The 72,089-nt window shown below is 42.7% G+C and overlaps 1 protein-coding gene across 1 annotated transcript; it reads right to left on the bottom strand.

Annotated features, from left to right (window-relative positions):
* Nucleotides 1–15,889: 15,889 nt before the first annotated feature.
* Nucleotides 15,890–35,330, bottom strand: LOC126194780 (peptidyl-prolyl cis-trans isomerase FKBP2). Its single transcript, XM_049933077.1, has 2 exons — nucleotides 35,082–35,330; nucleotides 15,890–17,190 (listed from the first exon to the last, which is right to left on the bottom strand). Exons 1-2 carry the CDS (start codon nucleotides 35,259–35,261, stop codon nucleotides 16,933–16,935), a joined length of 438 nt encoding a protein of 145 aa, XP_049789034.1. The 5' UTR covers nucleotides 35,262–35,330; the 3' UTR covers nucleotides 15,890–16,932.
* Nucleotides 35,331–72,089: the final 36,759 nt, after the last annotated feature.

The raw sequence follows: 72,089 nt of genomic DNA, 5'->3' as shown, positions 1-72,089 counted from the left end.
TACGCCGCCAATGAGGGAGATGAACTGCCGTGGGTGAGAAAAGGAGACAGTAATTTGGACGCTCAGGAGAACTACGAATTTGTGCAATGTAACTGGCGAGCAGTTGGGCATGCCTGATCTGCAATGGAGGGACTCCAGCATCCGCCAGGATGCTGGTCACTGGACTCGACCTAAAAGCTCCCATCACTAGTCGAACGCCACAGTGCTGTACTGGGTCGAGTAAACGCAACACTGAGGATGCCACTGAACCATAAACCAGACTCCCATAGTCAAGGCAGGACTGAAAAAGGGCCCTGTAGAGCTGCAGCAGTGTAGAGTGATCTGCACCCCAGCTGGTGTTGCTCAGGCAGCGGAGGGCACTGCGGTGCTGCCAGCACTTCTGCTTAAGTTGAAGAAGGTGAGGAAGCCAAGTCAATCGGGTGTCAAAAGCCAGTCCTAAAAATCGATATGTCTCCACTACAGTGAGGGGATCATCAGTAAGGTAAAGTTCTGGCTCCGGATCAACAGTACGATGCCGACAGAAGTGTATAACACACGACTTTGCAGCCGAAAACTGGAAGCCGTGGGGTAGAGCCCATAACTGCGCCCTGTGCATGGCTCCCTGTAGGCACTGCTCAGCATCACCAGTACTGGTGGATCAGTATGAAATGCAGAAGTCATCTGCATACAGAGAGGGTGAGACGGACGGCCCTACAGCTGCTGCTAGAATACGGGGGGAACTATGGGAGGCACGAACTCGGACATGGAAAGTACAGAGCTACAGGAAAGTTTGGATAAAAATCGGGAACGGGCCTTGGAGACCCCACTCATACAATCTGGCAAGAATATAATGTCGCCAGGTCATGCTGTATGCTTTACATAAGTCAAAAAAGGCGGCAACCAGGTGCTGGTGTCTGGAAAAGGCTGTTCAGATGGCAGACTCAACCGACACAAGATTACGGATGGTAGAGCGACCCAGGTGGAAACTGCTCTGGCAAGGAGCCAGTAGATCACATGACTCCAGGACCCAACCCAACTGCCAACACACCACAGGTTCCAGCAGCATACAAAGAACGTTGGTGAGGCTGATCCACATCAAGTAGGTTTTTGCCAGGTTTGAGCACTGGTACGATGATGCTCTCCTGCCAGTGTGATGGAAAGATGAGGCATCAGTGAGATCCAGGTCCGCAGGAGACGTTAAGATTTCCATTGCATCCTCAGATGTAGAATTGATAGGGAGTGGTGGTGTTGGGGCCACCAGAGGAGGAGGAGTAGATTAGTGGTGGTGGTGGTTGTTGGGATGTTTAAGGGGGACTAAACAGCGAAGGTCATCAGTCCCCCATTCCAAAAACAGGCGAGACATAAATTCACGAAGCAGGTAAAACCCCAAGGGGAAGGAGACTCCCCCCCAGGCCCTAAAAGAACACAAATGCAGCAACGAACACTACAGACAAGAAGAGTACAGATGAACACCAGACAGAAAGAAACAGAAGAAAAGAAGATGGCCGGAGACTGGTTGTCTGACCACGAGAACAAAAAAAGGGAAAGAGTCAACCATCCGACTACACACTAAAATCTGCAACCAAATATGAGAGACTCGAGGACAAGAGACACAGAAAAGGAAAGGGGCAGGACCTCCCTAAATGGAACCATAACAAGGACTACCACAGATAAAATTTAAAACATCGTCAGCCATGGAGGCATCGTCGCATAAAACCAAAGGCAAAGTGCCCGGGAGATTAAAAGACTGCCGCAGGGTGCGCAGTCGGGGACACTCCAACAAAATGTGGGCGACCGTCAGCCGGGACCCACACCGACACAGGGGGGGATCCTCCAGACGCAAAAGATGGCCTTGTGTCAGGTAGGTATGGCCGATGCGGAGGCGACACAGGATGACAGAGTCCCTGCAAGAAGCCCGCAGGGACAACCGCCACACATCGGTCGTCGCCTCAACAGCCCGCAGTTTATTCGGGGATGTCAGGCCACGCCACTCATCAGCCCACATCCCAAGCACCTTACGGCGCAACACCAACTGCTGATCTCGAGCCGGGAGGCCGATCTCCAAAGCTGGCGCGTCGATCGCCCCTTTGGCCAGCCTGTCGACACGTTCGTTCCCCGGGATGCCAACGTGACCTGGCGTCCAAACAAAGACCACTGAACGACCAGAGCGGGTAATGGCGGAAACAGACTCCTGAATAGAGGATACCAGAGGAGAAGAGGGATAGCAGCGGTCGATGGCCTGGCGGCTGCTCAGGGAGTCACTGCAGATGACGATGGATGTGCCTGAGCAGGAACGCATATGCTCAAGACCGCGCAATATGGCCAGCAGCTCTGCAGTAAAAATACTGCAGCCAGCCGGCAAGGAGCACTGTTCAACATGGGCAGCATGAGCAAAAGCGTAGGCAGTGTGACCATCAACCAGGGAACCATCAGTGTAGACAGTCTCACAGCCCTAAAATGAGGTGAGGAGTGCAAGAAAACGGCGACGGGGGGGCCACAGGCGGAACCGAGTCCTTGGGTCCCTGTGCCAAGTCCAGACGGACGGACGGACGGTCGGGGCAAACACCAGGGAGGCATAGGTGCACGGACCCGGAAGGGAGGCAGAAGAGGGAATGACCCCAGTTTCGACAGTAGGGACTGGACGCGGACAGTTTTGGAAAGCCCAGACCGAGGTCGCCGTTCGGGCAGATGGGGGACCATGGCAGGGAAAAGCAGGCGATGATTGGGATGGCCCGGCGAGCAATGCACGTGGACAGCATAGTCGGCGAGCAGTCGATGGCGGCGAATCCACAGCGGGGGAACCCCGGCCTCCACCAGTAGACTATCCACGGGGCTTGTACGAAAAGCGCCAGTTGCAAGCCGAACCCCACAGTGGTGTATGGGGTCTAACAATGTGAACACTGAGGGTGAGGCAGACCCATAGGCCAGGCTCCCATAATCAAGCCTGGACTGCACAAGGGCTCTGTACAATCGCAACAGCGTGCAGCGATCTACACCCCAAGACGTGTGGCTCAGGCAGCGGAGGGCGTTGAGGTGCCGCCAGCACTTTTGCTTCAGCTGAGTAATATGAGGAACCCATGTGAGCCGGGCATCAAAGACGAGTCCTAAGAAGCGGCAAGTGTCCACCACTTCAAGCAGGTGGCCGTCGAGGTAAAGTTCAGGATGAGGGTGGACCGTCCGACGCCTGCAGAAGTGCATAACTCGAGTTTTGGCTGCAGAGAACTGAAAACCGTGAGTCAGAGCCCATGATGCTGCCTTGCGAACGGCTACTTGCAGCCTACGTTCGGCGACTCCCGTAGTCTTGGAGCTAAAGGAGATGCAGAAGTCGTCGGCATACAAAGAAGGAGACACCGACGACCCCACGGCTGCAGCCAGACCATTAATGGCCACTAGAAATAAGGACACGCTCAACACCGAGCCCTGCAGGACCCCATTTTCCTGTGTATAAGATGAACTAGAGGCGGCACCGACTTGCACCCGGAAAGAGCGGCGCAATAGAAAGGTTTGAAGAAAAGCCGGGAGCCGACCCCGAAGACCCCACTCATGCAATGTAGCAAGGATGTGATGCCTCCATGTGGTGTCATACGCCTTCCGCAGATAAAAAAATACAGCAACGAGATGCTGACGTCGGGCAAAGGCCGTACGGATAGCAGATTCCAGCTGCACCAATTTGTCTGCAGCAGGCCGGCCCTGACGGAAGCCACCCTGGGATGGAGCGAGGAGACCGCGCGACTCAAGGACCCAACACAAATGCCGCCCCACCATACGTTCGAGCAACTTGCACAAAACGTTGGTGAGGGTAATGGGACAATAGCTGTCCACCGCCAGTGGGTCCGCACCGGGCTTCAAGATGGGGACAATAAGACCCTCTCGCCATTGCGACAGGAACACGCCCTCGCTCCAAATGCGGTTAAAGATGGTGAGGATGTGTCTCTGGCAGTCCCTGGAGAGATGCTTCAGCATCTGCACGTGGATGCAGTCTGGTCCTGGTGCTGTATCTGGGCAATCGGCGAGGGCAGCGAGGAATTCCCTCTCGCTGAAAGGAGCATTGTATTTTTCAGAACGACGCGTGTGGAATGATAACGGCGTCTGCTCGGCTCGCTCCTTTAGAGAGCGAAAGGCGGGGGGATAAGTTGCAGTCGCAGAGCTCTTAGCAAAGTGCGCAGCAAGGTGTTCAGCAATGGCGGCAGCATCCTTGCAGACAGCGCCGTCCAAGGAGATCCCAGGGACACCCATAGGGGTCTGGTAACCATAAATCCGCCGGATCCGGGACCAGACGAGCGAGGGGGAGGCACGGGAGCCCAAGGATGAGATATACCTCTCCCAGTATTCCTGCTTACGCCGTGCAATAAGATGACGTGCCAAGGCACGGAGCCTCTTAAAGGCGATGAGGGTCTCTAGAGACGGGTGCCGCCTATGACGCTGGAGAGCCCGCCTATGGTCACGAATAGCCTCAGCAATCTCCGGCGACCACCAGGGTACAGCCTTCCTCCGAGGGAGTCCAGAAGAGCGGGGGATGGCAGCCTCGGCTGCCGAAATGATTGACGTGGTTAAGACACGGACCACCTCGTCAATGTCACCCTGTGAGGGAGACTCAATGGTTGCAGCGGAAGTAAAAGCCGGCCAGTCAGCCCTGTGGAGAGCCCAGCAGGGCAGGCGCCCAGAAGAATGACACTGGGGCAGTGACAAATAGATGGGAAAATTGTCACTACCACACAGGTCAGGATGCACTCTCCAGTGGAGGGATGGGACAAGTCCGGGGCTGCAAAGAGAGAGATCGATGGCCGAGAACGAGCCATGGGCCACACTGAAATGCGTGAGAGCACCGGTGTTCAAGAGGCTAAGGTCGAGCTGAGCCAACACATGCTCCACGGCACGACCGCGGTCATCGGAGACAGCCCCACCCCATAGAGGGCTGCGGGCATTGAAATCGCCCAGAAGCAGCAATGGTGGCGGGAGTTGAGCCAGCAGCGCAGCCAAGACATGTCGGGGGAGCTCCCCATCTGGAGGAATGTAAACAGAGCAAACAGTAATAGCCGGCGAGAGCTCAACCCTGGCAGTGACTGCCTCTAAAGGCGTCAGAAGGGGTACTGGCGAGCTACAGACAGAGTGGTGAACAAAGAGGCAAACCCCACTGGACGCTCGTTGACAGGCAGCGCGGTTCTTATAGTATCCCCGATAACTGCGAAGGGCGGGGGTCCGCATTGCTGGAAACCAAGTTTCCTGCAGAGCAATGCAGAGAACAGGGGAAACACTCAGAAGCATCTGGAGCTCAGGCAGGTGGCGGAAATAACCGCCGAAGTTCCACTGGAGAATGGAAGCAGGAAGGGACTGGGAGGGCGTGAAGGCGACTAAGAGGCAGACAGGCAGACGGCGCCTCAGAGCCAACTGCCGCCACCGGGGGAGAGTCAGCTGTGTCCATAGGAAAGGCCCCAGAGGGTTCAGTGAGGGCGAGATCCGCGGCAGAGGCGAGGATTTCCACCTCATCCCCGGAGCCAGGACTATGTGCAGCAGGTGGTACTGAAACCGCAGCAACGTCCTTCTTCTTGGACACTTTCCGTTCCTTCTTCTCGCGTCTGCCCTTAGGGTGAGAGGGCTGGGAGAGCTTCTCTGAAGGAGCGTCAGAGGCGGACAATGACGCAGAAGCCCTACGACCAGCAGGTGGAGGAACCTTCAGCCACTGGCTGACATCCGGCTGGGTGGGAGAAGAAAGGGAGGAAGGGAGAGCCCCGAGGGACCCCTTCCACGAGAGAGGAACCGGCAGAGGCAACGCCGGCGTAGAGAGAGGGGGAGGGATCGAGCCCCCCGGTTGTGGAGCAGATGTCACTCCCGAAGTAAGCGTGGGGGGAGCGACAGAAGAGGGTTTGCCCCCAACTGCTAAGGGGGCAACAGAGGAAGGCTTGCCCCCAGATACGAGGGGGGCAGACAGAGATGCACGGTCCCGAGGGCCCACCGAAGGCGGCACAGATGAGGCGACAACCGCTGCTCGCGAGGGCGACGATAACGTGGCTGCAGCATAAGATGTTCGAAGGGAAGCGGGATATAACCTTTCAAATTTCAGTTTGGCCTCTCGATAAGTAAGCCGGTCCAGGGCCTTAAACTCCATGATCTTCCGCTCCTTATGAAGAACGGGGCAATCCGGCGAGCTTGGAGAGTGGTGCTCCCCACAGTTGACACATACAGGTGGAGGCGCACATGGAGAATCGGGATGAGAGGGGCGTCCGCAATCTCGACATGTGGCGCTGAATGGGCAACGGGAGGACATGTGCCCAAACTTCCAGCACTGGAAACACCGCATCGGGGGAGGGACGTATGGCTTGACGTCACAACAGTAAACCATTACCTTGACCTTCTCGGGCAAGACATCACCCTCGAAGGCCAAGATAAAGGCACCGGTGGCCACCCTGTTAGTCTTGGGTCCTCTATGTACACGACGGACAAAATGTTCACCACGTCGTTCCAAGTCGGCTCTCAGCTCGTCGTCGGATTGTAACAAGAGGTCACGATGGTAAATAATCCCCGGGACCATATTTAAGCTACTGTGGGGAATGACGGTAACAGGGACGTCACCCAGCTTATCACACAAGAGCAACAGTCGTGACTGGGCTGGGGAGGACGTCTTGAGGAGGATGGACCCATTCCTCATTTTAGACAACCCCGCCACTTCCCCAAACTTATCCTCCAGGTGTTCCACAAAAAACAGAGGCTTCGTCGTAAGAAAGGAGTCACCATCAGTCCTGCTGCAGACAAGGTATTGTGGTACGTAAGGCTCCCGCTTGGCACTAGATCTGCGTCCCTCCCATGGCGCAGCCAACGAGGGGAACTACTGAGGGTCATATTGCGCAGCAGCAAAGTCAACTCTGCCTCGCTTAGAGACGCTGGTGGCCGTGCGGCCACTAGCTTGGTGTGATTTATTGCGCTTCATTGTGCCACATCCGCCCAGATGCCACCTACTCCGAACGAGGGCTCTCCCCAAGGGCGCCACCCAGCCAAAGCAACGGGTACCTGGCCGATATCCTGTTGCCCGGAGTCCCCGTGCCCCAGACAAGATGGGCACATACTCCTTGGCATGCGTGGGGAGGAAACAGCTCTGGCATCTGTAGTGCGATCCCTGCATGGTCAGGGGGCTACCACCAAGAGGGTACATGACGACCCCACCACAACGGACTGGATTTTAGGTGTTGAAAGGGTCCACAGTTGTCGGGGGCGCTAAGAAGGGGATTGCGCACAAGACGAGAAGGAGGCAACCCAGAAGACGTTGGGCGTAAATCCTGCCACACGACAACAGGTAGCATGCAAGATGGTGGTGCATGATGGACCAATAGAAAAACACCACGTAAGGTGTCCTTCCCCAAATGGCACGCACTAACAACGGAAATTTGGAAAAATGGAGGTCAAACCCAAGAGGGGACCATCACGTTAAAGCCAAAATGTTTGAGACTCCTTTTAGTCGCCTCTTACGACAGGCAGGAATACCACGGGCCTATTCTTACCCCCGAACCCGCAGGGGGAGAGGAGATTAGTGTTTAACGTCCTGTCGACAACGAGGTCATTAGAGACGGAGTGCAAGCTCGGGTGAGGGAAGGATGGGGAAGGAAATTGGCCGTGCCCTTTCAAAGGAACCATCCTGGCATTTACCTGTAGCGATTTAGGGAAATCACTGAAAACCTAAATCAGGATGGCCGGAGACAGGATTGAACCGTCGTCCTCCCAAATGCGAGTCCAGTGTGCTAACCACTGTGCCACCTCACTCGGTGGGGCCACCAGAGGGTCCTGTTTCTTAGCAGACTACTACTTAGTATGCTTGCTCTCTCGCTTCTCTTTAGGGTCTTGCTGGGAAGATTTCTGTGAAGCAACTTCAGGAAGACTGTGAAGCTCTTTGTCCAGCAGTTTTTGGCTCCTTGAGCTACTGGTGACTGTCCGCCGTGGCATTAGTGGACACTTTGGGCGAGAGGGCCCGAAGGGACCCCTTCCACACGAGAGGAGCCGGAGGATGACTTACCCCCTACCACCAAGGGGACAGATGTATTCCGGTGGTCCACAGGGCCCACTGTTCATGGCACAAAGTGAGGAAACACTGGCACTTGGGACGGCGATGGTGACGTAGCTGCAGCATATGTCGACATTAACCGAATGGGGTGTAATCTTTCAAATTTACGTTTAGACTCTGTGTAAGTCTGCTGGTCCAGGGTCTTGTACTCCATGGTTTTCTGCTCCTTTTGGAGTACTGGACAGTCTGGCGAGCAGGGGGAGTGGTGCTCTCCACAGGTGATGTAAGTGGGAGGAGGCACACATGGAGCATCTGGGTGCAGTGGACATCCAGTCTCAACATGTGGCACTGGAAGTGCAGCGGGAAGACATGTGATCAAACTTCCAGTACTTAAAGCACCACATAGGGGGAGGGACGTATGGCTTAACTTCACAGTGGTAAACCATCACCTTCACCTTTACAGGCAACGAATCACCCTCAAAGGCCAAGATGGAGGCACTGGTAGTAACCCTGTTGTCTTTAGGTCCCCTGTAAACATGCCGGATGAAATGAACACCCGGTTGTTCTAAATTGGTGCAGAGCTTGTTGTCAGACTGCAAGAGGAGATCGTAATGGAAAATTAATGCCTGGACCATACTGAGGCTTTTATGGGGAGTGACGGAAACGGGAATATCACCCAGCTTGTCACAGGCAAGTAACGCTCGGGACTGGGCTGGGGATGCTGTCTGAATCAAGAATGCGCCCTTTTGCATCTTGGACAGCGCTGTCACTTCTCAAAATTATACTCAAGGTGTTCAATGAAAACTGAGGCTTCGTAGATAGAAAGGAGTCCCCATCAGTTCTGCTACAGACTAAAAACCGAGGCAAATATGGCTCTCTCCGTTCTGTAGCCCTACGTTCCTCCCATGGTGCAGCGAGGGAGGGAAATGATTTAGGGTCATATCTGTCGGCACTGTATTCGATCTTGCCCTTTTTAGAGACTGCTGGTGCCGTACGGTCACCAGCAAGAGATGACTTAGTCTGATTCATTGTGGGTCATCTGCCCTGATGCCACCCACTCCAACCAGGGGACCCCGCCAAGGGCCACCCAGCCGCAGCACAGGCTACCTGGCAGGATGGCCATTGCTGAGAGTCCCGATGCCCCGGGGTGATGGGCATCTACTCCTCGGCATACGTGGGGAGTTAATGGCACAGGCATTAGCAGAGTGAGCCCTGTGTGATCAGGGGGCTACAACCAACAGGGTACATGGCGGTCCCACCACAACAGACTGGCTACCGTGCTGGATATCAGGCACAAACAAGCTAAGAAGTCCATTATCGTCAACAGTGCAGAAAGTCACACAGCACAGAGGATGGAGGAAAATGAACCCAGGAGGGTGACCTTGCCCAACAGCTGGAGAATGAGCGGAAGTGCAGATCCATGTCAATGAAGGATGTGAGAGGTCTCAGCACATGATGAACACTATGCACTATGTAAGGCACCCTTCCCCAATTGGCTTAGTCTTCGGGTAAATTCTGAATAATGGAGGTCAAACCCTACAGGGGACCACCACATAAAGGCTGAAACATGTGAGACTCCCTTTAGCTGCCTCTTATGACAGGCAGGAATACCTCGGGCCTATTCTAACCCCCCTACCCGATTAAGGGATCTGACATTCCACACTCCGATCCGTAGATAGGTTGAAGTTAGATATAGTGGGAATTAGTGAAGTTCGGTGGCAGGAGGAACAAGACTTTTGGTCAGGTGAATACAGGGTTATAAATACAAAATCAAACAGGGGTAATGAAGGAGTAGGTTTAATAATGAATAAAAAAATAGGAGTGCGGGTAAGCTACTACCAACAGCATAGTGAACGCGTTATTGTGGCCAAGATAGACACGAAGCCCATGCCTACTACAGTAGTACAAGTTTATATACCAACTAGCTCTGCAGATGATGAAGAAATTGATGAAATGTATGATGAGATAAAAGAAATTATTCAGGCAGTGAAGGGAGACAAAAATTTAATAGTCATGGGTGACTGGAATTCGAGAGTAGGAAAAGGGAGAGAAGGAAACCTAGTGGGTGAATACGGATTGGGGGAAGAGAAATGAAAGAGGAAGCCGTCTGGTAGAATTTTGCACAGAGCATAACTTAATCATAGCTAACACTTGGTTCAAGAATCATAAAAGAAGGTTGTATACATGGAAGAATCATGGAGATACTAGAAGGTATCAGATAGATTATATAATGATAAGACAGAAATTTAGGAACCAGGTTTTAAATTGTAAGACATTTCCAGGGGCAGATGTGGACTCTGACCAGAATCTATTGGTTATGAACTGTAGATTAAAACTGAAGAAACTGCAAAAAGGTGGGGATTTAAGGAGATGGGACCTGGATAAACTGACGAAACCAGAGGTTGTACAGAGTTTCAGGGAGAGCATAAGGGAACAATTGACAGGAATGGGGAAAAGAAATACAGTAGAAGAAGAATGGGTAGCTCTGAGGGATGAAGTAGTGAAGGCAGCAGAGGATCAAGTAGGTAAAAAGACGAGGGCTAGTAGAAATCCTTGGGTAACAGAAGAAATATTGAAATTAATTGATGAAAGGTGAAAATATAAAAACACAGTAAATGAAGCAGGCAAAAGGGAATACAAACGTCTCAAAAATATCAACAGGAAGTGCAAAATGGCTAAGCAGGGATGGCTAGAGGACAAATGTAAGGATGTAGAGGCTTATCTCACTAGGGCTAAGATAGATACTGCCTACAGGAAAATTAAAGAGACCTTTGGAGAAAAGAGAGCCACTTGTATGAATATCACGAGCTCGGATGGAAACCCAGTTCTAAGCAAAGAAAGGAAAGCAGAAAGGTGGAAGGAGTATATGAGGGTCTATACAAGGGTGATGTACTTGAAGACAATATTATGGAAATGGAAGAGGATGTAGATGAAGATGAAATGGGGGATACAATAGTGCGTGAAGAGTTTGACAGAGCACTGAAAGACCTGAGTCAAAATAAGGCCCTGGGAGTAGACAACATTCCATTAGAACTACTGATGGCCTTGGGAGAGCCAGTCCTGACAAAACTCTACCATCTGGTGAGCAAGATGTATGAGACAGGCGAAATGCCCTCAGACTTCAAGAAGAATATAATAATTCGAATCCCAAAGAAAGCAGGTGTTGACAGATGTGAAAATTACCGAACTATCAGTTTAATAAGTCACAGCTGCAAAATACTAACACAAATTCTTTACAGACAAATGGAAAAACTGATAGAAGCCGACCTCGGCGAAGATCAGTTTGGATTCGGCAGAAATGTTGGAACACGTGAGGCAATACTGACCCTAAGACTTATCATAGAAAATAGATTAAGGAAAGGCAAACCTACATTTCTAGCATTTGTGGACTTAGAGAAAGCTTTTGACAATGTTCACTGGAATACTCTCTTTCAAATTCTAAAGGTGGCACGGGTAAAATACAGGGAGCAAAAGGCTATTTACAATTTGAACAGAAACCAGATGGTAGTTATAAGAGTCGAGGGACATGAAAGGGAAACAGCGGTTGAGAAGGGAGTGAGACAGGGTTGTAGCCTGTCCCCGATGTTATTCAATCTGTATATTGAGCAAGCAGTAAAGAAAACAAAAGAAAAATTCGGAGTAGGTATTAAAGTTCATGGAGAAGAAATAAAAAGTTGAGGTTCGCCAATGACATTGCAATTCTGTCAGAGACAGCAAAGGACTTGGAAGAGCAGTGGAACGGAATGGACAGAGTCTTGAAAGGAGGATATAAGATGAACATCAACAAAATCAAAACGAGGATAATGGAATGTAGTCGAATTAAGTTGGGTGATGCTGAGGGAATTAGATTAGGAAATGAGACACTTAAAGTAGTAAAGGAGTTTTGCTATTTGGGGAGCAAAATAACTGATGATGGTTGAAGTAGGGAGGATATAAAATGTAGACTGGCAATGGCAAGGAAAGCGTTTCTGAAGAAGAGACATTTGTTAACATCGAGTATAGATTTAAGTGTCAGGAAGTCGTTTCTGAAAGTATTTGTATGGAGTGTAGCCATATATGGAAGTGAAACATGGACAATAACTAGTTTGGACAAGAAGAGAATAGAAGCTTTCTAAATGTGGTGCTACAGAAGAATGCTGAAGATTAGATGGGTAGATCACATAACTAATGAGGAGGTATTGAATAGAATTGGGGAGAAGAGAAGTTTGTGGCACAACTTGACAAGAAGAAGGGACCGGTTGGTAGGACATGTTCTGAGACATCAAGGGATCACAAATTTAGCATTGGAGGGCAGCGTGGAGGGTAAAAATCGTAGAGGGAGACCAAGAAATGAATACACTAAGCAGATTCAGAAGGATGTAGGTTGCAGTAGGTACTGGGAGATGAAGAAGCTTGCACAGGATAGAGTAGCATGGAGAGCTGCATCAAACCAGTCTCAGGACTGAAGACAACAACGACAACAACAACAACAACAACAACATTCTAGCCCCCGGACCCGCAGGGAGTAGAGACTGGGTAAAGGACTGGTCCTGAATAATGCGAGACGCCACACTGCTGTCTGTCACAAACACCTTGAAAAATGTATGGATCCTGGACTTACCTGCATGGTCGCCTGATTTCTCAGCCAAAAAGCATGTAAGAAATGTGATGGAAAGACATATACTTTCATACCAGTCATGCCACCAATATTTGTGAGTTAATATGTCATGCCTTTCAGGCATGGCAAGTACTTTCTCAATATGACATTCAGCATCTGTCTGCTTCAGTGTCACAATAAATACAAGAGTACATTTGTGCTTGTGGGAGTCACAACTAACACTGATGCTGATGATGGACATTAGTTCCAAACAGAATTACATCTGATACAAACAGAATTACATCTGCTATGTGTTGAACATCTATAGGAAGTTTGGTACATGTTGTAATGATGGCTTGTGGTGTGTTTCCACTTCTGTCAGTGTATTTTGATCCTTTAATTATCTTGCTTAGAATTTTACCATGAAATTCGTAATGTGCTGATTCCTTTGATGCAAAAAGAAGTCCTCTCTTAGTTTTTCACACTATTCTGATTCCATATGTAACCCAGGATTTAGGAGTATTTAATCTACTTACATAAGTTAATTTAAGGCAAACAGCCTATGACTATGATACAGAAACACTGTTTTCATCTACACTAGGCATGTTGTGTGCATCTTTCCAATCTGTATCTTTTAAACACTTTCCAGAAGTTATTTCTCATTTATTACCACTGTAGTTTACTACTTACTATTGATGGCATGCACCACGATATTAAATGTCAGGAGCACAGCACCATTATTGGAGAGAATTCTAACTCAAGTGGTTGCGCCATGAGATGTCTACTGCCAAAGGGGCCACAGTAAGAGACAAGTTCGTCGAGTAGTGAAGTTCCAGTGCCAAATGTCGATCGCCTTATTGCTAAAAGTGTGCAACATTGGTGGTTCAGTCTGCAGTGTATGTGCCAGCCAATGTGCTTACAAGATGCTGCACCTTCTACTGGCAAGCATATAGTATAGGATTTACATTTTGAATTTTCAGCCTCAGTAATCAGTATAATGTTTACATTTAATGACAGCTTTGAAAGCCATATGCACAGACAGATCAGTTATACTGCCATGTGAACAAAATGCCACTTCCCTACACCAAGCTTTTCGTGAAGCAGAATGATTAGGATCTGAAGTATATGATACCTCAACACAAGTGTTTACAGGTACTTAAGCTGTCTTATTTGGCTCATATATCAACTAATTCATAATGCATATAAGTGACAAAGTCTTAGACTATCTGTGTAAAAAACTGCCTTATGACACATGTGCCCACTAATATAGATGTGCTTTCGTATCCGCTGTTACAATCATATGTTGAATGGAAATTGTGGTCAATGCAGAAATGTTGTTGACACATATGTATATACAAGTATCACTTGAAAATGGCTTGAATGCTGAAACAGGCGAATAGTAAATAAATTTGTAAGTCTGACACAATATTTACAGTCTCAGTGGAATTGATTTTAACCTTCAACGGACTCTTAACTCTGGAACCCAGTGCAAAGACAATGGTTTACAGCTTTTATATTCCTTCATTTTGATTTCAATTTTACTTCTGCCGCAAAACTTAAGTAATGTGACTGTCTGCTGCAAAGGAAATACTTCAGTTCATGAAGGATGGATGCAAAAAAAAAGTTTTTTTTTTTCCATGTAGAATATTATAGCTCACACAATAATATGCTTTGTCAAAGTCTGACTTATCTCTACCAAGACTTTAGATGTCCTAACGGAAAATCTATATCAAACAAAGACTCTCGAATTAATTCTGTGTAGCCTTACTAATACTGCCCTACCTCTCACTGATAAAACAGAAGATTGTTAACACTGTCATGCTGTTAAATGGTAGTAATCAGTACAAACAGGCTGTATGTCTCCAGATCTAGATTTGAAAGAGCTATTTAGAAGAATGTACATTAACTAGTAGCTCCTTGGACTTTGCTCAGATTTTTAGGTGAAGGGCCAACATGTCCCCACAAAATCTTTTCATTACTGGATAATCATATATTAGCTTTGTACATCTGTTCAAAATTCACGGTTTTCAAGAAAAATCTGATAATTAGAATACTTCTATGGCATTCCATTTACTCTTCCATTCTGCAGAATTTATATTTCACATTCATTTTTTTCCATTTAGACAAATTCTTATGTTCTGGTCAAATATACATAAGAAGGGTGTTTTCAACCTGCTGTTTTGTACAAGACACATGGTTGTGGTCTGCTAGTAACCATTTCATCTGAAATTACATTTTCTTTGCAGTTTTGTCTTCCTCTAAAACACAGACTACAAACAGTGAAGATCACTCTGGCTGGACAGACACTTTTGATCAGGTTGACTACAGATATATCTGTCAGAACAATTCTAATGTCATTATCCTACATTTCATGTAAGGACTGCACCAACAAGGTAAGAGAAACTAGGGCTCATATGGGGGTAATCATTTTTCCCTTATTCAATTTGCAAGTGCAACAGGAAAGCAGATGACAAGACTTGGTACAAAGTACCCTCCACCATGTACCCCATTGTGGCTAGCAGGGTATGTACGTAAATTTAGTGGTGTCAAACTGCATATGGAAGTTTAATCTGAACTCATACAGGGCTCTTGCCAATTATCTAAGTTTTGTTTATTTTAGTCCTTGATTTCTGACATACAACCTACATCCTCACATTTGCATGTTTACATTCAGCATATCTGCCTCTGTATTTTACCTCGCACTATCCAGTGCCTCCACCAACAGTTCTTTTTCCCTTAAAAAATTATTTTTAAAGCTCTTCTTGCTCCACTCCAACCAATTTTTGATCATGTTGCTTTTGAGTTTGCTTTCACTTTGTCTGGATTTGCACTTTTATTTTTAATCTATTTCCAATCTAATCTATTTTTAATCTATTTCCAGCTCTAGAGATGGACTTCTGGAGAAGATCGGCAAGATTCTCCAGGAAAGAAAAGATAAGGAACACCGAAATAATAAGGAGAATGGAAATAAAAGAAAGAATATATGACATTATGGATAGGAAGAAATTACAGTGGTACGGGCATGTACGACGAATGGAGAAAACCAGAATACCAAAATTGATACTGGAGTGGAAACTGGAGGGGAGGAGAAGAAGAAGAGGACGACCAATGACTACCTGGCTCCAAAATGTACAGCACACAATGAGGAGAATGGGCGCAGAGGAAGAGGACACACAAGATCGAAACACCTGGAGGAATATTTTGAAAATATAGTTTAAGAACATTTATTGTTTGTATTGTAATTTCCAAGTAAATTATTATGTTGGAGAGAAGCCTCTGTACTGAGGAAAGCTCAAAACAATAATAATAATAATAATAATAATAATAATAATAATAATAATAATATTTCCAACTCATTAACTGTCCCAGGTATATAACCTGATACAGTGATTAACACAAGTTTTTGTTTCTTTAAATTAATGCTTTATTTTATTCTTTCCTAATAAAGGTAATTTAAAAAATTTAGATACTTAACACTTAGCAATATTTTCAAACTTGAATGCCTCTTGCTCCAGTTGATGCTGTTTTGTCAGATGGAAAGTAATCATTTCTCATTTTTGTAAATATTTTTAATGTTGTTTTTTAGTTTTCTTGTAAGTAAATTAAGAACATGAATTTAGCTCATATTTTGCAAATTAGAAATTGAAATAACAACAAACAATACTACATAGAGCAATGAAGCAGAATTAGGGAAATCTGAAACAAAAACACTTGTGTGAAGTGGCCTCAAAAGCTACAAGGCATAATACAGCATTCTTATGTTCATGAAGCACTGAATCGTGTAGTGAAATTGTGGAACTAAGGCTTAACAAAGGATTAGTGACATGAATTTCAGAAATATTTCCAGAAAGAAAAACCATATGGTCACAAATGCTCCTGCTGATTATGAGTTGAAGTACGCTAAACATTTATCTCCTATCTGCTGCCCAGGATGGAAAAAGTGCACCCCATTTGTCTGTGTCTAAAGTAAATTCCATATGCAAGTGTGAGAGAGTCTTATAAATGTTTGTTAGTGCGTTTCTGTAGTGGGAATGTGGGAAACCATCTTAAACTACATTCAGGCTGGCTGGCACACATCATTAATCCACAGGTGAATTTGAACAGGGGACCTTGTGGCAGTGTGCCCCCATCCTGCAAGCGGATTCTTTAAGGCATGCGGTTATCTGGGAATGGGTCACAAATACAAAACAGGATGGGCACACAGGTAATTTTGTTACAAAATATAGCTGACAGTCAAAAGTTGCATTTTTTCTATTGCCTGACAAACCTATGGAAGACTTTTCCACATTTAATGCAATCAGACACATACACTACATACAGATATGTTACCAACTTTTTACGATCACATATTTACTTAACTCTTTGATAGTTCACCATCCTATTTGATTCAAAGATCATCACGTCTGTCAATTTTGACGAGCTCTACTTCAAAGATCAGAGTTGCATGCTTGGGTATTTTTGGAGGTGATCCACTGGCCCCATACCCTAGCTCTGGAGGTATTACAAGTTTCCGTTTCTCCCCTTCACACATTCCAATAAGTCCTTTGTCCCATCCTCTGATGACTTGCCCAGAGCCAAGAGTGAAAGTGAGGGGCTGTCCTCGACCATAGCTGCTGTCAAATTCATTTCCATCCTCCAATGAACCCTGAAATAAAAATTATGGTCAAACATTAGTAATGTTCATACATTTGCAAAATCCACGAAGTCTATGTCTACAACTACATTCCAGTAGGCACCTTGCAGTGTGCGTCTCTTTTAGCTTTGCAGAAGAATGACTTACAGAAAACTTGGTTATCATTGAAACACATGTATTTGTGATGATTTAACATCTCTTGCCACAATATTTTCAGTATAAAAAGCAAGTTTGAGAATTTGTGATTTATACAGTTCATGAACTCATATTACTCTTAACTCACTGCAAAAATACATGTACACTACTGGCCATTAAAATTGCTACACCAAGAAGAAATGCAGATGATAAATAGGTATTCATTGGACAAATATATTATACTAGAACTGACATGTGATTACATTTTCATGGAGTTTGGATGCATAGATCCTGAGAAATCGGTACCCAGAACAACCACCTCTAGCCATAATAATGGCCTTGATACACCTAGGCATTGAGTCAAACAGAGCTTGGATGGCGTGTACAGGTACAGCTGCCCACGCAGCTTCAACACAATACCACAGTTCATCAAGAGTAGTGACTGGCGTATTGTGATGAGCCAGTTGCTCGGCCACCATTGACCAGATGTTTTCAATTGGTGAGAGATCTGGAGAATGTGCTGGCCAGGGCAGCAGTCGAACATTTTCTGTATCCAGAAAGGTCCATACAGGACCTGCAACATGCGGCTGTGCATTATCCCGCTGAAATGTAGGGTTTCGCAGGGATCGAATGAAGGGTAGAGCCACGGGTCATGACACATCTGAAATGTAATGTCCAGTGTTCAAAGTGCCGTCAATGAGAACAAGAGGTGACCGAGACGTGTAACCAATGGCACCCCATACCATCACGCCAGGTGATATGCCAGTATGGCGATGACGAATACACGCTTCCAATGTGCGTTCACCGCGATGTCGCCAAACACAGATGACACCATCAAGATGCTGTAAACAGAACTTGGATTCATCCGAAAAAATGACTTTTTGCCATTCGTGCACCCAGGTTTGTCGTTGAATACACCATCGCAGGTGCTCCTGTCTGTGATGCAGTGTCAAGGGTAATCGCACTCATGGTCTCCGAGCTGATAGTCCATGCTGCTGCAAACGTAATCAAACTGTTCGTGCAGCTGGTTGTTGTCTTGCAAACGTCCCCATCTGTTGACTCAGGGATCAAGGCGTGACTGCAAGATCCGTTACAGTCATGCAGATAAGATGCCTGTCATCTCGACTGCTAGTGATATGAGGCTGTAGGGATCCAGCACGGCGTTCCGTATTACCCTCCTGAACCCATCAATTCCATATTCTGCTAACAATCATTGGATCTCGACCAACGCGAGCAGCAATGTCGCGATACGATAAACCGCAATCGTGATAGGCTACAATTCGACCTTTATCAAAGTCGGAAACGTGATGGTACGCATTTCTCCTCCTTACACGAGGCATCACAACAACGTTTCACCAGACAACGCTGGTCAACTGCTGTTTGTGTATGAGAAATCAGTTGGAAACTTTCCTCACGTCAGCACGTTGTAGGAGTCGCCACTGGCGCCATCCTTGTGTGAATGCTCTGAGAAGCTAATCATTTCCATATCACAGCATCTTCTTCCTGTCAGTTAAATTTCGCATCTGTAGCACGTCATCTTCGTGGTGTAGCAATTTTAATGGCCAGTAGAGTACTACTCTAATGGCAGCTTGGGAAAAAGTCAACACTTCACCATATGACATGTCTCACAATAAGAACAAGCAGAACCTATTAGAGATCCACTGAACTCACATTGGCTAACAACAGATTTGTGTAATCTACCTGGCCTAGATGGGTTTCATAATTCATGGAGCAATGGGGTGGTTTTAATTTAACTAAACACTGTAGTGAAACACTAAAAAAACCTAATATATACAACTGTTGATATCCCAGTTTGATGGCCACCTTCACTTGAGGTAAGGCAATTTGCAGCACTAACTTCACTTGAGAACTTTCCACTTCTAATACAAAAAACACTCAGAGGAAAAGACTATATACTGAAGTACTCCCTCAGGCACAGCATGTGAGGGATGTGGATAACTGCGGCACTGTTGGCACCATTAGATATAGGTACTTTATGTATTAAGCGAATTGTTCATTGCAACCTTCCAGGGTGTACATAAAGTGTGGGAACACTTTCAATTATTTATTGCACAAGAACTAAACATTGCACAGATGTCATACATATTGCGTTTGATGAGACACTCTGAAAGTTATTTTTACATACATTCGATGTGCGAACCACGAGTGACCCGGCAGACATCAATATGGTAGTTGAATTCTTGCCATACCCGTCCCAGCATGGCATCGTTGACTGTGGCAGTCGCTTCCCGTATTCTCTCCCGGAGCTCTGTTACATCACGTGGTAGAGGCGGTACATACACCAGATCTTTAATGTGTTCCCACAGAAAAAAGTCACAGTGTGAGATCTGGTGATCGGGGAGGCCATTTCATGAAACAGCTGCCCTCTTCTGTAGCACAGCCAATCCATCGATGCAGCACTCCGGGTTCAGGTAACCACGAACTTCACAATGAAAATGAAGTTGAGCCCCATCCTGCTGAAAGATGAACGGAGAGTCAAATTGCATTTGAGGCATCAGCCATTGCCGCAACATGTCCAAGTAGGAAAGTCTCACATATGCGTTCCACATTCACTTCACTGACACTGGGACGTCCGCTTCTCTTTGCCGGGCACAAGCAACCCATCATAACGAATTGTTGTACCAGTGGTAAATGACCTGCCTTGTTGGTGGCTTCTTACCGTAATTGGTTCAAAACATCCATTTAACAGCTGTAGCACACTTGTTTTTGTCAAACTTCAACACACAGAAAGCTCGCTCTGCATCTGAACTCGCCACGTTTGCGACTAGCGCTGACTATCAGAAAATTACCAAACTACGCTGTGGCGGTATGCATGAAAAAAAAAAAAAAACTTTCAGGGTTTCTCTTCAAAATTACATATGTATGATATCTGTACAATGTTTGGTTCTCGTGTAATAAATAATTGAAAGTGTTCCTGGACTTTACGTACACCCTGTATTTCATACAGCATGAAAAGAAGGAGATGGGATTGCAGGTCGATTATTGTGACTGACAAGGCTGGATTGATTATTATTGTTCAATGTAAATGAGACAGATGAATGAAATCATCCCATTTTTGAGTCTGGACACACAACATACAGCCAGTCATGAAGAGTAAACAAACGAGAACTTAGCCCAGACAAGGGGAGGCCAGAAGAATGGGTCACAGTACGTACGTCTCCTCCTCACAGAGCTGGCAGCCTAAATCTATGTTCTGTGTTCTTGTGAAAGCCTGCCAATTCATTCTGGTGTTGTGAGAATCATACTTGAATGTCTTTATGGATGAGGATAATTCTCTTCACTCATTTCAACACAAGAAAAGAAGATAATGAGCAACACACAACATAAAGCAAAGTGTGGTACACTATGCATTTAGTAACTGCTGCAGCGCAATGTTTGCTGAGGTTTTCAGTGTCGTAAATGTGGAAGTTTAGGCCTGACCTCTAACAGTGTCTTACACAACCATACTTCAAAACACTCTCCACCTAAAGCTGCCACATTAAAGATCTGCATAATATCATGTAGCTCAAATCGAGAAAATTGTGAATGTCTGAACTGTTTTTCTTCAAAACTAATAAAAATTGGGGTAAACCAGAACTGAAGACAGATTAAAGATGACAGACTGGCCAATAAACTCCTGGCAAGAAAGATGGAAATGGGTAATCATCTGACTAATGAGGTGTACAACATGATATCTATCTCATCTCATGAACTGTTAAGTTATCATACATAATAGTGATAAACTCACGATTTTTTTACACAGGCAATTGTCTGAATTGACTAAGATAGGAGTGAAAGAAAATATGGAAAAAAGAGAAAGAAGAAACTTGTCTGACAAATATTGTAGGTTCTTATACAGCCGTTTGTCTAGAATGGATACAGGGAACCTAGAATCACTTCCAGTTAATATTTTATTTTTCGTTATGCAGTGCAACAATTTGCGTTGCTTGAGGCTTTCCCAATGGACTAGTCGTAGATATGGTTGTGAAATTCACACAATTCTTCGTTGCTGCAGCTGACCGACATCTTTAAGTATGACTAAACACTGCTGAGTAATGACTTAAATCTTCTATTCATGCCAGTCTCAGTAGGAAATGCGCTAGCATTGAAGATGCCAAAACTGGTGGCCAATAGTTAAGATTTTGAACTATTGGTCATATGAAGGACGACGCATTGCTGGCAACATAGATATTCGGCTGACCACACCAAGAACAGTCACACACCAGTGCGGGCACTTGGTATGCAACTCCTGACAGAGGGCGCTGGGGTGGCAGTGCACAGCGTGAATGACAGCCTTTTATTGTGTGCTGAAGCTCTTAGTTCATTGCCCACCAAGTGGCGTACGTATCTTTCTTGCTTCCAGTCAAAGAATCTTTGCTATTAACCACTGATTTTGGCACCATCACGCCTGCATGTTTTCTGCTTAGACTGGTATAAATAGGAGGCTCCACTCACAGCTCAGCAGTGTGTTTGTCACACCTGAAGATGTAGGAAAGATGCAGTGATGAAATATTGTGAGGATTTGATGACAATGTCAACAATTTGTTCCATCAATGCATCACTTGGCATTGAGCATTTTTCCTCTAACAGTGGCACTATCTTCTGCAGATCAGCGTACTGTCTGCTCTAAAACCAATGATTTGTAATATCTGAGTTGACTGACTGGCAGGCTGGGATAAATGCTGAAATTCATCTGCATGGTTATCAAACTATCCCTGACATCATCAAAAGTGTGAATTGGGCATTAAAACCCAGGCAGAGAGTGAACTTGTTAGGCAACAACAACCAATGTCATGTGATGCACTTTGTTACTTATAATTTCAAAACAATTAGTGCTACATTTTTTCTTGTAGTGCAACATTACTGAAAGACAATTCACAAAATTACAGCTCTGGGTAGCACCAAGTCACCAAATGTAAAAACAGTAAGAAGAGCTCGATCAACAAATTTTCTTGGGCATCTATATACATAAATCCAACTTGCCACTGGAACAAACATTAATGATGTCAAACAATATTAAAATCTTTCAGTCACTATTATCACTTTCGCTTGCTTTTTACATTATTGTATCATATTGGTGTAACAGAATTGTAAAAAATAACTTCAGTCTATCATTGAAGGTTTACTTTTATCCACAACTATTGATTTTTGTTGATAATAACTTGCCATGAGATGTATACAATGGAACTTCGATTTTACATTCTCCAATTTTATGTTTTTTGTGATTCTACACCATAAATTCATAGCCCCTAAGAAAACCCCGTAAGATCAATGCTACAAATTCCTAGTAAGGTTAACCTCGATTTTAAGTTTTTATTCGACGTCTCACTTGCCTTTCTCCTGTTTTCTTCCTGTTGGCATTTGGTGTGATTGAACAAGTTATAAGTGGCTCAAAAGGCAGACTGTTCACACCACAGTTGTTGGCAGAATTAAGGGAGTATTTTAAGCCGTTTTGGAGATGGGAGATGTGAGAGAGGAAATGCTGATGTAATCCACAATCAGTGTCACCAACACAACTTAGAACATTCACCACACAATTATGATACAACTACTGCTAGGTTGCAGCAGCACTGAAAAAACAAGACAGTCGACAGGAAGTGTTCTGGATCAAGACAATATGTGACGAAGGGGACCACTCACCACCTTTCCTTGTTCCACTTATAACTCAGTTTCATCTTTTTACATGTATTTCCCATTTACTGTATTCAGCAACAATATCAATCATCAGTCTTTTAAATTCAAACACTGAGCTCGAAGAACATCCTCGGTCATAATCAAGGAAACACCATCCATTTCCAACTAGTGAACTCTTATTGGCTGGCGACATGTTCAGTCACCCAATAGCCAGCGCAGCCACCACCCCACACTAACACATGTTAAATGAGCTCACCTACTGGATGTGTGGAGGGGGAGGGGCCCTTCAGCGACGGGAGTACAGGGGGGGGGGGGTACAGGGTAGCGACAGGAAGGGCATCCAGCACCCCTTAAATTAACATGCCAAATCTGGTTAGCCACAACAGCAGACCCCACAAGCTGGGGATTAATGCTTGGAAAGGGATACTGTTTTTTCAGTGTTCAGCTTGAACGGTAGGGGTGAGAGACTACAACCCTGTCTTACACCCTTTTTAATCCAAGCAATTTGTTCTTGGTCTTCCACACTTATCGCTCCCTCTTGGTTCTTGTGCATACTGTATATTACCCTTCTTTCCCTACAACTTACCCCTATTTATTTTAGATATTGCAAAGGTCAGATTTGACACGCATAAAATTGCTGATGTACTTTAGTACATTAATGCAGGAATAAAGACCTGCTTCTTTGTAACTACTTCAGTGTCCATTACAGATGCATATTAATTTATACACGCAGCTTATACACTGAAGCGCCAAAGAAACTGGTATAGGCATGCGTATTCAAATACAGAGATATGTAAACTGGCAGAACACGGCCCTGATGTTGACAACACCTATGTAAGCCAACAAGTGTCTGACGCAGTAGTTAGATTAGCTATTGCTGCTACAATGGCAGGTTATCAAGATTTTAAGTGAGTCTGAACGTGGAGTTATAGTCGGCACATGGGCATTGGGACACAGCATCTCTGAGGTAGCGATGGTGCGGGGATTTTCCTGAAAAACCATTTCACGAATGTATGATGAATATCAGAAATCCGGTAACCATCAAATTTCCGCCGTTGCTGTGGATGGAAAAAAAGATCTTGCAAGATCTGGACCAATGATGACTGAAAAGAATCATTCAATGTGACAGAAGTGCAACCGTTCTGCAGATTTCAATGTTGGGCCATCAACGAGTGTCAGCGGGTGAACCATTCAACGAGACATCTTTAATAAGAGTTTTTGGAGCCGGAGACACCCTCGTGTACCCTTGACAACTGAATAACACACAGCTTCATGCCTCGCTTGGGCCTGTTAGTGCCAACATTGGACTGTTGTTGACTGAAAACATGTTGTCTGGTCGGAGTCTCATTCAAATTGTATTGAGCAGATGGACATGTACGGGTACTGAGACAACCTCATGAATCCATGGACCCTGCACATCAGCAGGGGACTGTTCAAGCTGGTGGAGGCTCTGTAATGGTGAGGGGCATGCACAGTTGGAGTGACTGGGACCCCTGATATGTCTAGATATGACTCTGGCAGGTAACACATACTTCACCATCCTGTCTGATCACCTGCATTCATCCATGTCCACTGCATTCCAACGGACTTGGGCAATTCCAGCAGGACAATGCAACACCCCACACATCCATAATTCCAACAGGATGGCTCCAGGAACACTCTTCCGAGTTTAAACACTTCCACTGGCAACCAAACTCTCCAGACATGAACATTATGAGCATATCTGGAATGCCATGCAACATGCTGTTCAGAAGAGATCTCCGTTCCCTCATATGCTTACGGATTTATGGAGATCCCTGCAGGATTCATCGTGTCAGTTCCCTCCAGCACTACTTCAAACATTAGTCCAGTCCATGCCATGTCTTGTTGCGGCACTTCTGTGTGCTCATGGGGGATATTAGGCAGGTGAACTAGTTTATTTGGCTCTTCAGTGTATATTTTGCTAAATTTGCAGTAATGCATAGTTACACTTATCAGCAATTTAAAATTGAACAATATTCTGCACGTTTTGTTTCACTCATTAGCTGCAAGGCCCTATTTTGAAGAAGTCTGACACTTTCACAAGTATTCCACAATACATATATTCTTAAAATTTAATCTTTGTTGTCATTACCAATATCTGTCTTTTCTCATAAAAAATTTACTACAAATGACTTATGATATAAGGACCAAAATGAACTTGTGCCTGTAAAGACTTCAAGATTAAAATACAAACAAATCGGGTAAATGTATAGGCACTGCCCCAATATTATTCAACTACGTGCTATAGCATTTGAAATGTCTTCAAAGTAACGTAATTCAGTTAAAGGCTGAATTAAAGAGCTCTCGGCAGGAGTACTCTCTTTTCCTCCATGGAAGAGTATCACTATAGATTTGTTAAATAGGTCATATTATTATTATTATTATCATTATCATCATCATCATCTATTTTTGCACAATAACTTACGATAAAGAAAAGTCATTTCATTGTATTGTATTGTAATTAAGTAAAATACACATCCTTGACTTTATCCACATCTCAGAGAACCCTCTATGTGAATCCATGGAAAACGATTCATCATTCACAGACCTCGCTGAGGCGGGGTGGCTTGCATGCCTCATCAATAGAGATAGCTGTACTATAGGTGCAACCACATGGAGAGGTATCAGTTGGGAGGCCAGACAAACGTGTGGTTCCTGAAAATAGGTAGCAGTCTATTTAATGGTTGTAGGGGAAACAGTCTGTGCAATTGACTGATCTGGTCTTGTAACATCAGCCAAATGGCCTTGCTACGCTGGTCTGTGAATGGCTGAAAGCTATGAGGAAACTACGGCCACCGTTTTTTCTGAGGGTATGTAGCTGTACTACATAAATGGTTAAACGATGATGGCACCCCTTGAGTAAAATATTCTGGAGGTAAGACAGCCCCTATTTGAATCTCCAGGCAGGGACTACTCATGAGAACATCGACATCAGGAAAAACAAAACTGGCACTCTATGGTTTGGAGCATGGAACATTAGATCCCTTAATAAACAGGTAGGTTAAAAAATTTAAAAATGGAAATTGGTAGGCTGACGTTAGATAAAGTGGCCAATAGTAAAGTTTGGTGGCAGGATGAACATGACTTGTTGCCAGATGAGTGAAGAGGCATAAATACAAAATCAAGTGGAGGTAATGCAGGAGTTGGTCTAATAATGAGTAAAAAATTGGAATACGGGTAAGCTACTATGAATAGTATAGTGAATGATTATTGTAGGCAAGATAGACACAAAGTTAACACAGGCCACAGTATTACAAGACAGTGTGCCACCTAGTTCCACAGACGATGAAGAGATTGACAGAATGTATCATGAGACAAAAGAAATTATTCAGATAGATAAGGGAGTGGAAAATTTAACTATGAGGAAGGACTGGAATTCGATAGTTGGAAAAGGAAGAGAAGGAAAAATAATGGAATATGGACTGTGTGAAAGGAATAAAACTGGAAGACATCTTGTAGAATTTTGCACAGAGGGTAAATTAGTCATTGCTAATGGTTTAAGAACCATGAAAGAAGGTTGTACACTCCTGGAAATGGAAAAAAGAACACATTGACACCGTTGTGTCAGACCCACCATACTTGCTCCGGACACTGCGAGAGGGCTGTACAAGCAATGATCACACGCACGGCACAGCGGACACACCAGGAACCGCGGTGTTGGCCGTCGAATGGCGCTAGCTGCGCAGCATTTGTGCACCGCCGCCGTCAGTGTCAGCCAGTTTGCCGTGGCATACGGAGCTCCATCGCAGTCTTTAACACAGGTAGCACGCCGCGACAGCGTGGATGTGAACCGTATGTGTAGTTGACGGACTTTGAGCGAGGGCGTATAGTGGGCATGCGGGAGGCCGGGTGGACGTACCGCCGAATTGCTCAACACGTGGGGCGTGAGGTCTCCACAGTACATCGATGTTGTTGCCAGTGGTCGGCGGAAGGTGCACGTGCCCGTCGACCTGGGACCGGACCGCAGCGATGCACGGATGCACGCCAAGACCGTAGGATCCTACGCAGTGCCGTAGGGGACCGCACCGCCACTTCCCAGCAAATTAGGGACACTGTTGCTCCTGGGGTATCGGCGAGGACCATTCGCAACCGTCTCCATGAAGCTGGGCTACGGTCCCGCACACCGTTAGGCCGTCTTCCGCTCACGCCCCAACATCGTGCAGCCCGCCTCCAGTGGTGTCGCGACAGGCGTGAATGGAGGGACGAATGGAGACATGTCGTCTTCAGCGATGAGAGTCGCTTCTGCCTTGGTGCCAATGATGGTCGTATGCGTGTTTGGCGCCGTGCAGGTGAGCGCCACAATCAGGACTGCATACGACCGAGGCACACAGGGCCAACACCCGGCATCATGGTGTGGGGAGCGATCTCCTACACTGGCTGTACACCACTGGTGATCGTCGAGGGGACACTGAATAGTGCACGGTACATCCAAACCGTCATCGAACCCATCGTTCTACCATTCCTAGACCGGCAAGGGAACTTGCTGTTCCAACAGGACAATGCACGTCCGCATGTATCCCGTGCCACCCAACGTGCTCTAGAAGGTGTAAGTCAACTACCCTGGCCGGCAAGATCTCCGGATCTGTCCCCCATTGAGCATGTTTGGGACTGGATGAAGCGTCGTCTCACGCGGTCTGCACGTCCAGCACGAACGCTGGTCCAACTGAGGCGCCAGGTGGAAATGGCATGGCAAGCCGTTCCACAGGACTACATCCAGCATCTCTACGATCGTCTCCATGGGAGAATAGCAGCCTGCATTGCTGCGAAAGGTGGATACACACTGTACTAGTGCTGACATTGTGCATGCTCTGTTGCCTGTGTCTATGTGCCTGTGGTTCTGTCAGTGTGATCATGTGATGTATCTGACCCCAGGAATGTGTCAATAAAGTTTCCCCTTCCTGGGACAATGAATTCACGGTGTTCTTATTTCAATTTCCAGGAGTGTATATGTGGAAGACAGATGGAGACATTGGAAGGTCTTAAATTTATTATGTAATGGTGAGACAATGTCAGAACTAGATTTTAAACTGTAGAACATTTTCAGTGGCAGATACGGATTCTGAGCATAATTCATAGGAGGAGGAGGAGGAGGAGGAGGAGGAGGAGAAAAGAGGAAGATATTGAATTTAATTGATGAAACGAGAAAATATAGAGATGCACCTATTGAAGCAGGTAAATGGGAATAGAGTTATCTAAAAACTGAGACTGGCACAAAGTGCAAAGTGTCTAGACGGGAATGGCTAGACGACATAGGCAGGGGAAAGACAGATACAGCATATAGGAAAATTAAAGTGGGCTTTCCAGAAAACAGAAGCAGCTATATGAATTACTTAATATTATCCACAGCTGTCACTGTTGCTTCCGTAGCTGTACTACTTTCATAAAACAAAAAACAAACTGCCTTCAGACACAAATGGTGACTCTTATTTCGGTCCAAGATGCATTTCATGCCCTGGGGTCTCATCTTTGAGTGCTTGTTCTGCCTACATCATTTTTCGGCTGTAGGTTAATACTTCTTGTCCTGCTAAGGTTACATAGATATAGTTAGTTACATATTCCATAGATCATTTGAACATTTCTTTAATCAAAATGATGTGGTACATGTCAGTTTACAGGATGTGTTTACATTATTAGCGTTAACATTAATGAGCACATTATTTTTTTAGCCCTACTTGTGTAACTACATTTTTATAAATTTTTTTCTCACAACCAGTTTTTAAGAAGAAATTCATCAATGGAATAGTAGTTGTTGTTCAGGAGAAATGGTTTTAAATAAGATTTAAAACTTGCTTTGCTACCTGTCAGCTTCCTGGCAGTTTTATGTTTTTGGGCAAATGATCAAAAATTTTTGTTGCTGCACATTGAACTCCTTTCTGAGCCACTGACAGCTTTCCTTTAGTGTTGTAGGTATGGAGATCACTGCTCTTCTCAAATTGTGATGGACTAATAATAACAAATTTCATTTGGGAATATATGTATTGTGATGGAGCAGTTAAAAATGCCCAGCTTCTTGAAGATTTACTTGCATGACATCTGTGGGTGAACAACATATTATTGTTACTGCTTGTGTGTGTGTTTTTTTTGTTTTTTTTTTCCTTTTTTTCAATCGATGAGTAATGAGTTAGTGCAGAAAATTATTTCATGCAACATTACTGAGTGAAAATATGCAAAAGATGTTAGGAGGCTGATATGTTTGTTTCCAAGATTAGCAACTATACAAAGAGCAAAACTAGCTGAACTTGCTGCTTGAGAATCTCAGTACTATGCTTCTTACAGTTCAGGTTTTCATCAATACGTACACCAAACATTTGGAGCATTCTACCCTATTTACTGACTGCCAATCATCAGGTGCGACATCAATTGCTGGTACGGCTATTTTTGTACTGAACTAAATGTAGTGTGTTTTTTCAAAATTTAAGGAGTGTCCCCTCACAGAGAACCACTTAATAATTCGTTGGAAAACATCGTTTACCAACTCTTTGGTTCTTTCTGTCTATTGGGATTTATTAAAAGACTATAAATGTCTGAAACAAAAATGCCAATTCTGTTTGTTGAATGTTAAGTGGAAGGTCATTCACACAAATACGCGGTGATTCAGGAGGAATGTCACATAATATGTGAGGTGATCTACATGTGAGAATAAAGCGAAAAAGTCCTATAAAAATGTGGCCCATTTTCGATCATTACAGAGCTGGAGCACATTGATGACTACACACATCCATGAAAGATTATGACGACAAGTGTGAATATTACTTACTGAGGTGCTGTGTAGGCACTGTGATGGATAGAATAATGCTAGGACAGATAACTGATCCATCCTACAAAAAGTGTTCAAAGAGTCCTCCACTCATCTCAATGCCCCTGTCAATGTGTTGGAGGGTGTGCTGTGTAGCATATTGATCATCATCTTGGTGGGCTTTAATGCTGGCAGCAATATCAGTGATGTGAGCAACAAGTTCATGTGTACCCACCTTTATAGCATACACATTCACATATAAGCAGCCACATAAACAGAAGTCTACTAGGATTAGATCGGGTAATATGGCACGCCAGTTAATGGGTCCACCACAACCAATCCACGGTCAAGGAAATGTGTTATTCAGATACTGGGATACTTGTCTGGTACAGTAAAGGTGAGCCATCATATCTTAAGTACATTTGCCATCATTGGTCTAATGTCACATCTTCTACCAGGAAATGTGAATATGCTGCAGCTGTCATGTGATTCTGCAAGAACACAGGCCCTATCACCAGGTCATCAATCATACCACGCCAAACATTCACTGAGAACCTAACTTGAAATTTTCTTTCCCTAGTGTCGTGTGGGTTCTCCATCACCTGTGTATGAAAATTGTGGGCGTTCATGATACCATTGCATGTAAATGTAGCCTCATCTGTCAATAAAGTGTACTGCATGAGTTTTCTGTGTACATCTAACCGTTCACAACATTGTTGTCTGCATAAAGAGTCACCTGAATGCAGATGTTGCATGTGGTGTACGTGGAATGGGAATAAGCTCTTATGTTTCGGGAATATTAAGCTGACGGCTAATGCGCTGTGTAGTTGTGGTGAGACTCCATTGTACCATTGCGACAACATCGTCCCTTTCCTCAGCTGACTCGACGACCTCACATTCTGATGTTACAGGTATACTGGAGTGTTCTGGACTCATGTATTGTTTGAAAAATCCTGAGAAATACCATAGCACAGGAGGTCTGTCAATAAGGGAAATGTCTCTGGTATTCTGCCACAGCCACATGGGCACTGCCATTACAGTACCCATACACAAACAACATATCTGCATATTCTTCATTAGTGAATGTATGCAGCATGTGGGTATACTTGGACACAATGGACTTGCTCAATTAAACACTTCAGCATGACATGCACACAGCCTCACAACTGCTCACTGATCCAGCCCATGATCGCACACTGGGTATGCTTGCAGCTGCTGCCCTGGTGCGACATCACAGTGCTGTCGTCTGTTTGAGAATCCCCAGGATCCAAAACTGAACCCTTTGGGGGATTCCCTTTGTGACTCCCCCCCCCCCCCCCCCCCCGTCGCTAAAATTTCTACCTTTTTGACATTGTCTGAATTATTCAGCACAATCTTTTGCATTCTGTTTGTGAGATATGAATTAAATCAGCTGTGCATAAAGTCACCAATTCCATATAACCTGGGTTTTTCTAAGAGACTAACCTGATCTACACGCTGAAACACCTTGGAAACATTACAAAAGATATCAACTGGTCATATATTATTATTTAAGGCGTGTACCACTTAATAAGTGAAGTATAAATAGCATTCTGTCAGGCAACCCTTCTGTAATCCAAAATGTGATATGCTAAGTACATTGTGTCCACTTAAGTGTGTGTTTGCTATTAATTTTTCCAGAATTCTGTTTGAAATACCATCAACCTCATTTGAGCTTTAGTTTTTTATAATTGTGATTTCAGTGAAGAATGTTGGTGTAACTTCTAGCTTCTTACCGTTTTGTAAAATGATATTTTAAATATAATTTTCAGATTCGTAAACTGCACCATTATTTTTATATTTGCTGCTATGATTAGAAATTGAGTGTTGAAAATTACTTGCAACTAGTGAATTATCAGTCACAACATTGTCATTTAGTGTAATTTAATGGAATCTTGTACACTGACTGGCTATCCGGTCTCCTGTTTGACAATGTACCACACAGTTTTCATCTTATTATCTGCACTATTTATTTCTGCCAAGACATGCATAATTCTGGACATTTAATGACTTTCCTTAAAATACTACAGCACTTTTTGTGGTATGCAAGTAAGGATCTTGACTTTTGTTGGCCTTTAAATAATTCCATTAGTTATCCATGGCTTACCCCCACCCCCCTTTTTCTTATCTCCTGGATAATTTTTTTAGGAAAGCAACTTTCAAATATTGACAAATTTACTATGGAATAAACTGAATTTGACATTAGCATGTCTTTCTACATATACCTCATTCCAGTCCATCCTTTTTATCTTACTCTTACAATATTGTATCCTATTCTCATTAATAAGCCTCAATGCTTTGTGCAAACCTGCCTCAGGGTTCTAAAGTGCCATACTGCTTACTTCCATTAATTGTGCATTCAGCCTAGGAACTGACTATAAAAATGTAATCAGCCAGTAACCTACTATTTTGCTGAAAACAAAATTTTCGTCCTACAGCCACATGAAAGCACAATTCAACAAAAATGTGCTGTAGGACGAAATATGTGTCGGTGTATAATGATGTGCAGATAGTTCTCAGTCTGCCGCATCTACAGTAATGAGAACCTCTCACCCAGTATGCTGAAGGCCTCACAAAGGTTTTCACAGACAGGCAATGCCCTCCAGACTTAATACACAAACAGATCCCCTGTGGCATATCCACCCACACACCTGATCCTCACATCCATCCCAAGAACCAACCACAAAGGAGCAGCCCCCTTGTCACCCAATAACACCGGGGACAAGAACGACTGAACCATGAGCTTTGTCAGGGCTTTGACTATCTATCATCATGCCCTGAAAGGAGGGACATCCTACTCAAGATACTTCCATCTTCTTCCAAAGTGGTGTTCTGTTGCCCACTCAACCTCCACAACATCCTAGTCCATCCCTATGCCACTCCAACCCCCAATCCCCTGCCACAAGGATTATACCCTTGTGGAAGACCCACCAGTCCAATCCAGCACCAACTACTTCAGTCCCATCACAGGCTTACCCTACCCCATCACAGTGTGGGCCACCTGTGAAATCAGCCATGTTGTATACCAGCTGTGCTGCAGCCACTGCACAGCATTTTACATTGGTATGACAACCAGCCAGCTGTTAACTTGAATGAATGGCCACTGACAAACTATTGCGAAAAGCAAGGTGGACCACCCAGCCACCACCAGCTTTCCTGAGCCGTGCAGATGGGAGCTATCCTTACAGCACATCCTTTCTTTCACTCCCTAAACCTAAGGTAACTTGCTGTACCCCCACCCAACGGAGTGTGAGTGTCTTTCACACACACACACACACACGCAGGCGCGCATGCACGAACACACACACGCCATCTAGTGTCCCAGTACCATGCCCAATTCATGTCAACTAGTTTTGTGCTGCTATCTCACCTATCTCATGCCCTAGTCTGTGAAATCGTGTGCCCAGCCATTTGCCACCTGCCCCCTCTACCTGCACCCCTAACTAGCCCACAGATGGCTCCCTACTCTCCCACAAGCTGCTTCCCCGTTCTGCCCTCCCTCCCCCCCCCAACACCTCCCTGCTTCTCTCCATCCCTCACCCTACCCCACCCTGCACCCCCATCTTAATCTAGTACAGTCACTGTGGTCCAGGAAAGAGCTGGCAATCAACTGAGCACAATGTTTGGAGACAGGCATATACATGTTTTTACTACAAGCTCAAAAAAGGAAGTTAATTCCAAAAGCTAGCAAAGTTCTGTACCTTTTGTTTGTGTACCTATTGACGATGCAGCGCTTATGCCTTTCGGTGAGTCATCTCCTTTATTCCTACATGTATATTAATGTCCCTGCTCACACTATACTTAAAAACTAGGTAATCACCTATTGGGAGAAATAAAAGATTATTTACTGTTCTCTTAGTTTTTGTTAAAATGTGCCACTTTCTAATACAACCATATAATCTTAACACAGACAGTATTAACCTAAAAACAAAAAAACCATCTAGACTGAACAAGCACCTTATGATGAGTCCCCAAGGCTTGAAATATTTCGTTCATTGAAATAAAAATCACAATTTTTGACTTAAGGGAGTTTGCTTTTTACTTTACGAGCTGTGTGAATATCAAGAGTTAATGGAAAACTAACAATAAGCAACAAAAGGAAAATTGAAAGGTGGAAGGAATATATAGAAGGGCTACACAAGAAAAACGAACTTAAAGGCAATGTTCCAGAAAAGGGAAGGGGAAGTGGATAAGATGAGAGATACAATGGTGTGAGAAGGGTATGAAAGAGCACTGAAATGCCTAAGTTGGAACAAAGGCCCCTGGAGTAGATGACAGTCCCTCAATACTACTGATATCCTTGGAAGAGCCAGCCATGACACAACCATTCCACTTGGTGTGCAAGAAATATGAGACATGCGAAACACCCTCAGACTTCAAGAAGGATATCCTAACTCCAATTCCAAAGAAAGAAGGTGCTGAGAATATTACCAAACAATTCGTTTAATACGTCATGTTTATAGAATACTAATATAAATTATTTACAGAATGGAAAAACTGCCTGAAGTGTGCCTCAGGAATCATCAATTTGGGTTTCAGAGAAATCTAGGAACATGCAAGCCAATACTTACCACACGACTTATCTTAGAAGATAAATTAAAGAAAGACTTCAGAGAAAGCTTCTGACAGGTTGGCTGGAATTCTCTTGTTGAAATCTGAAGGCTGCAGGCACAAAATTCGAGGAGTGAGAGGCTATTTACTACTTGAGCAGAAACCAAATGGCAGGTATGAGTTGAAGGAAGCTGCAGTTGATAATGGAGTGGGGCAGGAGTGAAGCCTGTCCTCAATGTTATTCGGTCTGTATATTGAGCAAGCAGTAAAGAAAAACAAGGAGAAATTTAAAAAGGGATTTATTATGATGCTTACTCAGGATACAGTTGCACGGGGAGCTGCATCCAACCAGTCTTCAGAGTGAAGACCACAACAGCACAACATGACTTTTTGTGTGGTTTAGATTTCGTGAATATTGAATAATTCATATAGGGACGGAAAAAAATGTTAATTTTCACAATTACTGGCGCCAAACAATTGTAAAGTTACAAAGCTTCATTGTTCCATACTCCAAATGAATGACTGTATTGGGTGACATTTTTTTTTCTTTTTTTACTCCCTGGGAAGCAAATGTGTACGATGCTTTGCTACCACATCATTAGTGGTGGAAATATGTAAGCAGCCATCCAGAAACTATGTGAATTTTGTACTTCACGATACCTTTAGCACTTAACAGTACAAACGCCGCAGTTAACCAAAATGTAGTTTTTGTAAATGGCTGCACCTTATTTCAAATGAGCTATGCTTGAAGTATCATATAACACCAACTTTTGCCTTATGTATATACGATAGGTATTAGTTACGAAACCTTATAATGAACATGAAGGAAGTCTCCTTTCTTCGATTTGTATTCGCATTTATCGGGTCGTTTCTTTACACCAATTTGCAATTTCTTTTTCGTCTGTTGGTTCTCATTACTTTTCTCTGCACCTGATATTACAGCAGAACAAATTAACACGAAAACAACCAACACAACATCACACTTCATTTCGACTATAACAAGCACATGTGTTTGTTGACGTTCGAATCAATACGTTTCTCACATCTTTGGATTCCAAGCCATCAATAGATCTCTCGAATTTACATCCAAATGAATCGATTTCCATTTTTATTTCTATTTGTAACTCGAAAGTTTTCAAATGTTTAGGTGACTGCAGCGTCCATTTTATTGAGTGTTTGAGATACGTGCGTATACAGAATTTAATAACACCATCTTATCTCCTTAAATTTCCGACTTAAATTAACTTAAACCGTATAATATGGGCGAAAATAGTGACTGAAGGTGCTCGAATATGCCCAGTGATACAACTGTGGGCTCATATAACTTGCTGGGCGAAATTAAATATGATAAACCGTCACGTGAATGTGTTTTAACACTCTGCAACTGCCATAAAACTGTGAACAGGAGATTTAGTGCTGGGATGGAAGACTCCGTGGCAGAAGCATTCAGAAATGAGATTCCAACAACAGAAAATTGTTTTTGGAATTTTAAACCCATGTTCAACATAACTCAACGCTGGGGAATATATGTAGGACGAAAACTACCAGGACACATATATGAGGCCTAAAAATACAATTCGATTATGCAAAGGAGAGAGCAATTTGTGTTGCATACAGAGAACAAATTCGATCTTGATGACCATGAAGACTCTGAATCCGAATGAAAAATAACAACGAAAAAAATCTAATGATTGAGAAGACAGTGATGACTCTCAGACAAAAGTGAACGAAAACGTAAACCGTACATTTTACCAAGTACCGTACGGAGGAAAATCGCAGAATATATTGTTTTGTAGATAGTCATGGAGGAGGAATCGCCGAAATTTTACGTAATACTCAACAATGACTTTGACGTAATTGGCACTGTCAAGCCAGAAGAACCTATGTCTTAAGTTTTAAGAAAATGTGAAAGCTCTTTACAGACTAGGAGCAAGTGGTCTGGTTCAAATGGTTCAAATGGCTCTGAGCACTATGCGACTTAACTTCTGCGGTCATGAGTCGCCTAGAACTTAGAACTAATTAAACCTAACTAACCTAAGGACATCACACACATCCATGCCCGAGGCAGGATTCGAACCCGCGACCGTAGCGGCCGCGCGGTTCCAGACTGTAGCGCCTTTAACCGCTTGGCCACCACGGCCGGCAGCAAGTGTTCTGTCATAGGAATCGGTCAACTCATACAAACACAGTATCTGCTTATAGCATGTTGCAGGGATACGAAATGGAATGAGCACATAAGCTCAGTCGTGGGTAAAGCAGGTCGCAGACTTCAGTTTATTGGTAGAATACTGGGGACATGCAATCAGTCTACAAAGGCGGTTGCTTAAAGATCACTCCTGTGGCCCATTCGAGAATAATGCTCAGCTGTTGGGACCTACGCCAAATAGCATTGACAGAGGGTATTGAATGTATAGAGAGAAGGGCACCACGAATGGTCACAGGTCACCTAATGGAGAGTATCACAGAGATGCTGAAGAAACTGAACTGGCAGACTTCTGAAGATGGATGTAAAGTATCTGGAGAATCCTACTTACAAAGTTTCAATGACTGGTCTTAAATGATGACTCTAGGAATATACTTCTACCCCCTGTGTATCGCTTCCATAGGGATCATGGGAACAAGATTAGATTACTTACTGCAAACACACAGAGGCATTTAAACAATCATTCTTCCTGCAGTCCATATGTGAACGGAACGGTAAGAAAATCCAATAACTGGTGCAATGGGATGTACAATCTGCCATGCACTTCACAGTGGTTTACAGAGAGTAGATGCAGATGTAGACAGCTGATTTCGAAATTATGAAGGTAGAAACTTGCACAGAAAAGAAACAGTTCATAAGAGGCAGAAATCTCGAACATGAAAGGGAAGCAGTGGTTGAGAAAGAAGTGAAACACACTTGTAACCCACCTGCAATGTTATTCAATCTGTACACAAAGAAAGCCGTAAATGAAACCAAGAGAAACTTGGAAAAGGAGAAGAAATAAAAACTTTGAGATTCACAGTGAACACTGTAGTTTTGTCAAAGACCACAAAGGAGTTAGAAGAGCAGTTGTAAGGAATGGATAACGTCTTCAAAGTAAGTTATAGCATAACATCAACAAACTTAAATGGGGGTAATAGAACGTAGTTGAAAGTCATGTGATACTGGTAGACCTGGAGGGTTAGCCTAAATGGTTCAGCGTGTCAAAGCACTGTTTACTTTCATGTATACGATGTACAAAGATGGTTGATACATGAAAAGATATATACATTCACCAAGTTTCTGGTACATTCTACAAACGTTCAATGTATCTGCCCTTGGTCTCTGGTACATATCCAAATGGTAATCATGTCCCATCAGTACATTCACCAGCTGTTTTTGTTAATGTCTGCACAACAGCAGTGATGCAATTTACAGTTCTTGCAGTGTTGTTGGTGTTGGGGTACATAAACATTGTCCTTAGCATAAACCCACAGGAAAAAATCACATGGGGTGAGCTCTGGCCACACACACAACCAGTGTCACGAAACTGGCGAAAACAATGCAAAATGCTCTGGTAACTATGTGCAAGTTTAACTTGTTTGTGTGTGAATCAATGCCAAACCCAAATAAACGATGAAAACTTCGCATATTCTAACACACGAAAACTCTCTTCTGCATTGCCGCCATCTTGTAGAGTGCTGTCACAGGATTTAAATGCAAAATGCACATGAGCCATGAGGCAGGCTTTTAAAACTTGTTGAGTACATTCATCATTCCATGCATCACCTGTCCTTGTACGTCATATACTTGTCAATAAACAGAGCCTTGAAACCCAGTGACTCATTAAGGCCAACCATATTTATTAGGAAATGAGACATCAAAAGTAGCAGATGGTGGTGGTGGTGGTTAGTGTTTAATGTCCTGTCGACAACGAGGTCATTAGAGACGGAGCGCAAGCTCAGGTTAGGGAAGGATTGGGAAAGAAATCGGCTGTACTCTCTCAAAGGAACCATCCCGGCATTTGCCTGAAATGATTTAGGGAAATCATGGAAAACCTAAATCAGGATTGAAGTAGCAGATGAGCTTCGATATTGTGAGAGCAAAATAACTGATGATAGCCAAAGTAGAGACGATATAAAATACCGATAGGCAAAGGGAAACATGGACGATAGACAGTTCACCTTAGAAGAGAATAGATGCTTTTGAGTTGTGGTGGTAGTTACATCTACATCTACATCAATAACCTGCAAACCTAGAAGTGCATGGCAGAGAGTGTGTCCCATTGTACCTGTTATTAGAACTAGGTGTTCAATGCTGCTTCTGGACACAAACTGACATTTGAACTTTGAGTTGTCTCCATGCAAGGGCAGGGGCAAACAAATGACACCACATGCACACATTGCCTATATTCAAGGAATGGGATGCTCGACAGTAACCTCATATTCCATTTTGTCAGCAAAAACTCGCCTCTGCAAAAATTCTTGCTGAGAATTAGCGGGGATTTGTGTTGATTGTAATCAAATTTTCTTGGCTTACATGGGTGCAAACGTAACGTCCATCTACGACTTGTTCATGTCACTGGGTGACATTAGTATAGGTCCATAAGTACCAATAAAAGATAAAACAGGTGATTCATCTGTGTTGTGACAGAGTTACAATTTTATATCTCATTTTTTTAATTTAAAATTATTTCTTATGTGTACATAGGTCTGGTTAATTTCAGGGCTCTTTCATAGGGCATGTTAATCTTAATTTGACTGATTTAACCCCACCATAGTGAGTTCCATTTCTTCTCTTTTTAGTGTGTAAAGCATCACATAAAACAATGTCAGTGATCATTATGTTAAGTTCTGTACAGATAGTATGTAGAAGGGTGTCACTCTACAATGGAGGCCAGACCCATCACTGACTACACACACACAGAGAAAGAAAACTTGTACATGTGAGGGGTTTAGTGGCTCCAACTCTCGCTCTCCCAAAGGGATAACCACAGGAGCGCCATGCCATCTGAATGGCAGGTCTCAAGTAGAAAGTACCTGCTCACTCATGTGTCCCTTAGGGATCAGAAATGCGACAACTAGCTCACCACTTGCGTAACATGACGTCTCAGTTGGAGCAGATCATCATGCAGTTTTTGTTCAGCTGAGCCTACGGTACTGACAAGCTTTGGAAATGCACTGTGGCATGTGTCAGAGCTCTAGGTTGCTTGTCCTAACCTTCCAAGACCACAGGGAGCAGTCAGACTAGCCGTTCCCTGATATGGTATGCAAGGTGGACATTTGCTGTCTCTAGAGTCACTCCAGCTAGTTTCTTTTGGCCAGACTATTGTTAATGAGTCTTTCACCGATGATTAATTGATTGCAGAAGCATTTCCTCTTCTGACGACACACTTTGGTATGGTCTACCACACTTAACAGAGCCATACCCCCACGTTTACTTTCCTCTTTTTAAGAACAAGCTCCAGAGCACTGACAAGAGCAACTGGCCTGAGATATGAATTTGATGATGCCGAATCCATGATTCTGTGGGAGTGGATGCCAGATGATAATGTGAGTCAGTCTCTTTGAACTCAACCTCATCACCACCCCATGTTCTTGTGTCTGTGTTTCTGAGAAATAGCATGCGCCAAAGCTCAGTGCATTTGATGAGAGATAGGTTGAGGAAGTGTTAAATTTGTGTAAAATTTCCTTTTCAGCAGGACTATAGCAGAAATTAATATAAAGAAGTATAATTGTAACCTCTATGCGTCACTCATCTTTTATTAGCTTTGTCTTAAATTTATTTTGTGTAGACTTAAACTTTGATATAATTTTTATTTATTACCTCTCACTAATATGCAATATTGCATTCCAGTTACTGCAAATAAAGAACCTCTGTAAGAGAGCAATAATAAAAATATACTCTCAGCACAAGAACTTTCAATCATATGCTGAAGTTTATGAAAATGCTTTGTATAGCGTTTAATAATAGTAGTATGCATTTAGGTTTTCGATACAACTGTGAGAATATGTTTTGTGATTCCTTAAGAAACTCTGAATTATGTATGTGTACAAAAAGCTGATTCTTTCACATTAGCTGATGGACGAGTATATGTCAGTTATTCTGCCCCTTGTTGGAAACTTGAATATCTGTGATTAGTGTAATAATAATGTTTTATTCTGTGTTAAAGTAGGAGTTGTTTCAGATAAGTGTGGTTGTGTGTGCAGTTGTTTGATAAGTAAACCCAAATTGTATAACTAGTGGGTGAAGGCGACCTTCTGTCATTTGTTAAGAGAATGAATGGAATAAGCACAGAAGACAGAGGAGTCATCTTCAGGATGAGAGAGAGAGAGAGAGAGAGAGAGAGAGTATGTGGAACATCAGTATATGAAATGGAAAAATATAAAGGTATGGGTGATGGTTAGACTAACAACTGTTGTAACGTTTTCCTTGAACAAAGGAATGAGATGTGTAAGCTGGTTTTTTCCTTTTCTTTAACTTTGTATAAACTGAAATGAGGCCTTGAGCACATCTAATAGTCCTAAGTATGAGTGAGTATTGACGACTCTAGAACTGAATGAGAGGGAATTAAGGTAAGCAAAGGTTGCCTCGGCAAAGACCCATTTCCCTGCTTCCTAATCATCCTGTTCAATTGTGGTAGGGAAGTCATCTAAACAGAACATTTACTTGGCAAGGTCATGTTGAGTGTGACACCCCCTCCCCCATATAAATTTTTATGTGGTGTTGTAACGACCTGATATGACTCAGTGACTCAGACACTGGCCATCTGGTAGATGGTTACAGGACTCTATATTGTCCAGCTCAGTACTGGCGTGAAATAAGCAATCAAGACTGTAATGACTGTATCCATGCACAGTGGAGTCCCAGAGTCTGTCTAAAAGGGTTTAGCATAACGAACCTGTCATGCATCTGACCAGCGAGTATTGAATTTAATGTCACAAGTCGGTCTCTCTGCTCGAAGAACACCTGTTATAAATGTTGTTTTTTACCAGTAATGCTTTTCCTAGAAAAACGGAGGCTGCTAGGCTGCTTGGGAGATATTCATCCCTGATTTCTCATGGGAATCTTGGTAGCTATTTATCGTTAAAAATAGTGGGGGAGAAAGTGCGAAAGCCACACACCACTCCACCTGGAGCAAGGACTTTTTTCTTTCACAAGGCGAGAAAGGAACCCATTGGACATTGTACCACAATAACTATAGGTGGGAGCGCAGGATGCCATTTTCTATAAATTTAGAGCTTTGTCTTTCCAGAATTGTATGTTCTGGAAATCAGTTCATTGGATAACTTATACCCGTTTGCCAGTTGCTAGGTTGGGCATTGGATCACTATCTTTTTCTTTTTTAATCTCTCATGACCAATGTTTAGTGGAGCCTTCTGATGGGTGGAGCATTCTTTTATGTGAGTTTTGTGCAGAGCAGAGAGAAACGACACTCAGCACTCTGAACGAAGACACAGCAGTATGTGCTCAAAGCTTAGAGGTGTGGAGAAGCAGACATTCTGACTTCAGGGTCACAGCAGAGGCTGCACTAGTATTTATGAAGACTGGGGGTGTAAGACCATTTCTGTGTGCTGTTCGATTGTCATGGTGTGGCAAGGTCGTGGGAGTAGGCCATTGCTAGCTTAGACTGACAGTATCAAAATTCAAAGCATTTTATTATCACTCATTCGATTACATTGGTAGTGTTCTGCTGGAGGCAGCAGCCGTGCTCCTTCACTGCATGTGGTGAGGACAGTGCGTGGTGTGGGTGAATTGACTGACTGTGTGTGTTGACCAGTCTCCTGAATCAGTATATAGGAGTGTTTTGAGCTGCTGCCCTCCAGAGCAGCAACCTGGCAGTAGCTGAAGTGAGTCTTGAGGCAGCCCAGTGGTAGAATAATACCACGTCGAAAGAGGGGCACTGGACACGGCCACTAGCAGATGGTATGTCAGCACAGGCCTGAACTTGTAGTGGCTGTGTGCTGTACAATGCCAACAGGTCGTTCAGCAAGTCCTCCCATCTCTGTAGGCACAGCTGGATTGCTGACTCTGTGCTCAAATTAACAGTTATTCATACTCATGCTTGGTCTGCTTGTTGTGTTGACAAGCTACTTCCAGCCTCAGTAGATGCAACAAATCCATGGGCTGGGACAGTGGTAATGGCTGCATTGTCCTACACGAGTTCCATTTACTACCATGGTTGCAAAATTGCTGTGCTTGTCCTGGTCTGCCTCGCACCACCCAAACAGCTGACAATGCTGCCTTACATTGCTGGGGTCGAACTGCCAATGGTAATGCCCAAAGAATAGTGTCGGCATTACATGTCCTTCATAAAGGAGTGTTTAGAGGAACTGCACCAGATTAACTCTTATAGTGCTTAGATATGGACGATAGAGATATTAGTGTCAGTGATATAGAGAAACAGTTGAAATCGCTAAAATGAAACAAGACTAAATGTCCAGAGTGAATCCCTATCTGATTCTATGCCAAATTTGTAGCTAACTTAACTCCTAACAGTAATTTACCATAGATCCATTGATCAAAGAACTGTGCTCAATGGTTGAAAGAAAGCAGAAGTCACATATGTCTATGAGGAGGATAGCAGAGGTCAGCAACAAAATTATTTACTTCCATTTATTGTAGAATCTCAGAAAATGGTCTGAGCTAAAACCTAAGATGCATTTCGAACGGAATGACCTCCTCCATCCCAACCAATATGGATACCAAAGACATCAGTCAAGGGAAACCCAGCTGATGCTTTTCTCATACGACATATTGATAGTCATGGATCAAGGTAATCAGGAAGATGCAGTATTGCTAGAATTCCGAAAAGTATTTTACTTAGTAGCACGCAAACACTTATTAATTAACAAAAGTAGGTTCGTGGACATTATCAAACGAAATACTTGACTGCCTTGAAAACTTCGTAATAGTGAGGACACAGCATGAGATGTTGGCTGGAGAGCCATCTACAGAAGTAAGATCCCGATGTGGATCAAACATTGGCAAGTTAATTTAAAAGTACAGAAATATGAAACTATATATTCCGCAAAATGCGAAAAATAGGATCCTATGGCTAAAATATCGATGTGTTACAACTGGAATCAATCAACTCATTCAAATACTTGGGTATAGCAGCTTAAGAGGATATGAAATGGAATGATGACATAGGCTCAATCCTAGCTAAAGCAAGTGGCATATTTTGGTTCATTGTAGGATACTGTAAAATAGCATCAGTCTACAAAGGAGACTGCTTACAAAATATTCGTGTACCCCATCTTAGAAAACTACACAAGCGTGTGGGACTAATACCAATAGTGCTAACAGGGGAGACTGAACCTATATAAAGAAGAGCAGTACCAATCATCACTGTTTTGAGTTCCTAAAGCGAGAGTGTTACAGAGGAGATGAGACACATGAACTGGCAAGCGACTCAAGATGGACACCAGCTGCTGTACGAAAGCCTACTGACCAGGTTTCAAGAACTGGTACTAATTGAAGAAACTATAGATACACTACACCTCTATTTATATTTTTGTGGGAATCGCAAAGGCAAGATTAGACTAGTTACACTGTGCACAGAGGCATTTAAGCCCTCCAGACCTGAGCTGTTGTAAGCTAGAAAAATTATTTTTCATCAGAATATGAATTGATATAAAGAAAGAAAATATCTAGAAAGGTTTTTAGTGTTTTCACTTTTCTTCACTAAAAAATTATGTGCATAACTGTGCACAAAATGTCGCAAAGGTAAGAAAACGTAAGTGTAACCACATGCTGCTACCATTAAAGTCCCAGCTGCAGTACGAGCTGGCTATCCAGTGCTAGGAGACCATTACTATTGATGGTCAGTGAATAATGACATTAATGGGCCTCCTTGCCCCATCGTTTTACAGTGTCTTTTATTGATGTATTCAGCCACTTTATCAAGGTCAGAGTCTTTTACATATCTTTTGAAACATGAAAAAGAATTTAGTAGCTCAGCATCATCATCCATAGCTGCATTTTGGTGAATTGTCGTGTCTGGTCTGATAATCACACCTTTCTTCCATTTAACTTTATTCTTCATAGTGTTATCACCATCTTCTCCAGTTACATAATGAGCTCCAATCACATGATGACCTTCTACAACAACGTGATAGTTTTCTCCAAGCACATGATGGTCAGAACTACAATTTTCAGTGACCTGGGGATCAACATCATCAAAAATACCTGCCACATCATCAGGCCCAATTTCTTCAGTGCCTACTCGTTAGATGGACTGGGATCCACTTGCTGTAGATGTTCATATTCTTCTTCATTACTCAGCTCTAACTCAGAACCAACACCAAATTTTAATAGTTGAAGCACAGTCTGAACATCCTCTTCAGATCGAAATATACTATGTAAAGATGTTGATAAATTTGAGTTCTATGCATTACATAGTGTTATAATTATTTGCCTTACAAATTAGTAATCTAGAGTATTTACATTCATTATTATGAACTTATGTCAATCTGCACATTTCAACTAAAAGATGTAATAAACAAACAGCTGTCTATAACTTGTCTGTATCTTCCATAAATTCAACATAACCTCAAAATTATTTCAGCACTAAACATCCATTGACATAATTTTTGCATAATAGTGCACATAGACTTTTAATCGTTTGCTACAGCATTTATACACCGTGCATAGCTGCTATTTTGCTACCTATGAGTTATTTCAACATTGAATTTAACATATAAACTGAAGAAGCCACTACATCATTCATAAATTCTTCTTGGGAAGAAATATAATAGGATATACACTTCTGAGTCAAATTTTTTGCTACCATGGTTGCACAGAGTTGCAGTTAGTTCCTCTGTATGACCACAGCATGCACTGAAAGCGTCCACAATCGATTCAAAATAGTTAAAGCTTTCAATGCTTAACAACGTGTTTGTCACATGTAAAGATAACTGAAATTCATCATAATTCTGCATAAGTATGCACACACTGTCTGAAAGGGTTAAGTAGCTATTATTTCCATGTTCCATATGTGTTTGGAATAGAAATAAACTCCACTACTCAGAAAATGAGAGTTACAGAATTACCTTCTACCATGCACTTCACAGGGGATTTCAGAGTATGTGTGTATTTGCAGATGTTGATAACCATGTTTAATGCTGTAATTTTGTATTTGTAATTTATATATGTAAGCCAACGAAATCCATACAGAGTAAATCGTCAAAAAATTGTTAAGTAAATGTCATAGTGATGTGCAGCAAAGTGCCGCACTTTTGCTGTTACAAAATCAAATAAACAGTAACCTATCATCTTATCTAGGCACTGCACGGAAAGGAAAATGTCAACAGCACAACGTTCAATTTGTTACGATACCACGTTATATTTATTTTTTAATGGGCCACATAGTGATGAACATTGTAGGACGAATTAAGGTTTCTGAAATAGAGGCCAAGTTCATATTTGACAGAACTCTGTTCACAAAGGTTAATCAAAAGTCATAAGTGAACAATAATAGTTGAGTTACGAAATTATATTAGCAAAAGTGATGCTAACACTATAGGAGGCGCCAAATGTAAGGAATATTGCATGGAGAATAAATCGCAAAAACATTTTCGTATGTGTGGCTCATTAACTCAAGATTAAAGACACAAAATAGAAATTGGAATTAAATCAGGAACTCAGGTTGTATACCCGAAAAATATGAGAAGCAAGCTACTTAGATTACAGATTGTGCCCCTGCAGACTGTAAGAACTTACGTCTCCTCCATATCAGCAAAGTGTGCCAAACAACCACAGATAGGAGTCAGCTATCAACTCTTCTGATATCAAAAAACTAGGTCCTCCTTGTCAGCTCCCAAACTTTCAGAAATTCAGCGTAGAGTGGTCACCTCCAAGCTATTGCCAATGTGGTGGACAAGAAGTGAGACGAAATTGACGAAAACTCTGGAAAGGCCAGAAAACTTCCCACTTTTTACATAAACGGCGCACATTTCACCATCACGGAATTGGCATTGGACTGAAGCAGTATTATCTTGATTGGTTGGTCCATGCATTCCGTACTCTTGGTGACACAAAATTTTTGGAGCGAAATAGAACTGACACTCACATACTAGGCGAGTGGCACCATGGTGTGCAGAAAAGTAAGAAAATGTCATGGGCAAATTATCCCAAGGGGATGACAAGGCAGGCGCAATATTCACTGTCCATTTTATGGGTACATGCTGGCTGCATTCAGACAAAAGTAGCCTTGCTTCCTTGAAGGTTGTTCAACATCCTAGACGGGTGTGCTTCACCTAATGAGACTCACAGACTGCCCTCTGCTGATGAAGAAGAGCTGAATCCACAGTGCAGCACACCTCAGATGCTAGTGGGGCGTGCAGCTTTCTTTCAATGTATGCATGTCCAACACCCAGAAATGTAATCACAGAATAGTGGCTGAAAAATGAAATGATACTGCATACCGATATGTGACAGTAACTTTGCAAAATAAGTAAATGAATCAAATCATGTTTGTAGTATTCATAATCTAGAATAAATCTGGTATTGGAGGGAGAAATTTACACAACTGAAATTTGTTCATTTAGTTCACAGACAACTCTCTCTCTCTCTCTCTCACACACACACACACATTTCTTGGAAGAATGACACTTAAAATCATGTTGGAGCTTTCAGAGTAGAACTTTAGATGGCCCTTTATGGAGCCTTTCACAATCCATAAGAAACGATTTACTGCACTATAGTCTGAATGTCAATGTTACTTTCGCAATTTTATTTGTTTTGTCGCATTTTTCACTGAAAATGCACAGCGAAGGTTATAGTTAAGTTGTTTGAGGTTACAGGGCTTCAACAACTTATGATTGTCTGGAAATGATGGACATCATACCAAAATTCCCATATGAACTTTCAAAGCAAGCACCCGCCCAGGGCATGAAATATCCTAATCCAACACGTTTCAGAAACAATAAAAGGTTTTTACAAAAATAATGTTTCTCATTCATTGTTTTTGGATGCAAAACGTTGCTCCCATAACGTGGTGCTGACAGTGTGGTAGGTATCCCTCACTCACTCTAAGAAGATACTTGTCACAGTGGCTAAAATGAAGTGGTATTTTGATAGAAGTTGGTGGATGTATGACCGATATTCAAGTGAACCTTTGATTCTTTTTAAGATTAGAACTCTCATATATAAAGCCACTAAAAACATTGGATTACTTTACAAATGAATTAATGTGTTAAACATATGGCATTTAGCAAACAAGTGAGGAAAAAACTGGAAAATGTCTACAATTATGTATAAGGGAACAGGCTAGAATACATGCTGAAAAAGTGCGTTTTGGAATTTGAATGTCAAAGAATTCTCCATTCTTTTCTGTGGTAGATATTGTCCACTTTATTGTGGCTGTTTACGTAATTAGCAACGAAATAGCTCAAATAAGCTGGTGTCCCTTTTAAATCACTCATTTTGAAACGTCCCCTTTTTGAAGAATTATACACGACTGTCCTTAAACTGACACACAATATTTTTTTTTAGCACAACGCAATCTGACTTTAAATAATCTCTACAAGAGAATGGCCCTGACTAACATTAACCTGTACTTTTCACAAATCACTCACCTCACAAAAATCTTGGTTACTCCCACTACTGCAATACAGCAAGCGCCACTACTGCCAGCTAAATAAAAGATTTAAACTATGGAAGGCACTAACTACTGATAGGGATAGTTAGCAAATGAAAGATATTAATAGAGAACAAACAATGTATTTACCTTGATATCATATATATATATATATATATATATATATATATATATATATATATATATAACAGTTTATGACAAATTTCAAAACTCCGCCATCTCTCTCCCCACATCCACCACTGCTGGCGGCTCACCTCCAACTGCGCAACATTACGAGCTGTTCACAGCCAGCTGCCTAACACTACAATGGCGAGTATTACAACAATGCAAAGCAGCCACAGACTGCACACAGCACAGCCAGTGATTTTTATACAGAGGTGGCGTTACCAATAAAAAAACCTAAACAGCCTACTTACATAGCCCCCATGCTCCCCACAAAAAATTTTACAAATTGGTTTGGGCAGTGGCCAATACAGATTTGAAAAAAATTTTTTATAATTACAATAACAAAGAAATCAAATGCACACACTTATTGATACAATGTTGGTCAAAAGCTAAAATTTTCTCACAGTCCATAAAGACAGTCCTGATCATTCATCACATTGCAGTGTTTTTCTCAAAGTCTGAGCAGGAAAAGAAAATGCACACGGAAGTAGTGGATTTCCATGCAATCTTGAAGAAGTAGCGTTGTCCTTCCAACGGAAAGACAGTGCTGACTCTCGACATGCAGACAGGTCATGGGCCACAACAGAGCAAACCCACAGCGGAGTCAGTCGACGTTTTGAAGAGTATTGGTGGGTAGGTCATCACAGAGCGGACCCACTGTAGTCCTGGTAGAGATTACGGTATTGGTGGGCCACCAGAGGTGCAGACCCAATGCAGTCCTTGTAGAGATAATGGTACTGATGGATCATCAAAGACGTAGACCCACTGTAGTCATTGTAGAGATGGCCAGCAGCCATCTGTTGTGACTATGCAGGTGCACAATCACCATCGAAGAGTCTTGCGGAGAATATAGCAAGTCCATAAACCACCACTTGTCCACTCACGAAATTTTTGGAATTGTCCTTAGAACCAGCAATGCTGTTATCCAGTCCCTTGCTGAATCATTAACACACGTGCAATCACTAACAGTCCCTACTTCTCACATATCGTCCATATACTATGACCAACAGAAACGTGTGCAGAAAAATGTAACTTATATGTTACTTAATTTGATGAACTACAATTACAAAGGTACAAAATACTTCATTAAAGAACATAACAATACAGATAACATTTGTAGTACAGGCTTTACAAAAGAATAAAAATATATACATCAGTGTTACAAAAATAATGACATAAGTACATACATAAAGATCAGAATAAATTTTGAAACATCAACTTCACACATGAGCATTAAAACAAAACAGAATAAATAATGTCTAAGCATATTTACAAGTTAAATAACATATTATTAAAACCAATTATATTTGAGGATAACAGTATTCCTCATCATAATGAATAGTATTAGAAAAAAAATTCTATGAAACTACACAGAGACAGGAAGAAAACAAATACACAAGGGTACACAAACACATAGGGGGATAACACAATGGAAAGGACAGGGTTCGTTTTCAGTGTAACTTTTGGTACTGCAGTATTTTGCGAACAAAACCTATTTTGTTCTTGGAGATCTCCCTTTGTTCATCATTATTCCCAAAAAGTCCTATCTATACCTGCTTTCTGTATTCGATTCATATTTCTTTCAAAATAATTATTTCTCAGTGCACAATACTCATTTTTGCCAAATCTGTTTCATATAACCTCCAAAGCATTCTTTCCCTATTCTCCATAGTTAGGTTCTTATATAGTCTACCCCCTCTTAAGCTAACTTAAATCTACTGAGCTCAGATATTAAACTAAGGGACGAGGCAATGCAGCAGCATAAAACAATTAACACAAACAACAATGATAAAAAATAGAAAAGGCAAAGCAAGCAGCATAAATTAGCAAAGCAAATGCAATATTACAACTAATATAAGGCAATGAGCAGCAAACAAGAAAAATAAATCTGGCTTATCAGAGTAACACAAATTAAAATTCAGTGGCACTATGCCTGGCAAACAGCATAACTTATACCTAAACATGACAAAGTTCAAGCAGAAAAAGTATTACACTAAAAATGGCCATGTCTAATACCTATGTCACATCTTAACACTAGAGTGATGCATCACAATTTATTCTACAAAAGAAATTAACAAGTACTTGAAAAGAAAACTATGATTGCAGTTCCTGTGAAGGTAAATGTCTTTGTGCTCCCTCATTTTTTTTAAAAAAATTATTATTTACTCGATCTGTAGACAGAAAATATTTATATTAGTACATCTATAAAATTTTATTTTAACCAATGCTGCAGTGCAGCTAGAAACTAGATATCAAATGAAATAAGCAATTACGCAAACCAAAGCATAAAAATATCATTCAATAGTCATGTGACATTTCATAAGTTAGTAGACATTCTCTCAACTCTCATAGAAAGACGCTTGTCATAATCAGGTGTGCAGATGTAAAAATATTTCTCGTCATTTCATTAGGCATTTCTGTAAATATCATAAATTAAGAGCTGCACAGTGTCAACATATGTTTTCAAGTTCGACCGTGTCGTTTTTGCGATGCTCTCTACAAAGGAACGTCAATAGCGAGGATAATGGCCTCTCTTTTTTTTTTCTACCTGTGCCGCTGGAAGGCACACGCTAATGGCTTTTTTTCTCGGGCGGCTGTCGCCCATCTGGGTGCCCACGACGTATTACGTGCAGGTGGTCACTTAACTTTCTTACGGAAATATTTACGACAGCAGTTTCCGCTACAGTGGCAGTCTTATATAAAAATTTCATAGGTCAAGAATTTGCGTTACAAATCTGTAGAAACAAAATCGTATGAATATAACAGTGTCCAAAAAATTTTCGCCAGCATTGTGATACATTCACGCATTTACACACATTTCATAACTCTTAAAGTACGATTCTCGGTTTACAACATCCTTTTTTCACCAGTCAGAGTCCCTACCTTCTATTCATTATTCATATACATATAAACACGTAATCACATTCCTTATATAGCATCATCTTATTGATCATAAACATACCGCAACAGCATAATACACATCGTCGTCGTAAAAATAACATCATAACACCTCAGTCAACTCTCAAAATCGTCGTAGCTTCCTCCAATAATTTCAAAACCTAAAAAAAAAATTCTCTGCTCATGTCAGTAGTGTCATTTACCTCAAACGTACTTTAAAATTCATGCTCCCTTACCAAATACATCATTCAAAGCTCTCATATTATCACAATGGTTCCAGAAAAATATGAGCATTTCACAAAGTACAGACAAAATGCAATTTCATAAGTGTGAAGTTATTCAACTGTGTAATTACGTAAACATCTGTCACTAATGTAGTAAAAAAAATGTTTATCTCTCAGTTACATGATCAGATAGCTGTGTAATTTGTGTGTTAGAGAAATATGGTACCGATGTGTAAAGTTATATAAGCAAATACCATATTAGCTAGGGTTCCTTGTGGTTGCCACACACATGGTACACAAAGTAAGCGTGTACCCCCCTGAGGATTAATGTAATTATACCTTCAGGTGTTACAGATTACAGCAATGGAATGAGATGTATCACGGAAAACTTTCTTTGTAATTAAAAAATCTTTAAAAATAAGTGTCTTAAGTATAAGATTAATCACTCAAATGCGTGTACTGTAGCGCTAAACTGTGCGTCTTGTCGCAACATAATCTCTGTGGAAGTGTCGTAGTTATCGTCCTCCGAAAGCTAAGTTCTGCAGAAGTCAATGTACTTACCTCATGATAAACAAAAGTGAAATGCTTTGTGTATAGATATCGTAGTTATTACGCTTATTGTTGTGATGAAGAAAGTACTGTACAGTAACGTATTGTTGTGCCACGAAAAAGGCTGTCTCATTGTTGCTATACTACAAAAGTTACTACTAAAACATGTTTTACTTTCCAGAAGAATTCAGAAAAACTGTGCATATATAAAACAGATACACCGCAAAAGCAACAAGGTAAATTGTGTCACACATTAGTAGCGTCGTGATATAGTCGTGTAGCTGTCAAATAAACTAACCACTGTGTCACCTGGTATCTCTCAGAAAGCACCTTGAATCCATAATGTATTTGCAAGTAAACCAAAATGTTGCATTAAAATCTCATTAGCAGTACCGGTATATGTTCTAAGTATGTGAGCCTTATAGTCGTTACGTAATCGTGCAACTAACAAGCAAGAATGTACACACACAATAATACTGTGTCATCTGTTCACAATAACAATGCATTCGTAATTTCTGTTTAAAAATGTTCCCTAGGTTCTAGACTGGATGTTTAACTTCAAACATTGTTGCATGTTAAGAGTTTCTTAAGTCTGACAAAGCATACTAGAAATGTGAAGTGAAAAGTTTTATGGCAAAGACTAAGTTAAAAAGCAGATTATCTCTCAATAAACGGTTTTACATGTGAAATGTGGTGTAAACCTTTACTCTTCCTAGTACGCAGAGTTTCAACTTTAACGCAATTATCAAGTGGTATGCGTCGGTAAAGAATACTGGAATTTTTGTCAAGGTTAGCGTCTATGTTATTTTTCCCTGAGCCAGCTGGCGCACGCGGCTGCCTGCTGTACGAGTCATTGTCTGTCTCTTTGTTGGCGCGCGCCGTTATTGGGATTAGGAGACCGAAATTCTACAAATTCACCTTGACGAGAAGGCCCTGCCCTGTTTGAAGCTCACCAGTTCTGATGAAATTCAGGTCTGTCGTTATGATTATCGCGTCTGTCGTCATGTCGGTAGATTTCATAATTTCTTTCTTGTTGGTCACGTGGTGGAGAACTTCTCCCTGAATCGTAACTGTACGCCGAACTGTTGCGTCTGAAGTTATTCTCTCTCCCTTGATAATAATTATTTTGGTTCCCATATTGTCTGTTTCTCTGGTAGTCTCTGTGATAGTCATTGCTACGGAAATGTGATCTTTCTCTGCAACTATTATTACTCTGCCAGTGGTTGTCACACGGGTGGTGTCTGATTTGGTCACGATTTACGTTGTATGAATAGCCTTGTCGTGTCCAGTTATTATTTCTGTCATTGCGGAATTGTGACGGGTGTAACCTGTAATTGTTGTGCTCCTGTTTTCGCATCCGGCGACTGTCTGTGTCAATTTCTAATTCTTGTAGGAGTCCCTGGAAAGCTTCAATGTCGTCTTTGCAACGTCCTGCTAAAATAATATGTCGTAAATGTTCAGGCAATTTGAGTAAGCAAATGCGGATGAGTTCTGAGGGGCTGTATGGGTTTGAAAGATACTGATTCTTGTGCAACATGTCTTCAAAATATTTCACAAGACTGGAGAATTCAGATTGTTCGAAATGTTTCATCATTATGATGCTATGTTTTACTCGGTCTTGTGTGGCTTGAGACCAATATGCTGAGAGGAAGGCATGGTAAAATTCTCCTTCACTGTGGCAATCGTGAATGACCGATCGCATTCTTACAGCTGGTTCATTCTCTAAGTAGCCACACATAAATTCTAATCTGTGTTCTAATGACCAGTTGGGAGGAAAACAATGAGAGAATTGATGGAGCCACGCTTGTGGATGAATGTCGTTGGCAGAATTCTTAAACGTTTTGAATTTACGTGTAGTAATGAACAGCTTATAGTCAAAATCATCATGTCGGCGAGTCGCATATCGGTCATTGTTAGGTCGTGTCGGCCGTTCCATCTCAAAATTCGGTGCACATTGCCAGTTTCTTTCATAACTTCCGAAATGCCCTGTGTTATTATTTTGCGTCTTTTCCGTATTTCTAAGTCCCTCTTCCCGTGTTGGGGCGCGAGTGTCCTCTGAAATACGTAATTCTTGTATTACCTGTGTCAGCTGATCTTGTACTTCGCGGATTTCTCTTTGGTGTTGCGTAATAATTTGATTCAGATTTTGTTTCAGTTTCCTAATTTGTTCGCTCTCTTCTGTGTCATTAAAGACTACCGGTTTTGTGTCATTCATATTATCATCTACCTTCGTAGATAAGTTAGTGAACTGATCCGAAAGTTCGGCTACTTTCTCCGATAGTGAACACATTTCCTCAGCGTGTTTTTCTGAACCAAGTTTCAGAGTATCTACTGTGTCCTTTAAGTTTTCCTGAGTTTTTGCAAGTTGCGTAACCGAATCGGTAGATGCAACTGAGTCAAATTTAGCTTGCAAGGTCTCATGATTTTCGTGAACAGTAGTTTGCAGTTCTTTTATGGCAGCTTCGTGATTCTGTAGAGCATTTTCATGCCGCGAAAAAATAGGTTGGAAATGCTCACAAATTTGGGTTTTTACGTCGTTACAGACTTTTTGACATTTCGATTCAATGTGATGTAGCTCAGTAGTTAAATCCTCACGTGTTTGTTCAAGAGTTTGCTCCAATGAGTCTAACTTTTGAAGCTGTTGCTGTGCTTGTCTCTGATTTAGTTCCATTGTGTCTAACTTTTGCTGTGTTTGACTCTGATTTTGTTCCATTGTGTCTAACTTTTTAAGATTTTGTCCCATTTGTCTCTGATTTTGTTCCATTTGTTGCATTAATTGCAATAATAATGTATTAGTATCTGGAATCTGTTTCTCTATGCTTTTTGGCAGTGCATTTTCACCGGCAACATTCACATTTTGAGGAGCAGAAAATGTGTCTTGACTCATTTGAGAAAACGGTGATGACCCAGAACCTGAATCTACAGTATTTGCGAAATTGTGTCCTGTCATTTCGGATTCCTGAGGCGAGCTGTTGCCGACCGACCGATCGATAATGCTTCCCTGCTCACTAATTGTTTCACTGTCTACGCCATTGCTTTCCGCCCGCTCCATTTCCCTATGCACAATTACCAAATTATTACTTTGAACATCAGTTAATTCATTACTCGGTGGCGCTAACACACTGCTTTCGTTTTCACTGTCATTTCGCAGTTTACTTTGGAGCCTAGTATTACGTTTTTCACACGCCATTATTGTCACAATATTTCACACGATAACACAGAAAAAGACAATTTGAAGAGCAAAAATAGGGGAACACATTAACATAGCACTGAAAATAATATCTAGTTAATTGCAGCTGCGAAATACTTGGTGCAAATCTACATGCATACCACAACTGTTTTACTGTACAACAATGAAAGACTGCAACTACAAAGGAGATTTTCTCTACAATTACGTGCTAGCAATAAACAAAAGCTACACTAATTACACAAACTACAAGAAAAAAAAATCAGAAGATTCCAGTGAGGTATCCTCGGCTAAGGGTCGACATATGAAACGTCTCCTTTTTGAACAATTTTACAGGACTGTGCTTAAACTGACACACAATATTTTTTTTTAGCGCAACGCAATCTGACTTTAAATAGTCTCTACAAGAGAATGGCACTGACTAACATTAACCTGTACTTTTCACAAATCACTTACCTCACAAAAATCTTGGTTACTCCCACTACTGCAATACAGCAAGTGCCACTACTGCCAGCTAAATAAAAGATTTAAACTATGGAAGGCACTAACTACTGATAGGGATAGTTAGCAAATGAAAGACATTAATAGAGAACAAACGTTGTATTTACCTTAATAGTCATCATATATATATATATATATATATATATATATATATATATATATATAGCAGTTCATGACAAATTTCAAAACTCCGCCATCTCTCTCCCCACATCCACCACTGCTGGCGGCTCACCTCCAACTGCGCCACGCTACGCGCTGTTCACAGCCAGCTGCCTAACACTACAATGGCGAGTATTACAACAATGCAAAGCAGCCACAGACTGCACACAGCACAGCCAGTGATTTTCATACAGAGGTGGCGTTACCAATAAAAAAACCTAAACAGCCTACTTACAATTTACCAGATCCCTCTCCTTAAAATGGAACATCTCCAGTACTTTTTAATATATAAATTCTAGAGAGAAATTTGGTTTTTCGTGTTACATGGGTGGCTAATCTGTTTTATGCATCATGACGTGCACTTGATTTAATGAGTCCTCTGTGCATTTTTTTTCAGCTTGCAAAGGGTTGTTTGTTGTATTTGAAATTGTGCTGTGGCCTATAACTTCTGTGTGGATATATTTTGGCTTCCACAATGCCACAGGCTAAGAAAGTGTTAAATAAAAGAAAATTTCTAGGTAATATGTACACAAGAGCAAAAGAACACACAGCAGCTAGCCCACATAATGAAAATAAAAATACTTTTATGTTACAAGAAAGAGTTCCATGTGATCTAGCTTCTCCACTAAGCACTCTGAGAAAACATCTTTGTAATCTGTATGAAAATGTAAATAGGCCCACTATGGATGCCTGTTCTGTAAATAGTGGTAATTTCATTATTAGCATAGATATTGTTCTAAATAATAAAACTCGTTGTGAATATTGTTCAACTGCAGGTTCTTTGTACACAGTAGAGGATAAAAGTGTTAGGTTTGGATTGTGTAGCAATTTGGTCATTACATGCAAAATTTGCAATGAATCTAATTCAACGATAGCTGCAGAGCCTAAAAGACACCATAATTATGATACAGATTTAAGATGGTTCATACCATGAGGTACATTTGCAAAGGATAGCGTAGTGTTTAATTATTGCGTGGAATGCTGGACTTGTCATCACAACCATCCAACTTTTCAACTAGTGTGATGTAATTTTAAGAAAACTGAAAGATATAAGCGAAGGGATTGTGAAAAATACTGCACAAGAAGTTGCATCGACAAACGATGGAGTGAAAGACATTTGTGGAGCTGTCAATGGGACTTAGCCAAAATATGGACTCACCTCTCAACATGATGTTGTTGCTTTCACATCACTTCAAACTTTTCAAGTTACTGATGTAGTGGTTCTCACAAATTGCTGTTGAGGGTTGTAACATACCCTTTTATTTATCCACTCGTTCGGGATCTGAATAGCAGCCCAAATTTAGATAATTGATTAATGTGACCGTGTACCTAATGGGCTGGCAATCGGATTGGACTGCTCAGGGGATGTTACATTCCGTATTATCCTTCGCAAATACTGTAAAAAGTACTGTTTGGTGGAAAGAAGGACACAACACAGTTTCACAAACAAGATCTATATTGAAACTTCCTGGCAGATTAAAACTGTGAGCCCGACCGAGACTCGAACTCGGGAACTTTGCCTTTCGCGGGCAAGTGCTCTACCAACTGAGCTACCGAAGCACGACTCACGCCCGGTACTCACAGCTTTACTTCTGCCAGTACCTCGTCTCCTACCTTCCAAACTTTACAGAAGCTCTCCTGCGAAACTTGCAGAACTAGCATTCCCGAAAGAAAGGATATTGCGGAGACATGGCTTAGCCACAGCCTGGGGGATGTTTCCAGAATGAGATTTTCACTCTGCAGCGGAGTGTGCGCTGATATGAAACTTCCTGGCAGATTAAAACTGTGAGCCCGACCGAGACTCGAACTCGGGAACTTTGCCTTTCGCGGGCAAGTGGTCTACCAACTGAGCTACCGAAGCACGACTCACGCCCGGTACTCACAGCTTTACTTCTGCCAGTACCTCGTCTCCTACCTTCCAAACTTTACAGAAGCTCTCCTGCGAAACTTGCAGAACTAGCACTCCCGAAAGAAAGGATATTGCGGAGACATGGCTTAGCCACAGCCTGGGGGATGTTTCCAGTTTCGCAGGAGAGCTTCTGTAAAGTTTGGAAGGTAGGAGACGAGGTACTGGCAGAAGTAAAGCTGTGAGTACCGGGCGTGAGTCGTGCTTCGGTAGCTCAGTTGGTAGAGCACTTGCCCGCGAAAGGCAAAGTTCCCGAGTTCGAGTCTCGGTCGGGCTCACAGTTTTAATCTGCCAGGAAGTTTCATATCAGCGCACACTCCGCTGCAGAGTGAAAATCTCATTCTGGAAACATCCCCCAGGCTGTGGCTAAGCCATGTCTCCGCAATATCCTTTCTTTCGGGAGTGCTAGTTCTGCAAGTTTCGCAGGAGAGCTTCTGTAAAGTTTGGAAGGTAGGAGATGAGGTACTGGCAGAAGTAAAGCTGTGAGTACCGGGCGTGAGTCGTGCTTTGGTAGCTCAGTTGGTAGAGCACTTGCCCGCGAAAGGCAAAGTTCCCGAGTTCGAGTCTCGGTCGGGCTCACAGTTTTAATCTGCCAGGAAGTTTCATATCAGCGCACACTCCGCTGCAGAGTGAAAATCTCATTCTGGAAACATCCCCCAGGCTGTGGCTAAGCCATGTCTCCGCAATATCCTTTCTTTCGGGAGTGCTAGTTCTGCAAGTTTCGCAGGAGAGCTTCTGTAAAGTTTGGAAGGTAGGAGACGAGGTACTGGCAGAAGTAAAGCTGTGAGTACCGGGCGTGAGTCGTGCTTCGGTAGCTCAGTTGGTAGAGCACTTGTCCGCGAAAGGCAAAGTTCCCGAGTTCGAGTCTCGGTCGGGCTCACAGTTTTAATCTGCCAGGAAGTTTCATATCAGCGCACACTCCGCTGCAGAGTGAAAATCTCATTCTGGAAACATCCCCCAGGCTGTGGCTAAGCCATGTCTCCGCAATATCCTTTCTTTCGGGAGTGCTAGTTCTGCAAGTTTCGCAGGAGAGCTTCTGTAAAGTTTGGAAGGTAGGAGACGAGGTACTGGCAGAAGTAAAGCTGTGAGTACCGGGCGTGAGTCGTGCTTCGGTAGCTCAGTTGGTAGAGCACTTGCCCGCGAAAGGCAAAGTTCCCGAGTTCGAGTCTCGGTCGGGCTCACAGTTTTAATCTGCCAGGAAGTTTCATATCAGCGCACACTCCGCTGCAGAGTGAAAATCTCATTCTGGAAACATCCCCCAGGCTGTGGCTAAGCCATGTCTCCGCAATATCCTTTCTTTCGGGAGTGCTAGTTCTGCAAGTTTCGCAGGAGAGCTTCTGTAAAGTTTGGAAGGTAGGAGACGAGGTACTGGCAGAAGTAAAGCTGTGAGTACCGGGCGTGAGTCGTGCTTCGGTAGCTCAGTTGGTAGAGCACTTGCCCGCGAAAGGCAAAGTTCCCGAGTTCGAGTCTCGGTCGGGCTCACAGTTTTAATCTGCCAGGAAGTTTCATATCTGCGCACACTCCGCTGCAGAGTGAAAATCTCATTCTGGAAACATCCCCCAGGCTGTGGCTAAGCCATGTCTCCGCAATATCCTTTCTTTCGGGAGTGCTAGTTCTGCAAGTTTCGCAGGAGAGCTTCTGTAAAGTTTGGAAGGTAGGAGACGAGGTACTGGCAGAAGTAAAGCTGTGAGTACCGGGCGTGAGTCGTGCTTCGGTAGCTCAGTTGGTAGACCACTTGCCCGCGAAAGGCAAAGTTCCCGAGTTCGAGTCTCGGTCGGGCTCACAGTTTTAATCTGCCAGGAAGTTTCATATCAGCGCACACTCCGCTGCAGAGTGAAAATCTCATTCTGGAAACATCCCCCAGGCTGTGGCTAAGCCATGTCTCCGCAATATCCTTTCTTTCGGGAGTGCTAGTTCTGCAAGTTTCGCAGGAGAGCTTCTGTAAAGTTTGGAAGGTAGGAGACGAGGTACTGGCAGAAGTAAAGCTGTGAGTACCGGGCGTGAGTCGTGCTTCGGTAGCTCAGTTGGTAGAGCACTTGCCCGCGAAAGGCAAAGTTCCCGAGTTCGAGTCTCGGTCGGGCTCACAGTTTTAATCTGCCAGGAAGTTTCATATCAGCGCACACTCCGCTGCAGAGTGAAAATCTCATTCTGAAGATCTATATTCTCAGCAAAAGCACAAATTAAGGAGACAGCCACTGTCTTCGTCAATACACTGTTAATGACGGCTAATCTCAGCACAGGTTTCTTTAGTTATTCTTAATCGTCACACGCAACATCCGATCACTGTAATTCAAGTAATGCCGGCGCGGTAGACGCGGAAGTTCAATAGCGGCACTTAATATCACTGAAATCACTCTGTAATTAAACTTTCTCACTTTCCCGTATAATACTAACACAAAGGGGTTAAACCGCGGCGATGGCCACTCCCTTTGTCGATAATTTACATTAATTCAACTGCTGGCTTCTGCACAGCTCTGCCCGCCTCGCGGGAACCTACCACACCCTTACTTCAGCACATCTCAACTCTAACTGCTCTCCGCCCAGTTCTTCCCGCCTCGCGGGAATCTACCCAAGCAGCACTCGGCACTCCGGTGAATCCCCTCTAGCTCTCGCGCCCTGCACACACTATTCGATAGTTGCCCTGTCGACCTGTGTGAGCGCAAACTTAGTAGTAAGGGCCTGCGGACCCCTTACATCCCCGCCCTCAAAAACTTCTTTTGAACAGCAGGTGAAAAAGAATCGGCAAGGGATTTAAAAACATAGTTACATTGAACAAAACATGCAATACAAATAATTAATGAATTTACAACTTGCAAATTAATCCTGGACTCCGGTAGTGGGCTGCCTCCACAATAATTTACAAAAGGTTATTACATCACATAAATGGCATTGTCCAAAGTTACAATTTTTCATTTCAACCAGCAATAGTCCTCTCCAATCCAATATCAAATGAAACCACACAACATATACACTCAAAAATTATTATTTAAACACAGAACATATGAATTATTACTACAACATAGTTATTACAAGTTTTATATTCATACTTAGCTAATTTTTGATATGAAATATGCAACTCTAATTGTAATACCTTACAAAACACAATGTAAACAAACCCTTCCCTCTTTCAAATGTCCATTTTACAGCTAATTGTTCTAATCATGTCCTACACACTACTTCAAGGAGCTTACACACTCTCAGTTCATACATTTGCCCTAATCAAGTTCCTCTTCCTTATCTGGGTTATTTCGGTTCTCGTGTGAGTAGTACCTTTTTATGTTTTCCACATGCTCTTTACCATGCACTCTCTTTGTCCGTGCATATTCCAACTCCACAGTGTTGGGATGACCAATTTTTATAATTCTGTATGGTCCTTTATAAACGTGGTTAAACTTATGTATTTCAGAGTTTATTTTCTTTGATCTAGCATGAACCTTTACTAATACCAGATCTCCCACTCGGTAAGTTATTGGTTTCACTAGTTTGTCGTGTCTTTCCTGTCTTTTCCTAGCCTTCTCCTTCATACTTAATTCCACCAGCTCCAACTTCCTTTCCCAGGTCAATGAACTTCCTGGTGGGTAGACTATCAACTCACGAAAAATACTATCGGGTTCTTGATTGAGCAATACTTCACATGGTGCAAACCCTGTCGAATCATGTGGGAGGTGATTCCTAACCCGCTCAAATTCTTCCAGATATTCTTTCCATGAACCATGCTTCCTATGACAGTAGGTTCGGCATAAACGGTTCAATTCCTTCATTGTTCGTTCCACTGGGTTAGAAGCTGGCCTATACCTAGAAATGGCAATTTGCTCTATTCCGTGCTCCCTTAACATCTCTGTCCATTCCTTTGACCTGAACTGTGACCCATTATCACTCAATATTCGCTTAGGTATACACACCTTTTTAAAATAGTCTTTCTCGAATTGGTTAATGATGGCTCTACTAGTAGCTTTCTTCAACGGGTAAAATTTTATGTACTTGGAAACCAATTCTTCCGCTACTAAGATTTGTGTGTAATTCCCTCGTGAGGCAGGAAGTGGCCCAAATAGATCCACTGCAACTATGTCCTTAATTGCTGTTGGTACAATTCGATGCTTATATCCTTTGTGCTGTACTGTGGTTGTCTTAGATTTCTGACAGGTGTCACATGTACTCAGTATTTTACGTATACGCCTTCCCATGTTGTTGAAAGCACAATCCAACTTCAACTTTTCCAGACACTTCTTCGGTCCATAATGCGCATTGCTATAGTGCGTATACCAAATTAATTTTTCTACCACATGCTCAGGCATACAGAGTTTCCAGTTCTCTTCACTCTCCCTATTTCTTTTATAAAGTATCCCATTGTGAATATAATAAAATGTGCGAATTCTTTCCTCTCCTGCACACCTGTATTTGTTTTTAATTGTCTTTAATTTCTCATCCTCGTTCTGTTCCCTACACACATTCCTTAGGAATTTCCTTATGAATTCTTCATACTGTACTCCCCTCATCAGGTTAATTCTAACTCCTTCTCCTTCCAGCCTGTCCACCAACATTCCTCTTGAGTCAGCTGGTAATCTTGACAAAGCATCAGGTATTATATGTGTTGCTCCTGGTTCATAAATTATCTCGAAGTCATAGTCTTGTAAGGCTAGGGCCCATCGCGTTAGTCTGCTATGCCTCAATTTACTGGTAGTCAGAAATGTCAGGGCCTTGTGGTCAGTCACTACTTTCACATGCCTCCCGGCCAAATAATACCGGAAACGTTTAAATCCCCACACAATTGCCAATGCTTCCCTTTCAGTAATCGAATATTTTCTCTCCCAAGCATTTAAACTTCTGCTACCGAATGGTATTGTTCTTACATTCTCACCTCTTCCGCTCCTCTCTACATGGTATAAATGTATTACTAGTCCATAGTCCGAGCTGTCTGCTCCTAAATAAAAATCCTTGGAAAAATCCGGGTGGTACAATATATCTGCATTATATAGTGCTTTCTTGATATTCTCAAACTCGGTTTGGCACTCTGCACTCCAATGCCACGGCATCTTTGCCTTGGTCAATTCCCTCATACTCGGGGCATTAACCACAGATCCTTTGACAAATTTTCTATAAAACTCGCAAACCCCAAAGAATGCTCGCAACTGTTTCTTACTATGGGGAGCCGGAAAATTTTTAATAGCCTCCATTTTACTAGGATCGGGATAGATACCCTCCTCGGATATTATATGGCCCAGAAATTTTATCTTTGATTTGCCAAATTCCGACTTGTCCAGGTTTACAGTTACCCCTGCGGTTTCAAAAGCTGCCAAGATTGCGTCCAGTCTATCCAAATGTTCTTCCCATGATTCGCTTGCTATTAAGAGGTCATCTACGTAGATGGTGACCTTCTTAAGTAACTCCTCGCCCAGTATCTTATCCATCGCTCTTATAAATTCAGACACTGACACATTAAGTCCAAATGGCAACACCCTAAATTGATAGCATCTTCCTCCATAAGTAAATGCTGTATACTGGCGAGACTCTATGGCCAATGGTATCTGCCAGTATCCAGCAGTCAAATCGATACTACTAAGCACCTTTGCTCCTCGGAATTTTTGAATCAGTTCTTCTATAGTTTCTGGTTTGTCCCTCTCCGGTTCGATGATTTTGTTCACCGTCCGGGCATCCAAAACTATCCTTACTTTTCCATCCTTCTTATCAACAACAAATAGGGGGTTGTTGTATTGACTATTGGCCCGTTCGATAACCCCAAGGTCCATCATCCTCTGTATTTCTTCATCTACTGCTTTTCGTTTCGCCTGGGGAATGGGATACTGTTTTATATTGAACGGTTTATGGTTCTTTATCTTTAATTTACACTCCACTCCTTGCATGATACCTGGCCGTTGAGAAAATACTTTACAATGCCTGTATAATACTGTGGCTAAATTCTTCTTAGTCCTCTCATCTAGGTGCGTCATCTCCTCCAATTTTTTTCTGATCTTGTCCTCTTTATGTCTATCCTCTCGTGCTAGTCCCTCAAGGTATATCAACACTTTTGCTCCTGGTTCCTCTTCCCCGTATCCCGTGGTGGGTTCCTCTTTGTGACATAAATTTATTATTCTGAATTCTTCCTCTTCTTCGATTGCACTCCCCTCAGCAAATCTCAACCTCTTCTCTTCTCCTTTTCTTCCTTTGACTTTGATAGTACCTTCATCAAAACTCACTACTGCATCAACTTCATTCAACCAATCTATCCCTAAAATAATCGATGTGTTCAATCCATCCACCACCAAAAACGTTGCTTCGTATTCTTCTCCCTCTATTTCGAATGTAATTAACACTTGTTCTTTAATAGGTTTACTCTTTGCACCCAACGCGTTCACAATTCTCACTCCACTCACTGGGAAACTAGGCAAGTTAACATTCACTTTTAGTATCTGTTCATATAACCTTTTGGATATTGTACATGCTTCACTTCCTGTATCAACTAATGCCTCGATATTCAGTCCACATAACTTGATCCCTATCATGGGTAACCTGGGTTCTTTGGGAATCCCACTTCTTTCCTCCAGTAGATCTTCTCTGAGGTCTCCACCATTGTCGTGTCTTAGTAGGTTTATTCTGGTCCTCGTAGCTCTCACTCCCGATCGGACCTCATCTGGAGTGTCATTCAGTTTTCCGGTCTCTCCTCCTCTTCTATATGCACCGTGTCATTCATTCGCCTATCCCATCTTCTCTCATGATCTCTTGGTTCTTCATTCCTTCTCCAATCATTTCTCCATTGACGTTCACCACCATGGTTCCTGTATCCATGACCGCCACCTCTTCCTCTATAATTAGACGAATTACCGAAATGATTCCTGGGGTCATTACCTCCCCCTCGGTTTTGATCATTAGGTTGATTGTGTCCCTGTGATCGAACAGATTCCAACTGTTCCAGTATCTCCATCAAGGCCTCCCTATTTTTAATTCGGCTCCCGGATATAGTTTCTTGCATTTTCTGATTCAATCTTCTTTTTATCGCAGATATCATGACGTTATCACTCAGGGGTTGTTCCAAGGTCTCGTTCAATTCCCACAAGTGTTCGGCAAACTCTCTCAACGTTCCCCTCCATGTACTAAGTGATTTGCGATGGAGTAGGTCTTCAATTGCTGCACATTGATGACTTGTGGACCAGTATTTCTTCAAGAATTCCTCTTCAAACTGGTCATAACTAGTAGTTCCTTCCTTCTTGCGGACCCCCCCAAGTGAATGCCTCACCTTCCATTCTATCTATTGCAAATTGAATCTTGTCTGAGTCCTTAAGATGTGCTGGGAAAACTCCTTTTAGCCATTTCATAAATATCATTGGGTGCAACCCTCCTTTCGGTCTAAATTTCTGCCCTGTATTACTTTGGATGCACCGATTGTCACTGCTCATTAATGTAACGACCTTACCTTCCCCAACGGCTAAGGTGGCATTGCTAATTCGTCTATCAATTTCTTCTGTTTTGCTTTCCAATTGCTGCACTCTCTTGTTATCCTCTTCTCGTTGCACGGCTATAGCATTTCTCAGATTGACAGCTAATTGGTTCTGCCTATCTCCTATCCCCTTAACCGCCTCATTGCATTGTTTCTGCATCTGCGTCACCTTGGCGATTCGATGATTGCAATTTGTTTCCACTTCGTTGATTCTTTCTCCAAATTCGGCTTTCGTTTCTTCAATATTGTCTTCTATCTTTTTTGTTAACTTTCCTTCCACCTTTTCCACGTCTCCCTGGACTTGGTCTATGCTCTTCTGTAGCTTCTTTTCTCTCTCGTCGATGTCCATCTTCAGTCGTTCTTGCAACTCCTGCATTTCCTTCTTCAAATTATATTCCATCTTCATTTGTGATGTTTTGATCTCTTGTAAATCTTCCTTTAGTGATTTTCGGAGTATTTCTCCCCTTTCTCTAGTTTCTTGTGAATTCTTTTCTAATGACGCGTTAGTTTCTTGTAAACGCTTCTCTAACGATGCGTTATTTTCTTGTAAACTTTTTAGTGATTCTTTTGTTTCTTGTAAACCTTTCTTAGTTTCTTGTGAATTTTTCTCTATCAAGTCTACTGATTTGTGTAACCTTTCTTCCCTCTCTCTACTTTCTTTTAGCAAGGCCGCCAACATCGACCGCATATCTGCATCCTCTGAAACTGGCCTAGCTCTCATCGCTTGTCCCGGTGTCTCAGGATAACTAGTTGAATGTGCTGATGGGCTTCCTAATGACAACCCACAATCACTGATTCCTGAATCATCTCTGTTCTCCTGTCCTATCCCTTTTCTTTCGACTACTGCCTCACAGATCTGCTTATCTTCAGTAGACATGTTCGGTTTATTTCTGATGTATAGACAAGTAATTTAATATAACCTCTAATAACCCAAAACACTCCTAATTATCATGAAACTAATCAAACAGTACCTGCAATCCTTTCATTTAGTTCCCAAAATGATACAACATGCCTGAGTATTGAACATAACAGCCCTCAAAAACCTAAATTTCCAGTAACAATTTCCACATACACAGTTTAGGTAAAAATGTTTTAAACAAGATAATCACAACACTCATAAAATCTAAAAATGCAAATTCATCAAAACAATTACCATTTATACAGTGCAGTGTGCATAAGTAAGCATGCTATACTTCAGAGCATGCTTCACAACCTTTCGGAAATTACTGCAATTGAGCACTTTTCCTAATGTAAATACCAGTTAAAAACTGTTTATTTATCGCGAATACTGCACACTGCAATTTACTGTTATGTTAACCCGTCGTCTTCACTCACCAACCGACGTTACCGCGAGTCGCGATGTTTTGACGTTTGAGATGGGCGTGGTTGTGCCGCCGCTGGAGCTCGCGTGAAGTTGAAGATCAGCTGCAAGGCGACGTAGTTCCCCGTCGGACGCTCCGTGGCGCTGCAGGCGGGCGTAGTTCGTAGTTCGGCCGCTAGATGCCGGGACTGCGCTCGTTGTCTCGAAGTTGCATCGCTCGCCGTGGTGTCGTGTGAAATCACCTCGCGGATCGAAGCTCTTTGGTGCGACTGCTACGTGGCTCTGCGTGACATCACTCACTAATTGCGTCGCCACAATACGTTATCGTCAGCATACCAGTTTCTGGGTCCACACGAAACCGTCCGATTTTCACCGTTCAAAAGGCAATTTCGGTCAACATATTACCACAAAACACGTTTCTGACGACTTGTATGACGAAATCTTGTCTCGTCTCACTATTTTACTGTTCACACATGTCTTTCTTTAGCGTCCACTTTTCACAATTTTTCGTGCGGATTTTCGCATTTGCACTTTACAACACAGTTGATTGACGCTATTGTTCTATTTAATATGGCAAGAAAAACAGTTTAGTCACAATCGTGAGATATTATTACTTCGTATTGTTCAAAAAATGCACTGTTCCTTATAGCGATTTTAACGTTCATGCACTGTCCCGATTCCACATTGAAAAATTAGTATGACTCGACCGAAAATTGCACTTGTCCTTTCACGGTAAGCCAAGGGTGTAACATACCCTTTTATTTATCCACTCGTTCGGGATCTGAATAGCAGCCCAAATTTAGATAATTGATTAATATGACCGTGTACCTAATGGGCTGGCAATCGGATTGGACTGCTCAGGGGATGTTACATTCCGTATTATCCTTCGCAAATACTGTAATAAGTACTGTTTGGTGGTAAGAAGGACACAACACAGTTTCACAAACAAGATCTATATTCTCAGCAAAAGCACAAATTAAGGAGACAGCCACTGCCTTCGTCAATACACTGTTAATGACGGCTAATCTCAGCACAGGTTTCTTTAGTTATTCTTAATCGTCACACGCAACATCCGATCACTGTAATTCAAGTAATGCCGGCGCGGTAGACGCGGAAGTTCAATAGCGGCACTTAATATCACTGAAATCACTCTGTAATTAAACTTTCTCACTTTCCCGTATAATACTAACACAAAGGGGTTAAACCGCGGCGATGGCCACTCCCTTTGTCGATAATTTACATTAATTCAACTGCTGGCTTCTGCACAGCTCTGCCCGCCTCGCGGGAACCTACCACACCCTTACTTCAGCACATCTCAACTCTAACTGCTCTCCGCCCAGTTCTTCCCGCCTCGCGGGAATCTACCCAAGCAGCACTCGGCACTCCGGTGAATCCCCTCTAGCTCTCGCGCCCTGCACACACTATTCGATAGTTGCCCTGTCGACCTGTGTGAGCGCAAACTTAGTAGTAAGGGCCTATGAAGTGCCTAATCCTAAACATGACAAAAACTATATTGGGTGCAGTGGAGGTGCGAAGGTTCAAGGTGCTGAAGAAATTTTCGAACGATCAGTACATGTTTGTAGTGTGATTATTTACAATGGTGACTGTAAGGCTTACACCGAGGTTAATAAGTCAAAGGCCTATGGTGAAAGAGATGAAATTGTAAAACTGGAGTATGTCGGGTACATACCAAAAAGGGAGGTTTTATTTTAAATGACAGTGACTTGATGGATAAGTGTTAATCAGTTTTGACCACTACAGGAGTTGTTTCAGTCGGATTTTGGCTGCTCAGTAATGCTCTATTCAAGGAAAAGAGGCTTTGTATTAATTCAAAGTCACAAAAAGTTTGCGCAAAGTAAAGTTATGAATTTTCGTTAGAAACAAATGGAGACAGTCACTACGATTGTCATATATTTTTATTCATAGCATAGCTCAACACACATAAAATATATTGAAATATCGTCACACACTGTTGCAATAATCCACACACACTATCATCGCTGCAAGCAGCTGGCTGGTGTGGTAGACATGAATGTGTAGTATTGGCACTCCATAATTACAAACACTTTTCGGTAAAAACACTTTGTCACTAGCCAATATAATTCGGTTTTCTGGGGGATCAACCCATGACGTAATGATGTTACTCTCCCTGCTTTGCCATTAAAACCACACACACTACTAGCTCAGCTGCATCTCACAGCAGTAACGCTAGATGGGTACACTTGGCTCTTGACCGTCGATTATTGACCTACCCTCGACCAGGGCAAGTAAAATATACTTATCTTTAAATAAGAGATCGTGCATCCTCTGCATCGTCGCCCTAAAACAACTTTTGGAGCCACAGGCGAAAAAGAAAAATAGAAAAATTTGTTAAGGGATACAAAAAAGAAGATAAAAAACATTAAATTCAAGAACAAGCAATAAAAATTACAATGTATCACAGATAAATTCCCTTTAAGTCTGTTAGAGAACTGCTTTTACAAATTATCATACAAACATTCAACATACACTCCTGGAAATGGAAAAAGAACACATTGACACCGGTGTGTCAGACCCACCATACTTGCTCCGGACACTGCGAGAGGGCTGTACAAGCAATGATCACACGCACGGCACAGCGGACACACCAGGAACCGCGGTGTTGGCCGTCGAATGGCGCTAGCTGCGCAGCATTTGTGCACCGCCGCCGTCAGTGTCAGCCAGTTTGCCGTGGCATACGGAGCTCCATCGCAGTCTTTAACACTGGTAGCATGCCGCGACAGCGTGGACGTGAACCATATGTGCAGTTGACGGACTTTGAGCGAGGGCGTATAATGGGCATGCGGGAGGCCGGGTGGACGTACCGCCGAATTGCTCAACACGTGGGGCGTGAGGTCTCCACAGTACATCGATGTTGTCGCCAGTGGTCGGCGGAAGGTGCACGTGCCCGTCGACCTGGGACCGGACCGCAGCGACGCACGGATGCACGCCAAGACCGTAGGATCCTACGCAGTGCCGTAGGGGACCGCACCGCCACTTCCCAGCAAATTAGGGACACTGTTGCTCATGGGGTATCGGCGAGGACCATTCGCAACCGTCTCCATGAAGCTGGGCTACGGTGCCGCACACCGTTAGGCCGTCTTCCGCTCACGCCCCAACATCGTGCAGCCCGCCTCCAGTGGTGTCGCGACAGGCGTGAATGGAGGGACGAATGGAGACGTGTCGTCTTCAGCGATGAGAGTCGCTTCTGCCTTGGTGCCAATGATGGTCATATGCGTGTTTGGCGCCGTGCAGGTGAGCGCCACAATCAGGACTGCATACGACCGAGGCACACAGGGCCAACACCCGGAATCACGGTGTGGGGAGCGATCTCCTACACTGGCCGTACACCACTGGTGATCGTCGAGGGGACACTGAATAGTGCACGGTACATCCAAACCGTCATCGAACCCATCGTTCTACCATTCCTAGACCGGCAAGGGAACTTGCTGTTCCAACAGAACAATGCACGTCCGCATGTATCCCGTGCCACCCAACGTGCTCTAGAAGGTGTAAGTCAACTACCCTGGCCAGCAAGATCTCCGGATCTGTCCCCCATTGAGCATGTTTGGGACTGGATGAAGCGTCGTCTCACGCGGTCTGCACGTCCAGCACGAACGCTGGTCCAACTGAGGCGCCAGGTGGAAATGGCATGGCAAGCCGTTCCACAGGACTACATCCAGCATCTCTACGATCGTCTCCATGGGAGAATAGCAGCCTGCATTGCTGCGAAAGGTGGATATACACTGTACTAGTGCCGACATTGTGCATGCTCTGTTGCCTGTGTCTATGTGCCTGTGGTTCTGTCAGTGTGATCATGTGATGTATCTGACCCCAGGAATGTGTCAATAAAGTTTCCCCTTCCTGGGACAATGAATTCACGGTGTTCTTATTTCAATTTCCAGGAGTGTATCTTAGTGAAAAATAATAATTTTTTTCCCAGGGTGTGATTTACTTTTCATTACAATGAAACTTTGGTTTTGACAGTTTGACTGGCCCATCAAATGCATAACTATTGCTGGTTATCTTTTTTGGATCACAGCTCAACAACACTCATTTAACTGATTTTTGTTACCCCTATATTCTGCTGTTCATTCAGCATAGCTTTTACTGTGCATACTACATTTCAGCTCAACTCAGTTATGACAAATAAAAAATAGAGAAAACATGATTCTAATACATTTATTAATGTAATTAATTGACAATTATTTACTTTCTATTAGCTCAGTCAAAAAATTTGAATGTAAAACGAATTCTCTAAACATATCCTATATAACTAAAAACAGTTATAACTAATGCACCCTGAAATAAATTTATCAAGAAATGGCCATTTCACTTTGCCATTTTGGATAATTAATTACTATCATTGTGAATAGGATTGGTACTTTCTTGTTAAATCAGTATACGATTCAATATTTGACGTGTTGGTATTTGTTATTCAATATTTATTACATGGTGTCAGAACTCTATTCCCTATACCCAGCACAAAGATATGCATTCTCAACCTAGACAGCTAACTATGTCATTAAATCATTGTTTCTTGCCATTCATGAGTGGTACTTTACTGTTATCAGCATACTCTCTTCATTACCACTAATGTATAAATACATACAGATACAAATAGGACATGTTAACTAAAAACAAATGACATTATTCGAATATGAGCACTTAAAGTACTTCAGGTTCAGTATCTACATCTACATCTACATAGGTACTCCGTGAGCCAAGTATAGTGGATGGTGGAGGGTACCCTGTACCACAACTTGTCATTTCCCCTACTGTTCTACTCGCAAATAGAGTGAGGGAAAAACGAATGTCTGTATGCCTCCATATGAGCCCTAATTTCTTATACGTTAACTTCGTGGTCCTTGTGTGTGATGCATGTTGGTGGCAGTAGAATCGTTTGGCAGTCAGCTTCAAATGCTGGTTCTCTAAATCCGCTCAGTAGTGTTTCTCGAAAAGAACGTCACCTTCCCTCCAGGGATACTCATTTGAGCTCCTGAAGCTTCTCTATAACACTTACATGTTGATCGAACCTATCGGTAACAAATCTAGCAGCCTGTCTCTGAATTACTTCGATGTCTTCCTTCAATCCAACGTGGTACGGATCCCAAACACTCAATCAGTACTCAAGAATAGGTCGCACCAGTGTCATATATGCGGTAACTTTTACAGATTAACCACTCTTTCCTAAAATTCTCCCAATAAACCGAAGTTGACCATTTGTCTTCAATACCACAACTTTCACATGCTTGTTCCCCCTCACATCGCTTTGTAACATTACACCCAGATATTTAAACCACTTGACTGTGTCGAGCAGTACACTATGTAATGTGAGAACGTGCCGTCTAGTGAATGCCAAGCACAGTCACAGTGCAACGGTAGAGAAAGTGGACGCTTATGCCATCTGTGGGCCAGAATCGAAGGCAAAGCGGAAGTGCTTCGGCCTGGTGGCAGTTAAACTAAAGAATGCAATGCGGGAGACAGTGTCTGGCTTGTGCTGCACTTCGACAGCGAAATAACAAAAGAATTAAACTAAATAATATTGTTACGTGTAGTAAAAATATAAATGTAATATTACTTTAATATATGAAAATGACTGTAATTGAATATTGTAATGCTATGGTATGTTTAATTGTAAATAGAGAACTTGGCGTAATTACATGCGAGAGCCGCTTTCCGGAAGTTCGATGCTGCATGGTCTAATAATAATACAGTAAATTCGGGTTGTGGCATCGCAACTAGTAAAACTGTATCCAAACATTACAGGTTTGTTCTTCGTACTCATCCGCATTAACTTACATTTTTCCATATTTAGAGCTAGCTACCATTCATAACACCAGCTGGAAATTTTGTCTAACTCGCCTTGTATCCTCCTCAACTTCGACACG

This window comes from Schistocerca nitens, chromosome 7 (genome assembly GCF_023898315.1).
Source record: "Schistocerca nitens isolate TAMUIC-IGC-003100 chromosome 7, iqSchNite1.1, whole genome shotgun sequence".
Lineage (NCBI taxonomy): Eukaryota > Metazoa > Arthropoda > Insecta > Orthoptera > Acrididae > Schistocerca > Schistocerca nitens.
The sequence above is the reverse complement of the archived record's forward strand: the minus strand, read 5'-3'. Positions and strand labels throughout refer to the sequence as shown.

Coding starts and splice junctions, on each gene's coding strand:
- LOC126194780 (XM_049933077.1), bottom strand. CDS start 35,261: ATGAAGTGTGATGTTGTGTTGGTTGTTTTCGTGTTAATTTGTTCTGCT. Junction 17,191..35,081: donor TCCTTCATGTTCATTATAAG/GTTTCGTAACTA, acceptor TTTTTATTTCAG/GGTTCATTGGAGGATGGAAA.